We start from the raw sequence: 71,480 nt of genomic DNA on the forward strand, positions 1-71,480 counted from the left end.
CAATTGTATTAATACTTGGGCAAAATATAGGCCCAGTGAATATGTTATACTCAGTTTGTATTTTGGATATTTGATTAAAATGAACCTTCTTTAAAACAAAAAAAAAACAAACAAAAAAAAAAAAAAAATCCCAGAACCACTGCTTCAGACTTCTGTCCTTAGATGAACCAGCGAGGCATGAGAACATGTGATTTCCTTTGATATTATCTCAAACTCATTCAAACTCAAAGTAACACATTGTTGACCCTGATGTTTCATAAAAAAAAATTCAGAAAAATAATAAATAATTCTGTTTTTCTACAGAAAATAAGACTAAAATTCTATATTCATGAATGTATTTATATTATATAGTATATATCTAAAAGGAATAATAAGAATAAGAATCTGCATGTCTTTTCTATTTCAAACAGGCCACTAATGAAAGTAAAATTATTTACTCTGAACACAGTGGCATGTGCTCTGCCTTTTGAGAGACTCACCAGTTACTGAACACTTTAATTGGTATCACGCTGTTTTTATTTTTGTTTTGGAGAAAGGTCCGTATTTAGTTTTTTTTCACACTAAGAAAGGCAACTGCCATGCACGGTTTTGTTATTGAGACAATATAAATGACCCCATTAAAATTAATGACAAAAGTAATTAGAATTTAATTAGAAATTGAGCACTTTTTATGAGCATTACGATTAACCCTAACTAATGTTACAACTGACCCTAGTTGCGGTGTGTAGATTACACCAGTGTACCCTGCCTGCTTCAGATACGGCTGCATTTCTCAGTGGAGATTACATCCAGGCTGTTTTGAATGCACATCAAACTCCAGCTCTCTAGGCAAAAGAAAAAAAGAAAAAAACATGAATTAATGAGGTGATAAACCACTGGTTTTTCAGCAGTCACCATCTTCATTTAGATTCCTCCAAAATACATTTTTTGAGGACAGTTATGGTCAGAGGCAGCGACCGTGTAGAAGAGAAAAATGTGTGTGAAAAGTCCAAATAAAATATTTTCTGAAATAAATGGAATTAAAAATTTGTTGAGCTTTGTGTCTTAGAGAGGATGTGTGTGTGTGTGTGTGTGTGTGTGTGTGTGTGTGTGTGTGTGTGTGTTGTCGTCAGTGATGGATGAACGACAGTCGGCATGGCAGCTCATCTCCTCTCAGGCGGCTGGGTGACAGAGAGAGATGTTACAGCGAGGAGACAGTACAACTGCCATACTGGCAGGCAGGTGTCAGACACACGCACACACACACGCACACAGACACACACACACACACACACACACACACACACACACACACACAGACACTCACACACACACACAAGCGCACACGGTCCAGCATCAAGATCAAGATCCCCTTTCTCTTTCCCGGGCTTTACTCGCCTCCCATTTCACGACCCTGCCACCTCTGTCCACCACCTCTGTCCGCCCATCTCCCGTTCCCCCCCCCGACACTCAGTCCATGTTCCCTGTAAGTGAGCTGTCTCTTTGCAGGCGGCGGCCTCCCCATCTTCCTCGCCTGCCTCAGACCCGAGCCTGTCACACACCCTCGACCCCCCCCCCCCCCCCCCCCCACCTCCTTCCCTCCAAATACCTCCCGTCCCAATCAATGGGAGCACCATGAATATTTCACACACCTCAGGCAGGCGTGAGGCAAGCAGGAGGAGTGTCCTGGTCGCCTGAGGGGCGGGGGGAACGGAGGAATGGATGGAGGGTGGGGGGTGATTTAAGCTGTCAGGGCGCCAGTGTGGTAGAAAGAGATGGGGCTTCTCTTCCTGAGTCAGACAGGGCCAATAACTCATTAGGGGGAGAGAGATGTAGAGGTGAAGATGTGGCAGAGAGGAGAAGAGGAGGAGTGGGAGACAAGAGGAAAGCTTCTTGCCACCCAGGCCTGGAGATTTCTTGCCTCGACCATCTCTGCTTTTAGCCTTTTTCAGTCATCTTCCTAATGTCTCTCATTTACTTTTATTTTTTTCTGCCTCAACCTTCTTCATCTCCCCTTTGTTACAACCCCCCCCCCCACGCACGCACACGCGCACACAGACACACATGCACGCACACGCACACACAGACACACATCCCCTTTTTCCTTCGGCAACTCCCTCTCGCCCCTCTCCTCCATCCCCCCCTCATTCTCTCCTCCCTCCTTCCATCTGTCTTTCTTGCTGCAGTGCCCATGCTGCCAGGCAGTATAAATCACATCTCTGGGCTTGGCTGCAATGGGCCTGAAAATAAAAAGGCATAAAAGTGTCGGGATGAGCTACGGGCTGGGGGGGAGAATTCCTTTATGATGGGTCTAAATCCTCCTCCTACCCTTCTTACTCCCTGGTGCACACACACAAACACACACAGATTGCTTGTAGACACATGCACATGCACAAAATACAGTTCTACTCAGAAATTATCCCCTCCAAACAGCATCCATTTGGATCTCTCTCTCTCTCTCTCTCACTCTCTCTCTCTCTCTCTTTCTCTCTCTCACACACACACACTCTCTCTCTCCCACGTCAACACCTGTACAACCCTCCAAACACACATACGCTCTGCCACATATCATATTAAGCTCTTTTGTTGGCCGTGATCAGAATTGAGATGTCTCCTCTCCAAGCTCTGTCTTTAAAGGGACAGTTCGGCCCAAACTCCAGCCCACGTTGACGTAACCCCGCCTCGGTCTCCGGCACCTTGCTCGCATTTCTCTATTGGTGATCTGACTGACCCTGGACACCTACTGCACGCCATTTGTTTATTTATTTTTACCCCCTGGACGTGCAGGCGAGATGAAGGATAATAGGAATGTCATGTGCAGCCTTGTATGGCTTCATTAAAGTTGATTCAAATGTGCAAAAAGGCAGGATGAAAGAGTTCAGTTCTTCGTGTCCCTGCTATGAGATAAAGACCAAAAGGAAAACATCTGTTTGAAAAATCATAAACCATTTAGAAGTTGCAGGCAATGAAAAGATAATGTCTCATTTGATAGGGACTTTTATATTTTGCTCGTATTCAATAATGCATGTTTTTTTCACAAAACCGATACACACAGACAGTTTGCGTAAAGCCTATTTATGTGGAGAAAATACTAGAAATGTAAGAGTAAATGTGTACGAAGTACCTAAAACAATTCTTTACTGACTGAAATGGATTTTTACAAAGGTTTTCACCCTGGATTATAGCACAAAGGAGAGTCACTTCACTGCGCATAATGGTAATTGTGGACAATTTATGATCCCTCTAGCCTTCATCTATGTATCGTTCTGAGTAAATAAACCAATAAAAAATGATTGAGGTGGTCTATAACATATTGAAATGAACCCGCTGGCAGAGATGCATTGTTAGGGTTGTCTAAATGATTATAGGAATGAAGATGGAGGTGAGTGAAAGCACGGCGAATGGAAGACTCCATCACCTGCGAAAATTAACCTATAGCTCAGAGTTCTCCTTTAATCTACGTCCTGATGTGCACTTTGTCAATTCTATTAGATCACGCTGTGTGTGGTATGAACACACACACACACACACACACACACACACACACACACACACACACACACACACACACACACATCCATCCAGTGATGATGATAATGGTGAACACCTCCCTAGGTGCAGCCTATTCAGTCACAGTGGGAGCCATCTCAGACCTAATTATGCTTGGTTTGGCGTTTTTAACTGTATTGATCAAAAACACTGAAACAAACGAGAAATGCTTATCAAGCTGGAAAAGAAGAGCCCTAAGGAATTGGTGCGCGTGCGTGTGTGTGTGTGTATGACTGTGTGTGTGTGTGTGCTGCATAGGAGTGAGTGAGAGTGATGGCATAGGTCTGAGAGGTGGTGAGATATTGGTGGTTATAAAAAATTGCAATTCTGAGCTTTTGAGTTATTAATTACTGCCTCCCCTCCTTCAACTTTCTTTCTTTTTTTCTTAACCAGCCATTAGAAATACAGCTTCACTCAGGCACACTCAAATACTTGCACTTTCTACACTTATATGCCCTCACACACACACACACACACACACACACACACACACACACACTCCTTCACTCCCTCACTCAAATTAGCTCATCCATACCAACACTAAGTGTACAATACCCTGCTCTGATGAGCAAGCTCCCGTCGACCTTGGAACTCTCCAGAAAGACAATGCAAGGGGAACCATGCTGTGAAAAGTGGGGGGGGGGGGTGGGAGGAGGAGATAAGGTGGAGGGAGGGATGGAAAGAGGGAGACAATAGATGGAGAGAGAGAAAGAGAGAGGGAGAGAGTGTAACTGGGGCTGTTCGGTGTAGGGCAGGAGGGCAGTGCTCCCTCCCTTCCCTCCATCTCAGCTCATCTTGAATGCAAATGCGGTTTCTATACGGTTCCTTTGTGCCGCTTCTAACTGCTCCAGAGAGAAGCAATTACAACTGCTCCATTCACTCAGAGAGGGAACGACACGCATGGACAGAGATGGGTAATTAATAAAGAGATAGGAGGAATGAAGGAGGAGCAGAGGAGGCGATCGCGTACCTGTGGAGGGTCTTCAAGTCGGACTGGAGTGGGTATCGATTGTATGGACAGCGATATTGACACCGAAAAAAACAGCAACACTAAAGCTGACCTGGGACATAATTACATTATGAAAGGTCAAAGGTGAAAGGCCATGAGCATTACATCAAAAGAGTTATATGGACTGTGTGTAATACAATATTACGTGGTGGCCCTTAATAAACACGCTACATCTATCTTACAGTCGTTATTCTCCTAATCATGGCTTCAGAGAGCTGAACCTACAGAATTTATTGATCCAAAATAACTCCGTCCACACATGACATCACCCTCCATTCCACTCCCCGTCTCGTGGACAGACACTTCCAGTGCCAGTGTCATATCCTATTGCAGTCACGGTGGCCAGGCAGTGCTGCAAGGTATGGTGGGAGTTTTTATGGCAGTCATTTGGGCCGCTAATATGTCATCTCCATTAGCCGACTTTTAACACTCCCAGATAGATGGCCCTGTGACATTTATCTGCGCACGGGTCGTATTTTAGCTGTTAAATGGCTGGTGATGTGCAGAGTGCGTGCGAAATGAGTGAGTGTGTGTGTGCGAGTGTGTATGTTTTAGGCGTGCGATGGCGGGATCGGGGAGGGAGATGCATTGACTTTTAATGATGCTCTATGCAATAGCACTTTAGAGGTAATAATCACAAATACAATGCAAGTCATCACCTTTGACCCCGCAGCCACTACACACACAGTAACGCAGTGCAAAGAGAGAGAGAGAGAGAGAGAAAAAAAAGAGAGTGAGGATAGAGACGAAGGGGAGTCAGCTGCAAGGTCGAGACCCAGGCCTACTTCCTCAACACTGAGACAGCTGAGGTACGGCGAGCCCGGGCCTGCAGTGTCAGCAGGAAAAAAAAACCACCCAATTACAAAAGAGAACAGATAATTAACTTAGCAGCCTATAGAGAGATAATGAGGGCTAAAGGAAAAATGAAGGGAAAGAGAGGGACATAAAGAAGGAATGACAGAGAGCGAGGGGAAGGCGGCATGGCTGCAGAAATCTGCGCTCGGCCAGTGTGAGACCGACGCAGGCTAATTGTTCATATGGATTTTGCCATTGTTGCCTTTTGTACGGTCAAGGAGGTGAAGCCATTCCCCGCGGTGGCTCCAGGTGAAAGTCTAAATGAGCTAATAATTTAGACTCATAAACTAATACTAATATTGACTGTCACCGACCGTCATATACTGAAGAGCATTAGAGAGATTCCTCCCATAAAACAGCTGTAAATATGATCTACCTTCTTGTCATTTAACTCATCACACACAGCGAAACCTTTTCGCCCCGCGCATAAAAGCACCATACACTGTGCTGCATCAAAAAGCTGAGAATATGCTCAGTGTCATTTTATGTGCTGCCTACAGGAGCCTGGTCACCTGTCCAAAGCCAGTGAAGTTGACTAATGTGACAGAAAATTAACAATTAAAAATATCACACGGGCCCAGAGCCTTAGCGACGTGGGCTGTTCACAACCCAGTGGACACCCTAATTGCTTTGAAATACAATTGGGTTTGGGCTTTGTTTGGTGTTTTGGAGGTATGAAGCGCATCAATGCACACTGGAAATTGAGTTATAAATTACCAAGCTGAAATAGACATGTACCGTGAATACTCAATATCCAAATGCTAGATGTTTCCCTCGACAAAAAAATGCAGATGCGCGCACGCACACACACACACGCACACACATAGGGAAGCACGAGATGCCACCGCTTGCAGTTGCATTTCATTTTGTCAGAAAATTGACTGGCTCTGAAGCAGCGAGTGTGTGTGTGTGTGTGTGTGTGTGTGTGTGTCACACTGTATGCCTGTCATGGGGTGCGTTGATAAGGTCAGCCTTAACAGCAAACAGAGACGGAGAGCTCCATCCAGAAAGCGGGTGGGGACTGGAAATGACAGAGGATGAGCAGGGGAGAAAATGTTCACTCACCCACAACTTACCCACCGGTGTCTGTGTTCACAGCTGTCAGCGTGTTTTCAGACACGCCGCCGCGCCGTGTGTATGCACGTGTCTGGGTTTGTGTTTGCTATATGAAAACAGCTCGGTGGCCGGTGTGTGTGTGTGAAGTCGGTGACAGCTTCATTATGGCTCTCCTCACGCATGCAGGGACACAGCACCATCCAGGGGAAGGAGAGGACAGAGGCACGGGACAGGCCAGGTTTAATGTTTTTGGCTGGCTGCATGTCACTCCAGTGGTTGTTGGAGGACGAGGGAGCAGTGGGGGTGGGGTGGGGGGGTGTTTGGATCCCGTCTCCTTTAATGAGCCTTTGCTTCTTTCATCAGCTTTCAATTTACAGGGCTGTCCAGCACGCCGCCTGCATAGCCAGCCACATACCCACCATCCCGCCATCCTGAAACGCACAGTTTCAAGCTGTCCCGTTCCTTTCGGGTGATTCCCAAGATCAGCGTAATGGTTAAATTAATTTGAAGCCTGCCTTTAATTAGGCCATCTCATCTGGGAAAGCTGTGACACGGGGCTGAAATGTGACCGCTGCCGAGGCTCTTCTCCGTGCCAACGACTGCTTAAACGCTTTAAATTTAACAGGCTTAGCGCAGCGCGCTAACTTTTGTGAATCAGTTGTCGGCATAAACCTGATGCAAACAAGGGGGTGACGGCAGGATGTTCGCGTTAAGCAGGGCTGTCCTGCTAACTATGCACTCAGGTTTAATGACTGTGTCTCAAGAGCAGGACTGATTTGTAAACCAATGACACAAAGCATGTATGATTTACTTAACTGTTGTGCTGCACTAATGTTTTGCATTAATCTGGAAAAATGTTTTCATACAATATGGAATAAAAGACCTTAAACCTATTCTAAAACGTGCATTTTCTTTTTTTTTTTAGAGTTTATAAAATTTAGGAATTTACTTAAATCCATGTGCACAGAGGAAACTGCTTTTGTTCTGCTTGAAGGTGCCATGAGTTCTACACTCCCTCTACTGGACTGCTGGAGCAACGCACGGCCCACACAAAAGGAAGCCATCGAGCCTCAACAAGGACAGGTGCACTGAAACCCTGCATTCTTTGAAAAAGACAATTTATTTATCCTTTAAATCATAAAAGTTACTTCAAATATTTTTCTTAAAAATACAATATCAAAACATCCCTTGCCAACTTCAGTGGAGCCTTAGTGCATGATAAAAATAAATATACATACAATATTTAAGAAATTACCATCACAAATGTAGATTTGCTATACATTTTCAGCTTTGTTTTTTTTTTTTCTAAAACATGAAAAAAACTTCAAGAACACAAAACGTAAAGTAAGAGAAAACTGAAGCACATTTTTAAAACAAAACAAAAATCCAGGCAAATTAAGTAAAACAAAGCTTTCGCACTTTGAAAGGTTAGAATATCGGGAGTTCATTAACATGACGGTCTATGTGGAAAAAAGGGATCGGTGCAGTCAGTCTTGCAGACATTAAGGCTCGGCGGCTTGGCTGGAGGATTCCGAGAGACAGCTGCACAGCTCCAGGTCTCTGTCCGAGGACTGGAAGGAGGGCCGGCTGCTGCGGCGGAAAGGAGTGTCAATACTTAGTCCCAATCCTGATGATGAAGAACTGTTGTGAGAAGGGAACAGCGTCAATATAGCAATTGAATTATATTTCATATTTTAAGAAAAAAGAAAAGGTTCCCTTTATTATCCTACCTTTCACAGTCAGAGTCACAAGAGGCCTTATCTAATGGACTGAGGCAACCGCTGCTGGACCGCTGGATTGCTTCAGCCACCGTGTACCGGGTCTGACCCAGAGCACACTTTGCAATCTTTTTTAAGCTGAGGTCTGACTGGAGGAACAGATGGAGCCGACTGTCAGATAACAACAAGGGTGTGTGAAGAACACTAGAGAAGAAAGGATATGAAAAGAGACCGTGACCATCAATGACCTTGATTATATAGAAACAGCTCGATTAGTGTCGACTGAATCTATTAAATATTTCATTTACAACAGCCATACATGGTGTGAGGCACCACCAGGGGACAATGCCAGAGCTGCGGTGGTGAAAAACAATGACAAGCCGAAAAACTCACATTTCTAAAAACTCCTGCAGGCCTTTCATCCTCTGAGTAACTTGATGAGAGTTTTTCAGACTGAAGAAAGGGTTCCAGGGTGGCAACTTCGGCAAATCTCTGCTCACAATAAAGAAAATCAACTTTTAAAAATTTTTTTAGGGCACTTTAAAGTAAATGAATTGAGGGGACGAACATACATGATCAGAGCATTTTGTGCCAGACACTGACGCAGCCAGACAAAGTCACTGTAACGCCGCCTCACATAGGAAGTCTTCTTCCGAAAACACATGCTGTTAGTCTGTAAAGATTCCTCCTTTCATTAGACGTAACACAAACACTTCAAGAATTCATTCAAGTGAAGATCTTTCAAGTGGTACTCACACGTATACAGATCTCATAGTCCACATACGTGTGCCAGAGGTCACTTTTATGAAGCCTTGGATCTTGAACACAAATACTTATAAACTCCTACAAAATTCAAAACAAAATTAGGCTGTAAAGAAGACTTTTAAAAAGAGCAAGATGTGTCTTATTAACTATTTTCCACTTTCCATAAAAGCTTGATTAAAAAAAAATAAAATAAAAGCAGATACAAAACAGGCTACTTACAGTTTTGGAGATATCAACAACACTGTCCATAATAAACACGAGACCTGCAGAGAGGAGGGGAAAATACAAACAACTCAGCCCATTTCATAAAGACTATAAGTCTGTTGCAACTTTGAAAGAAACAATATACTTATCTATAAAAGAAAATATACTTTTTAGATAAAAACAATGAAATCACTCTGTACAGAAAAGTATGTCCAGTCTTCAGTTCAGAACTGTTTTGTAAAGTCTTTGCGTGTCATTAATACTTGAAGGACTCCAAAGAACATTTGGACCTGATGTGGCATAAAACTGAACAAAGGGCAAAGGATCAGGATTTAGCCTGCATGGGGAAATCTTGGCTCTAAACACAGACTTTTTTGCCCTGGTAGAAACATTAATACAGGCTATTTAGCTCATTGACCATTTTCACATCATGCACATTATCCCAGATTGTACAACATTACCATTTTCTCACCAAATGGATCAAGATTTTCCCCTTCTACCACCAGTTGCAACTGTTCAGGTGTGTTGAAATTATTATAGATATAACCAAACTGAATGTTTATTGAGCTTGAGTTTCAACAGAATCAATCATAGTGTACAGTTAATGTGGAAAAATTTGTTTCTGAAGTTAGACAAGTTAGACAATATGTTGCCAGCTTCTGTGACATTTCGCGTTGGGCAAATGACAGTAGTTCTATACAATGATTCACAAGGTCTTATGCCATGAAAAAACAAAACAAAAAAACCACACTGCCCTTGAAGGAAATCAATAAATTCCCACAGTGTCCCACAGCCAAAGGGGGTGAAAAGGATGCTTTATGTGAAGTCGTGGGCGAGCTCCATTTTTTAACCTATCGGAGCCACTCAGGGTTACACAACAGTCGCCACACTTCAGACAACTGCAGCTGCAGCAAACGCTGCATTTAACCACTGATTTGTGAGTAAAAAGTGTTTTTAATCTAAACTCAGATTACACAACAGCTGAAACAAAAATCATTCATTGTCCTTAGAATACAGGTTGACTGGAAATGTCATCTATGATCAATATAAGATTAAAGACAGGTTAAAATTAATTATCAAAAAAAACAAAGGGTGGTGGGTTGATTTTGAAACTAGTCCAATTAACTATGTACACGATGCTGGTGATTTGTTTAAGAAATTAGTATAACTTTCATAAACAAATCATCTTGCCCACAGACTTGCTCTGGGAAAGCAGGTGATTAAATACACTGAAGAAATCACAGCCCCATCCGTCTCGAATGATTAAAGTTTGCCGGGATCTGCAGCTGATTCCACCCGACTATGGTCAAAGACAGGATACATACACCACGGACAGGTGGTCTGTCCATCACTGGACGAATACACACACCCGTCACAGACACCCAATTTAGAGTCTGGGGTCATTCTTGGACTGTGAGAGGAAACCAGAGAGACACCGAAAGAACAAACTCTACTCAGTAAAGCAGCCAACGTGGGCTCAAACCAGGAGCCTTCTCACCAACGAATAATTATTCTAAACATATGCAATGGCCAACAGTATTAGATATTTCTAATTGTGCTTGAACTATTTGCTTAGGAGAAAAAAATGAATGAGTGGCTTGAGAGTTTCCAGCAGGGGTGTCAAACACATTTAAGTTCAAGGGTCACATACAGTCCAATTTCATCTTGAGCGGGCCAAACTGGTGAACTAGTGTGATAACCTTTAAACTTAAGCATTAATGTTTGTTGTGGTGATGCAGTATGGACACAAAATTGAAATGTCAATATGTCTGTAAAACCTAACAATTACTACATTCTCAACATAAAGCAAATTTTAATGAGACCTTCTGATGCAAAACAGTGGAAAAAAATCTTTTCCTATAGCTGCTGCATTATGCAGGTTTTTCCAAACTCAACCAGACCACAGGACTTTGAGACTAATGTCGTTTTGCAGTGTGGCAGCTGTCTTTCATGGCAGCAGCACCGATCTCTCAGCTCAGATCTCACTGTTGTGTCTGAAACTCTGGAAAAGGTTGTTTTAAGAAAAAGAAAGAAAACCAATGTTTTCTTTGACATTTTTACCACTTGCTTGGTGGTTTAGCGGGCCAGATTGGCGACTCTTGAAGGCCAGTTTTGGTACACAGGCCTTATATTTGACACCCTTGCAGTTTGAGTAATTCAACAGTTGGCAGTCATGCGCCCTTGTAAAAACACAAATGAAGGTCTCATTTTCAATTGCAACTTGATCCTACCTTCTTCTGTCTTCACTTCCAGAGGACCTGCTCCAGTGTGAACAACCTGGACAGCCTCAGTGTGTTTTGGCTCGAGGCTCAGCCCTGCCCCGTCTGGACTAATGCAAACAACTGCTGTGAATGAATGGGACAACTTCCAGCTTTTCAACCCCAGGGCAGCGCTCGGCTGCCATAAAATATCCTCTTAAAAAGAAAAAAAATGCCCTAATTTTGTATTTTATTTTTCCTTTTTGTAATGACTGAGCCAAGTTTGGCAGAGAAAAAGCAATCCCAGGTCTGAGTTGAGAGAAATGAAAGTTGTGTGTGTTGCCTGCACACCTGACCAATTACAATCAGAGTAAATGCTCTCACCTGATGGGAGTCAAGCTTGAGTGGCTGAATGAAGTCTTCATTTAGTTTAAATCAATCCTTTGTTTTGTGTACATCGCTGTTTGCTTGGATTCAAATACTTATAAAGACACTCTGGAATACAGAGTTAACATTTGAAATAAATGATATGAAAGATTGTCAGTCAAGTTTATGCCAGTGATTTCAAACAATCCTCTAAATAAAACTGGTGAGTTGTCGCCATGAGCAAATACAGCCTCCTTGTACATATATTTGCATATAGAGGCGTCTATCTTGAACCAACAGATAAAAAGTGATTTTAACACTTTAATTCAATCAAACGGACTCAATTTCCAGTCAGAACTGGTTTTTTGGGTGTTACACAACTTTTTTCTTTTACATAACTTTTTTTGCTGTCACACTACTGTAGAAAGGAGAAAGCTTACAGAAATGTGGTGGAATACACAGTGGGAGGAGAAAGCAGATATTCAAGTTTGTACTTGGAAGGTCGACAGCATCCGCTCGTGAGAGATTGGTGAAGAGGGGCTCATGTGATCTGGATCCTTCTGAGATTCCGTTGGGTGCCCCGTGGTTCGCTGAGGAACTCCCCTCTTTTCGGCCGTACATGCATTTACATGTCAGTCAGGCATGCTGTTAACCGGGAGTCTTCTCCAAGCTCTTGATCTTTTTCTTCCTCACTTTTTCTCCTCTGACTGGAGTCACATATCTGTGATCTGTATTCACTGGTCAAAACAAAGTTAATGTTGTTTCTCCTGACGGTGTCTTCAGTCATAACTCCCCTCCACCCCTTCTAGTCATAGGAGATGACTAAACTCGTGTTAGATCAGTCTTTTCTGGGAGATCTCTTTCCTGAAAATGAAACTTTATATCATTGTGAATCCTTCATTTGGTAAGATTGTGAATGTTGCCTTTTTACTAGAGGTATGGTGATCTCCAGTTTTATCCCACAGTTCAATACACATGTATAAAAGAATAGTTTGTCACTCTAAAATAACCACAAAGTCCATTTACCAGTTTTAATGCCAGTCACGAGGTAGTCATGTTGAAAAGCTACAATAGAAAATACAATGTAAAAGCCTCTCGTTTCAAAAGGGAGGAGGGACATACAATATTGATATTTTTTTCACAGTAATGCAATCTGTCAAAGTCACACTGGTTCTAAACAACTGATTTGAACTGACACAAGCTTCTTGTAGAGGGATTAATAATGAACTCAAAAATCAACACATTTCAGGACATGTGTCACCGAATGTGTCCCTTACAGAAAAACATCAAATAGGTTTAATTCAGACAAACATGAGCACATAAGGACACATACAATATACATTCATTTTATCAGGAACTTCTTACCAGACTCCCTTGGGCTTTCAGATTCACCTTCATTCTTGAAGATATTGATCCAGTGAGGTGCTGGAAACGTCGCACTGTTGCTGACCTGTTGGCTGCAAATCCATGATCCAAATGTCCTGTTTCATCGCATCTCAAATACACTCTATTCTATTAGACTGAGATTTGGTGCCTGTGAGGGCCACTGGAGTAGTCATGTCCAAGAAAGCAGCTTGACATTATCAGATCTTTGAGATATGGTGTTTTAAAATGCTGGAAGTGGCCATCAGAATGTGGGTGCAGTGTGTTCATAAAGGCAAACCGTCATGTTTGAACAAGGCTCAGATGATACAAAGGGGTTGAAGGGCCAGGAAAGTTTGTGTAAATTCTTCCCCAAACATCTCAACGCTGCAGCGGAACCCTGGATTCTTCAGAGCAACACTGACCCCATCTTCTAATGTCCATTTGTGTCTAAATCCATAGATAAGCTGTTTATAAACTGCAGGATAATTCATCAATCACCTTTCTTCAACACATCCCCTTGACCCTCCCTGTCCACATGCAGTGTCCATCCAAGAAGTGCCAGATTTTCATACTTGCTGCAATAACACCACTGGCTGAACATAATCACACTTTACCCATCTTCACTTTTTGAAAAGTCCCATTTGTCAGCAAATTCTTACTGCCTACATCTTTTCAAAAATGTATGCTCTTGTTTATTGGTGCAGAATGTGGAGCTGCTCTAACAATTTCCCTTCTGGGAAACATGACAAGTGATTGTACATTTCAGTTACCAGAAATGAAAATATATAAAACATCTGCTCAGGCAAGAACCATTCTACTGGTAAAGACAAATCCATTAAACATATTGAAAGATTTATCTTCATTATTTCCATCAGTTCTGGCTTATATATTGAGGGTCACTCAAAATAAACAGTTCAACTGCCTCACAAAAAACCTTTATTGACAACTTCAAATAATATTCAAAGACAGTATACAAAATGAATTCATGGGAAAAAAAAAATTCATGGAGGGAAAAAAAAGCATTTTTTACATAACATTGAAAAGGTGACAGATTCATAGATTCAAACTACCATTTAAAACCTTAAAACTTTTGAATACATGAATTTGTGAAGTGGTGGAGTCTGCCAAACAGCGCAATCAGGATACTGGAAGACTTGTTTGACTATAACACAATACTGTCACCCGCTTGCTAACAAACTTTAGCAAAGACGTGCATAAATGCAAGTGAACAAATATTTGCACAAAAAAACAAACTTTATTTTATCTAAAAAGGTAACTAGAAGGCAAGCGAGGAAAGAATCCAGTCCTGAGGAAAGGGTGTGGGTGGAGCAAGGAGCTGCGATGACCTACTGAGCTTCATCCTCTGGACAGGAATGCCACGTCAGTCTCTCTTCATAAAATGATATGACCACCTGAGGGCAGCGAGTGTTGGCCTCGCGAGAAGGGACCAAGTCTGCTTCATCCGAGTCTTTCCTGAAAAGAGTCAAGCACAAAAAAATAAATATTAATTGGAAAGTCCTTTACAGCTGAGGATCCACAATCTATTTCACTTGAGAAAACATCCTTACAACTAATACACCACTTATTCTTTACAAGGATGGAGTATTATTGTACTGCATGTAAAAAGACTTGAGCATTTCACACATCAAGGCTTATTTCCCTTTATAACCCACCACTTCATCAAGAACATCAGCTCTCCGCTGCTATCTGTAGCGCCGATGATTCGCTCTGGTTCCAGGTTTCGTGCAAAGCCACGTGGCTTCTCGGCCTGTGAGGAGGACAGCACACATTTACCCAGAACCATTAATCCCACTTTAACACCCACGGTGCCTTTAACTGATCTGCACCACGAGGGCAAATATGAACTATTTCACAACTCACCACTTCTTTCTTCTTTGAGTCCATCTCTGGCTCTTCTGTGGATGCCTTCCTCTTTACAGTAGCTGGTTTCTCCTTTATGTTCTTCTGTGCTTCCAAAAAGGCTGAAATAAGCTCTGGACAGTCAAGGTTTTCCTCTGGCTCCCAGGTATTGTCAGCACTGTGGGATCAGAGAGAGGCAACACTCAGTCTGAAACTCTTTCGCACCAACTTTCACCTTAAACATGCACAAAACTCAAAAATGTTAAGTGGCTTGTATGAAATAGTCATGTGCATATTAAAAACACTTCTGAAATGTGTCAGTTGTTGGACAAGTTCCAATGTTTAAAGACTCATTTATGCTCCACATAATGATAGGCGGAGAGGTTTTTGTCAATCACACATTAAAGGCTTAGGACCTGTTCCCAGCAGGGCTTTACGTCATGAAGGCTGAGATATTTTACTGTGATTGCAGTTTGCACAGGGCAGTCAAGTTTGTATGTGCCGCAAAGGAGTGCGCCGCCATATTGCTATGGGTATATAAGGATCGGTCATGAAACGTCATGAAACTGGGTTGTGTTTATATTCCGGTTGCTCATCTGTGGTCATATGAGAAATCTGGCACAAAGACTGGCAATGACACTGAATGCAAGCCAGCAGGCTGTCGTCACTATAAGCCAGTTGCCTGCACAGCGTCATCCATATTATTAGATAAGTGCAATTCCCAAATGAAGAGCACAATTGCTGCACAATCATCTGGGTCACATGTAGAGTTCTTTAAAATGCCCCATGATGGACTAATCTCAGCCTCCGTCATCGTATGTACTTCCGCTTTAGCTCTGTGCCGTGCAGGTAAGAGACTGTGTGGAGGTGGATCGCAGCAACGCATAGCCTTCACGCATGGATGAGGACTTAAGTCCACTCGGCCGACATCCTGTAGGTCTCTCCCAGCTGCATCACACCTAACTGCAATGAGGGACTCATTATTGGGCTACTTTAGATCTACATTAGATGCAGTGTGCAGGTATAGTGTATAAAATAGGTTTTAGGGGAAGATGCACTAATGTTAAGTATTAGAAAAATAAAATTATTTGCAATGAATACAAATACTTAGAATGTCATTTTTTCCCCCTTGATATCAATGCTACAAAACTATTTTTTCCTATCTTTAACGCTCACTGAGATCAAGTCAGAGACTGAGCTGCGTGCTGACAAGGGCAGAATACAAAAGAATAGAGAAAATAAGGGTCAACCGTCATTGTTTCATGGATCTACTTTCAAAGAAGCTTGTGTTTTGATACCAGCAGTGCCAGCTTAAGTTTTTGACGATATCAAAATCGACGGAAAATCAATGGTATCTCACATCTTCACTGTGGTGAAAATACAGCTTCTTCATGCAAATGGAATAAAAAAAAAGAGCACAACCCCCAGCACCTCCAGCCGAGGAGGAGCAGCAGGAGGGCCAGGGAGTCCCAGGAACTCACTCTGTGAATCCTTTCCACTTCAAGAAGAACTCCACCTTCCCATTGACGAGACGCTGGTCGAGCACTTTCTCCACCACAAACTCCTCCGGCTCTTCTTGAGTCTCAGACGAATCCCTCTTACCCTTTGTGTTCTGCTTCTTGCCCATGTTGTGCGCTGTGGTCGGGGAGAGTTGTGAGAACGTGTGTTTATTAATCTCAGCGGCTCTGAAACGTTAGCAGGCCTCAACGCCCTCCACGGCGCGCGCAATCCCAGTTGCTACATTGCGCGCCCGCTCGCGTGCACAATCAAAACATCTGAAACACCGCAACGCAAACACAGCATGAAACAAAGTTGGAAACGAGTGTTTGAGTTGCTAAATGTAATCTACAGCAAACGCCAACGTTTATGAGGTTAGCATGCGTGCTAACGGGAGCGCCCAGAGCCAATTAAAAGTGTTGAAACGAAGAAGAAACAGCTCGACGGTGTACGAGGCGCGTTTTTTTTTCAGTTGAACGACTTCAAAACCACTGCTAAGACAAATAAAACTAAAGCGCAAAGCGTGTGGTAGTCGGATAGCAAACTAATGCAGCTTTACATTCACCCAAATGAGGCTAACCACCGGTGTTAATGTGGAAATTGTACAGTAGCACAGTAACAATGGAGCTAACGCTGCAAATCTTTCCAGCTCGTGCAAACTCGTGTGAAACGCAGCCGTTGTGAAACATGCAGGTGTGAATTCGGCAGCTTGCTATTCAATGGAAAGCTGGGTTTTCCAGCGTTTCGACTGATCTCAGTAAAAATTTAGGACGTACCTCGAAACTGCTTCACCACGCGGTCCGCAGGTTCTTTCTCTGGGCTCGAGACCTCTACCCTGCAGCGCCAAAAGCGTTCAGGAGCTTCCGACGGAAGCCGGGACGGAGAACGCGATTTGCGGGTTCAGAGGCCCACGTGCCCCCTATGTGCACATTCGCGCTATTACACCTCATTTGCATACGTGGGGGTTGAGCCACACTTTTAGAACAATGCTTCATCAAGAGGGGTCATTGATAGTATACATCGATAATAATAAATATTCTATTTATATAATTGCTTAAACAAGTGCAACACTATTCTCTCTCACTCATTCAGCCATCTTCTGTATTGCTTCTGTGCCATGCAGGGTGCAGGAGCCAATCCCATCTGAAGATGGCAGAAGGCAGGGTACACCCTGTACAGACTGCCAGTCCATCACATGGCAAACACAGAGAGACAGACAGCCACACACACCCTCATCAATTAGGCTCACATGTACGTTTGTGGACTGTAGGGGGAAACCGGAGTACCCGAAATAACTCAAGCACACAGAGAGAACATGCAAACTCAACACAAAAAGGCCCAACTGGTATTTAAACCCAGAATTTTTTTAACTGTGAGGTAAGCACACTAACCACTTCACCATCAGACAAATATACATAATCAGTTGATGCGTGTGCAAGTATGACAAGCCTGTTTGATAAATGTTTACAGAGAAGGGTGTTGTGGCCTACGTGTTCACAGACTGCATTTTCTCACGGCTCAGAGCAGCAGTTTCAGATCCTGCTTTTCTTCTTTTCTGTTGAACTTACATGCAACACTTACTCAAAGAACCATGTCTCATTTTGTCTCCACTGTCACACCCCATGAAAGCTAAAACAGTCTGGTTACACATGAAGATGTTTTTGAATGAGTCTTCATATGTTCTCCTCCCCATCCAGTAAAATCAACAGCAGTCCAGTAAAATCAGACAGTTTTTGGTTTTGTTTTGTTTTTAATTCAGAAAGAACTCCCACTCTTGGCAAAACCATCCTTTCAACAATAACCATGCAATCAAAAACATCTGAATCAGCCAGCAACATTGAGAAGTGTTTATGAAACTGAAATTTACACACACAGTAATCTCTCTGCCAGAGCAAGACAAAATGAAAAGAAAAAGAAATCCAAGTCACACTATTAGCTACCTCATGTCTCACACACTCAGCTGACCACGTAAAGCAATGTCCCCATGAACAGGATGGCATCTTCTAAATAATACTTAACTCTCAGATAATCTCAAATATTAATATAAAAAAGTTTCAACATTCAAACCTTTTAAATAGAGTTGGTGATTGTATATTTAAGGGATTGGATAATTTCGTCAGAGTCACATTAATAAAGTTTTGTATTTAACGAGTGCACTTGTCTTCTTCAACAGAAGAACTGTTCTTTTGCCGAAAATGAAGAGAAATGAAAGTGTGAGGTAGAGTAGAACCATGCCAAAATTGTAAAGGTGCCGAATTGAATTTGCTGAATATTCAAATTATGTAAACCCCTGAAAAAGTTGTAATGATAATGAGCATCTATGAATCATGTACATGCATAACAAGCAAAACAGTTTTTGAAAGCAAAGTAAGGCTTTGTCATGTTAATCATTGGTATACTTTGTCATAAAGACAAAAAAAGAAGCTTTTTTAAAAAAAAATTTTAACCAACAGTACATGCCCTCAAATGTCCAAAACAAACCTGTAAACTTGAGTTCCTCAGTATTTTTTTTTTGACTTGGAGATAAAATTACAATTTTGAATAAAGATACTGTTATTGAACAGTATCATTATGCATACGTGCTCTTCAGAGACCGAAGAACATTTCAATAAATACAATCTTTAACCTCCCCCTGATACGGTCTAGGCATACACTAGGAGGAAAGATTACATGAAAACTGACCCCCACCCCATTCCCACGGACAAACACACACACACACACTGCTGTAACTGTCACAATGCTGCCAACGTTGACTTTGAGACAGCCTCTGCTTGTCTGCAAAAAAATGATAAGACTTTAATGTTAACAGGCCCAAAGAGACTGATAGCATTGTCAGCAGCTGCTCCCTTAAACCACCTGATCTGCGTTGTCCGTTTTTAATAAGCAAAGAAAGTCCAGTGTGTAAGCTACTTTTTTTCCCATGGGAGAGAATATTTACAATGAATGACTTTTTTTTGTGTTTTGAGAGTCTTTTTGTTTTTGCAGTTCTTCACCCCAATTTAGACCCTCAAACAGTAGTGGACACACACACACACACACACACAGACACACACACACAGACACACAGACACACAGACACAGACACACACACACACACACACACACACACACACACACACACACACACACACACACACACACACACACACACACACACACACACACACACACACACACACACACACACACACACACACACACACGTGGAGGTCCCAAAACCAAAGTGTGGCGCCAAAAGAACAAAACAAAAACAAACCAAATAAAAAAAGCCCGGTAAGATTCAAAAACCTATCAGCTCGAGTCTCAGTTGGAAATAGTGCATCATTGCTTTTTGTCCTTCTTCCTCTTGTCTGTTTTGTTGCCAGTTGATGTGGAGACGGCGGGCCGCCTCACGGGCTGAATGACGACCCTCCCGTTAGCCCCGCACTGCAGGGTGAACCTGTCTGGGTTCAGGGGCTGCCCCGAACTGTCCCTCAGCCGGGCCAGCACGTCTCTGGTCAGCTGCTTTATCTGGTGTCCCACGGCACCCATTGTCTTTGCTGTGAGCTGCTTCTCCCTCAGCAGTCTGTCTCTCTGAACCTGGAGCCGCTCCACCTCCTCTTGGAGACCCGTGATGGCGTCCAGTTTGCGCTTGCGGCAGTTCTGCGCAGCCAGCTTGTTCTTGCCGCGCCTGCGGATGTCCCTCAGAAGAGTCACCTGCTCTTGCGAGAAGCCGTGGCCGTCGAGGACCTCCAGGAACTCTTCCACGGGCATGTTGACGATCTGCAGGACGGAGAACGGGATGCACATGGCACGGGCGCGCATCTCATCGCGGCTCATCTCCCGCTCCTCCAACAGGGCGCCGTCGTCGTCGCTGAGAGGCTCTTCTTTGATGCCTTTGTGGGGCAGGGCCACTGACGGCGGGGTGAAGAAGGCCGGGGGAGCCGAGTAGCTGTGATCGTGCCACACACTCTCACTCAGATCCACAGGAGACCAGGCGGTGGTGTAGTCCACGACGCCTTTAGAAGGAACCGATTCCACCTCGCTGCTGTAGCCTGTTGCTCCGCACTCATCCTCGCAGTATGAGCTGGACGAAGACGACACCTCAGACGAGCCTGGAGGAGCGAAAAGTAAAGCACAGTTAGCGGATAGCAAAATGCTTCACGGCTTCACAGATGGTGCATAGAGATGGGAACAGACCTGGAGAGACTGGACCTCCAGAGCTGCTCTCCAGGGAGAGGCCAGAGTCCGAGTCCAAGTCCTCGAGCACCTGGGGGTCGATGCTGTTCAGAGAGTCCATCAGCTGACTGTCTATTGTGTCCAAGCCTTCCAGACCTAACTGATTGATCTGGTCAAACACTGCTTCATCCAGACAGTCGCCCAGTGAGCTGTGTGACGACACGTTTCCAGTTAAATTGCATACTGATGCAAACGGGAGTGCAGCGAGGCCCAGAGCCATCCCTGGCGACGCATCCGAGTGCGAAGAGCCTGCGGATTCCAGGCGCAGGAGGGCTCTTTGTTGTCGGGGGGCCGTTCTTAACTCGGTTCTTCCAGACAGCACGCCAAATGCTCGGGAGCCGTTTACTGTAGCGTCGTGCAGGCTGACATCCTGACTGATGGCGCTGGCAATGTCAGTGTCAAGGTCCGACAGCCGCTCGGTGACAAGGGAGTCCAAGTCCTACACAAAAGACACACATTTCAGTTTTACTGCACTCTTTACGCAAAATCTTCTTGTACAATATGTTTCTACATGCAGCGCGCCAAAACTACGCATGCCCTATATACTGCTTAGTTGTGTAAGTCCTGTCAGTTGATGTGTTATCAGTGCAGATCCCCCCCCTCAGGGTTTGGCTTGCAAAATGTGAACGGCAGATTAAAGGCCAAGTTCAGTTACACCAGCCCAAGTTCCTTCTGAATCTCCATGAATACAACTTAACCTTTTGATGAAGAGAAACTGAAACGATACAGTTGTAGTGATTCACACACCGGATGGTCACTAAAGATTATTTGCAAACTTTAACTGCAACAGTTTCAGCTACAAATTTCGATGCTGTTGTTTCCGAATAATTTATTACAAATAAATGCACACGTGTAGACAAAGGAGATGGACAAGACTGTGTGAAGAAGAAAACCCAATTTAAAGTAGCCAGCTACTTTTGGTATAGTTTAAGACAAATGCACCCTTATTACTTTGCAGTCCTTTCGGTGCTTTAGAAATAATAGTGTTTTAGTACATTTGAAAGTTTTTTGGGCATTTTTCATGTTTTAGAATGACACCGAGCGATTCTTCCTGTGGGCTACTTTTTGTTTTTTTTTGTAAATCACAGATAAATTAATTTTATAAAGTTTCTCTTAATTTTTCAACTGTGAACTCAAATTCCAAAAACAGTTTGTGCCCAGCCCGGCAGCTATTCTGGATGCAGCTGTGTTTTTGCTAATATGAGAACAAAAGCAAATCAGAGAACATAAACCTCTAAGTTCTGTTATCTGCTTCACAGGAAATGCTGGGGCTGAGGGAGTAGTATAACATAGAGGAGCAAGAAACTTACTTCGAGGTCTGTAATGGACAGTAAACTGTTCCAATGAGGGTCAATATCAATGGTGAGAGGGATGTGATGTGCTGGGTTGGACAATGCAGTGATGCCTTCAAGCAAACTCTGAAATAGGAAAGGAAAGAAAATGTAAAAAAATAAAAAAATGACAAAGTACATTGGTTTTGTTGTGAAATAGACCCATCTTTGCCAAGTTATTGCCTAAACTGTTAAGGTACCCTGGCTGAAGGGAATTAATAAGCTATTTATTCCACAGTGTACACACTAGACTTGTTTAAGAGAGATTTTATGTTCTTATCCAAGGCTGGAGTTGTTGCTAGCTGCAGGACTAAGATGTTGGAAAGCAAAACAAGAGTCTTGGCTGTTGACTTGAAACTAACATTTCTGTTCAACTCTGCCATGAGCCGCACTCTACATTCGTACAGTCACACACTCACTCTGAAGTTAGGCAAATGCACACAGCCAAACAGCTTTATAACACACTCTTCTCTTCATATCTCAAAAAGAGCTGGGATCATTTAAGTTACTTCGCTGGATCAATTTTTATTGACTATAAGAGGCAATTATATAACTGAAACTTTTGCAAAGCAAAAACCCATTACAGTAACTATAAGACCAAAATGTTTCTTTGTCTCTACCTCTTGTTCCAGTGTAGAACTGTGAGCAAGCTGAGTGATTGGAGCAGGATCCTCCTCCTCTTCTTTAACTTTAACACTGTCCTCCTGGTAGGGAAATGGGAACATACAGAGGAGAGCAAAGGAAAGAGAGGAAGAAGAAAGTAAATACAATTTATCAATCAAACGTCTCCAACGTTGACAACATTTCTGGCCTGTTGGTCCTAATCGATCAGATAGTTAAAAATCACACCACATGATGGGATTAAGATACAATTCTTACAATGTGCCTCTTACAAGTTGGTTCAAACAACTGGTTATTGCAACAGTTTGGCTGACTACCTTAAAAGCTGCTTTGACACAGCTACAACAATGTGAGTCCTCCATGTCCAGATGATATAATGGGGAGGATTCCCCTTCAGTTGCAAAGTGAAATTTGCTGTGGCATCAGTTTTTTACGTTAATGCTAGAGGCATTAAAAGGCAAACTTGTCTTGTTCTGCAAGCTCTGTCTGAGCATGTCCAACATGGCTGGGGTATCACCTCTACCTTAAAAAACAAGCCAACTAAACGCATACAATCTTGAGCTTGAGTTTTAAATATCACAGCGAGACTTTATCTCCTTGGAAACAGTGTCTTTTAACAAATGCCTCAATATCCATGAATGCAATAGAGTCAAATTACACAAACCAAAGAGAGACAGAGAAAAAAACTGAAAGATTTTCCAACATAAAATTTCACATAGCAACAAGAGCCAAAGGAGGCAAAGTGTCCAAATGTGGACCAGTGCTTTTGTGAAAGCACTCAGGGTGTGGATACAGGCCTCGTTTCTTTACTTCTCAAGGCCCACAGCTGGTGGTAAAGTTTGAAGAAAGGGGGTTCAGTTACACAACCGATCAACTGCCCTCAGGACACAACATCCACTAAGCAGCTGTTTCTACACTGGCTTAGAAAGACTGGATTACTGAAAGAATACAGTATTAATTGTGTCATGAATCTGCATGTGCGATTCAAGTGTGGGTATATTCTTGTGAGTGACAAACCTGATAAAGACACACTGACACTATAATCTCCTATCAAATTGTTGTTTAGTGAGTTTTTTTTAACACAGTGAGAGGCTAATATATCTACTGAGAAGTGACAGGTGCAGCAGACAGACAGCTGAATACTAATTATACTTGACAGACTCAAACTAAATAACCAGTTTGGTGAAGTACCCAGCCAAGTTGTTAAGAAGATTGTCCCAATAATGTTCAGAGGACTGGGTTGACTGGATTGAAAATTGAACCCTGAGCAGGCAGCTACAAAATGAAAATGAAAGCAACTTTTTTTTTAATTATCTTTTTTATCTCTTTGTCATGGAATGATCACGTTGTTATCTTGATTCTTGGTGCAGGAAGGGTTGTTATAACTCAATGGACAACTCTCTGAATAGGCAACCATCTTTGAATAACATGTTAGTTGTAGTTAGCTAGTGATAGCATTAGCTTGCCTTTGCGGAAGTTGTCAATCTGTTCAGATTTTTGAACAGTTTAAGTGATCAGCTAATGGCTGTGATCAAACACTGTCGTGTAACTTTGAGGGGGAAATATGCAGTTTTGCTTTATATTTCATTATAATATTGACACTTGCCTGTTTAAGAAACCCGCAGGCTCCAGTGCTACCAGGCTCCTGTCCCGGCTCGGGATTCGTCTGGCACACCTCCTGGCCGCTGTCAGACACATGGTCGCTGGCATCTTCTCCAGAACTCTCCAGAACCGGGCCGGTGCTGGTGGTGTTGCTGGTTGAAGGCCCACAGTCAGCCTTATCAGTGGCGGACACCTGGTGCACCAGCCACGCGTTCAGCTGAGTTGGGAACCGCGGGGAACCGAGGGTCCTCACCTCGTCTAACAGCCGCCGACTCGCAAAGAAATAGTCCAACTCGGGACATTTTGGGTGCACACTGTATCCGTCGAGATTGTCTCTTAAACTGTGGAAGGGTGTCTGGATGTAGGCTGAGCTCGGACCCAGATTAATCTCTGTCAGAGGCGTGTAGTAGCCGCTCAAGTAGCTGTCGATATCCACGCGAACTCCAATCAAACTGAGCAGGATGGTCAACTGAATCAGGCCTTCTGTGAAGTATTTTTTCGCGTTTTGCATTTTCTAAGTACTCTTAAAAGTACAGATGATCATGAAAACCTGAGCCAACAGTTCCTCTTACGCGGGTGGACAAAGGGAAAAGCCTAACAAAAGAGCACGCCTTCCCCTGTCAGACAAAGAGCTGCTCCGTCCGTACCGGCGAAATGCTAGCTGCTAGCTAATGGCCTTAAGTTGCCGGTTAACGGAAAGCTCTGGACCAAAACATATTAACCTGCTCTCCGATGTGTCAAAACAGATTTCCCGGCTATACGGCGCTGTGAAGGTCTTCCTGACGCTTGAGAACACACTTAAAATGACAGATAAAACGCTAAACGCTGTCACCGGAGAGAACTATCACACCGGCGGAACTTCGTTCAGAATTTGCATGGTGCGCGTCGATTGGATCAGAGCGCTCAACATCGCGCAACCGGATTGGACAATGTCGATGTCTGATATGATCCTGACCAATCAGACCTTTGGACTATTATTAACTCCCTCCTATCTCTTCCACCCTGGTAACTCTACTTTATTTACTCAGTAAACTATGGCATAACTTTGCAACTTTAAATTACATCACTTTTTACAAAAAATACTGATTGTAGTTTGTTTAAGCTTGTGTGCGCGACTGTGTCTGGCTTGTTGACTTCAAACTGATTAATACACAGGCATGGCTGAACTGCTTCCCCCTGACGTTTGTGCTACTGACCTGCATTTATCTCTCTCCTTTGGCCTGCTGGCAAGTTACTGAATTACACTTTGAACCTGTTCAACTATAATCTCTTAATTCTCCTACAAAAACGAATGCCCACAGGATAACCATATCCTGTAACCTATTTAATACTTCACTGGACATCTCGGAGAACCGAGTTCATAGTCTATTTATAGTCAGTGAAGAAAAGCAGGGAGGTTACACAATAATTCACTTGGTTATATAAGCACAAGCAGCTCTGTTGAGATCTTTACTGAACAAGGTATATGAGGTCAAACTCGTGTCTGTACGTACAGTATATCAGTATTACAGTTAAGTAGTAAAGCTTTATTTATATTTGAGTACATTTTTTGATATCTGATGTGAAAAAACAAATAAATATGCAACCACTTTCATCAACAGTTTTCTAATGAATGAGTTTTTTTAAATGGAAAATTGTGCTTCATTTCTACATTTGTTTACATACAAATTACAATACTGTCATTTAAATAAAGCTGTGTTTGTCTGAGAAATGTTCTTTCAATGCACATACTATTAAAATATTATTAATTATTAGTATTTAAAGAGTGGAAAAGTAAATAATACTCTCAGAGCTTCCTGAGAATAGTTCTCTGTACTTTTTAAAGTACATTTTTATAACAACGTGTTTACTTTTGATTCAAAAATTTTCAGTGCGAGCACTCTGTCAATAGTAGTAATTGAAGACATGTTCAGTCGTCTTTCCATCTGTGTTGTTGATGCTCCTTTATATTGCACACCAAATTAACATAAGAAATAGTGAACTTAAATATTACTTTCTCACATGCCAAATTAGACTGAAATTGCTTTGGGAAATGAAGTTTCCACGATTCTGATCTCTCTTTGGGGCCCATTTTTAACTCTTAACTGAGAACATTGTGCTCGAAACAACATGATAACATTTGTCTATAATGTTTTTCCCAATAAAACACAAGAAAAAATTGTTTTCGCACCACACCCTCAGACAACCAGACTTTGTATCTGGCCAAAGGAGAAGATATTTTATAAGTCATCTCATGTGACCAGATAAAGCTGAGGTGAGGGTTGAGAGGATAGTGAATAATTAAACATGCTGCACTCCTATTGATATTTATTTATTTATTTATTTATTTTTTTTGGGGGGGGGGGGGGGTCGGGGAGGAACAAGTCCAGTATGTTCTCAATTGTGGGGAAAAACTATGTATATTTTTTTAAATATATCAAGCACCATTCACTGTCACTATACAAAATGAACTAATAATAAAAGTCAAGTTTAAGGCACTGCCAGTTACTTCAATTGTTGCAATATTGTTTTATGACTCCAGCAAAAAGCTGTCAAGAATAAAACCTCAAAGTTCACACATAGTTCTGGACATTTCTATGGTTTTATAAGGATGTAAATGATGACGTAAGATGAGTTACAATACGTGTGTGATGTGGCTCATTTGCGACTCCTGCTGTCCGCTTGTGGTATCACACGAGGACGTGTTAGTGTGTTTCTACCACTGAAATGAAATACAGCACTATCATTGCTAAAACAAAAAAAATAGGTTCCCGAATTTTGGTATTGTCTTCACAAATAAGCTTTCAGTGAGAAAAACTAATAAAATAACAATTTAAATTACAAAACATTTGAAAATTTGCTTTGTCTCTGGATCAGGTAATCAGCTAAAAATATTGCAAACCAACACATACATTTCTGTTAGCATTTATTACCTTTTTAACAGCAATTAAAACAACAGCAATAATAATAATAATAATAATAATAATAATAATAATAATAATAATAATGGGAAAAATTTCAGGTTATCCCTGGAAAGCAAAAATATACTTAATTAACGCTTTAACGTTTTTCAGTGTTAATCGTTTATCATATTTACTGGACCTTTTCAGTGCAAGAAGAAAAATGAAAAAAAAAAAAAGAAATAAAAATACCTGCAAGCCATTGGATATCAGCCTAACATGGACAGACTTCTATTTTCTACTGCCTTCCAAAGAAATCTAGAGAATCCTATTGTCTCACAAGAGCGACAGCAATAAAACTAACAATTCTAGTTCAACACAAGTTCATCACACAGTCTGTCAGCCTGGCTGTCTCAGGAGCAGACGCTCCTGGAGCTCAGACACAAAATCTACCAGACAAGTCAAACAGGGTCCATCTGACACTACATTACACTCAGTTTAGGACCCAGCTGCAATATTGTTGCAGATCTAATGCATTGTTGTAACAGGCACACTGAGCACAGCTCGACAGTATCGCCCGCCAGCACAGGGAGAAATGCTGCCTTAACTGCGTCCTGTGCTGAGCAGCATAAAGTTCCTGCAAAGCCAGAGTCTATGCATCTGCATATATAAAAGTCCCCCGAAAATAACAAGTGACATTTGCGGTCCGCCTCATGCAAGCTTTACAGATCGACTCGGTGGCCCAACAAATCCAGAATCTAAACGCTCCAAATCACGTCTCTTTAAAGAAGCTGTGAAGAGTAATCTACTCCAATTGATCTGACGCCAGCGCGCAGTCACTTGATTAATCCGCAAGTATTTTCATAACGATGTGAAACACATTTAAATCAACTTTGTGAAGTTCTGACAGATTTATTGGGGGAGAGCTCTTAAATCAGCTCATATAGTCCTCCGAGGACGAAGCGGATTGGCGGAATAATACATGAGGTGTAGAAAAGTAGTGCGCATGCGCATAAGTCACTTCCCCGCAAAGCCTCATGGGAAAATATTAGAGCGCTCGGGCTGATTACCATGAGATTGTTTTGTTCTTGTTTTGTTTGTTTTTAATGATTTATCAGTGTGTTAAAGTATCTCGCATACACAGTCAGTGGGTTGTATCAACAAGGTTCACCCCCCACCCCAAAAAGAAAAAAAAAATCATAATACATTGAATTAACTTTTATTTCAGCTAATTTTTGTCATCATATAGCCTCTTCCAAAAATGAAAATAAAATATACATGCAAGATTTAAACAGTTTATTGTTAACAAACGCACCAGTTTCCAATAAATTCCTAATTACCAAACTAGATAGTCAATTACTATTTAGTGGTATGTAGACTTTCATTTCAGATAAAGAAAATTATAATCCACAAACAGGTAAAAGACAGGGAGATAATAAAATAAAACTTGAATAAGACAAGTTTGAAAAGGTCACAAATTAAATTGCAATGCAAACCCATTACTGCCTTTTTATTGTAAAAAGAGGGGAGGAGGGGAAAGTCCTGTTTGAAAAACTGACAGAAAATATGTATAATGACAAACTTAAATTTAAAAGTAAGGATTATATTTACATATTTTTTCTATATATGTGTATTTTCTGAGTGAATAACATAGAGCATAATTGTAATCAATTAAACAGACATATTTTAAAATGCCGTGAAAAATTATTAATTGATGTTTCGACTTGACCTATATTTATAGATATGTTTAAATATATTTACAAAAATGTACATGTCATTGAATGGAATAAATGGGTCCTGTGTGTAACAGCAGCAGCAGCAGTGTGTGTGTGTGTGTGTGGGAGTGTGTGTGAGTGTGTGTGAGTGTGTGTGAGGCTGAGCTGAGGAGCTCCTCTCTCCAGAGAGCAAAACAACGGACTGGCGGCTCTCTGCCTCCAGACCTCGCTCCTGCTTGATTGACATGTCAGCTCAGCCAATGAACATAAGGAATCAATATCCTTGTTTTCTATTGGCTCCCAGATCCAGGTCCTGGCAGGATTCACCGGCCAATCACAGAGCAGAAGTCCCCATAAAATGATGGCAGAAGCTGTGGCAGACTCTGTGGCGCCCCGCAGCGGGGGCATATGGATGCAATTTTACCTCAGACCCTTTCTCTTCAAATGAAGTTGTACCATAATAATGAAAAATGCATAGCTCTCCGCAGATATTTATTTCTTTTTCCCTGCACTGTGCAGGTTTTGTTTTAGTGCTAATGAACAGAGCAGACTTTATATTTAATGCGTCTCACTGGTCTGCAGAAAACTGTTCCAGTCAGCTGTGTTTTGTTCCTCCATTAGCAGCATTTTTTTTTACTTGCTTTAATATTGATCAGCTTGTGCTGTTTTCAGCGCTAAGCAGAAAATTCCTAACGTTTATGGGCATTTTCATCCCATGATATTTAATTTTAATATAAATACTATTAGTTTTTTTGTGAAAAAAGTAAGGCATTGTTGAGCACAAGAGGGCGGTGCTGTCCAGTTTTTGTGCATCACTGTACCTGCAGCGCAATAAAATCTCACAACTACAAGTTTATTTAAATGTTGAATCTGCATATGGGGCTTTTTTTTTATCTTTATGGGGCTTAACGGGGTAAAAACATAAGTAGAACCAAAGCATCCTCACTTCCGTTTTAAAATAAACAAAAAATTTAACTGAGAATCGTGCACCCCTTTCACTTCCTATAGTGCTGCAGCTGAGGGGGAAGAACACGTGAAGGAACTTACAGTTAAAAAGAAAAAAAAAAACTTGCATGAGAGGGCAATTGTGGATTTGATGTCAGAGTCTGAGATGGGCGCTTTGATAAAGTTAGTCTGGCTCTCTAAGATTGGCATCCTTCTCCTTGGAAAAGAAAACAGCAAGTCTCTATATAAACAGAGGAAAATGGCCCTGGTCGAGCTCAAAAACAGCCCTCTGTGATGTGATATGGGCTCACATGTGTACTGCACAAACACAGTGTATGTGCACACCATGCTGTTTGACCAACATGTTTAAATGAGGTTTAAGGTTAGAATTAATATCTTTTTGCAGATCATTCTTGTGTAAGTGTGCAGGATATGTGTGTGTGAGTGTGTGCATTGTGCATCTTTGTGTGTATCTGTGGTTGAAGAGGAGACCTCGCTGTGCCGGCTGTGTTCCTGTAGCTATTGTGTCTGCTTCACTAATGGACTCCTCTCACCCTGTCTCCCTTTTCTCTTTCTTTCTTCCTCTGCTTTTTCTCCCATATCATATCCATGTATTCCCCTAGGGACTGATTAAAAGGCTTTCTCGCAGGGGTGAGGGGAGAAGAGAGGAGAGTGGTCCTTATTACCCCATATGTCTGGACAGGAGAGGGTGGAGTGGAGGTCCTTTTCCAGTTAATCAATAGAGATACCATCCTTCTACAGCCTCTCTCTCTCTCCCTCCCTCTCTCTCTCTCTCTCTTGCCCTGTCTCTTCTTTCCTCCGTCCTCACACTCTCATTAGAGATAATGTGTCTGGTATTGATACTGTAAGGTCTGAGAACTATGACAGAAATACCATGAGGCTCACTGAGGCCCAGCTCCACGTCAAACCCTGTGGTCAGCAAAGCGACCTGAGTCATCGACTTGCTGTTTAACCTGGTTGACTGTGTCACATTCTTTGATTGTTGGCCATTCATTCTGGGATTCAGCTCTGAATCTGCTATTTTCTCTCCTTCTTCATCAACATCTTTGGGTATATAGTGATCCGTTTAAAGTATATCGAAAAATCTACAGCGTGCATTAATTTAGTCTCAAAATAAAACAAGAGAGTTGCACAAATTAACAGCTTTTTTGTCATGAGACAAACACAACATATTCATCTTAATATCAAAAAATGGAATATTGAAAAAACTAATAGAAACTTTACTAAATCATATTGCAATCAGGGGACATTGTAGCATATTAAGAGCAGAACAAAGAACTGCTCGATCAAAACTCACACTCAGTTAATTTCAAAACATACAGTAACCAAAGATGGAATATGGGACAAATTCATGTATGACAGGGCAGAAAACAATAAATAATTCAAAACGCAAGGCGAAACAATTAGCTTACTAGACAAGACTGACTGGAAGGAACCATTGTTCAGTTGTAAGGGGGGGGGGGGGTTGGGGGTGTCTCTGTCTCCCCTGACTGCCCGAGGGTCGTGTGAGCGGTGCTCTGCGCGGCCGCAGGGCTTCAGAAGCAGAGCCGGAAACTTCTGAGAGCTGCCTGGGTTAGCAGTGGGGAGAATGACCTCCGACCCCTCTGACTCTGTAACCTCTGGGGTCATAGAGCTTGGGGCTCGCGCGACGGGGAAAGGGTATAATTGATGTGGGGAGGGAGCGAGGCCTGCTGGAAGCACGGAGGGCGGGAGGGACGGAGGGGAATCCTGAGGCCCCACTGAGAGGTGGGAGTGCCGGGGCGTCCGAGGGCTCTGGTCTGTGTCCACATGTCCACGGTGATGGTCTGGCATGGAGCGGCCGAGAGGACGCGAGATCCGAGCTTCAGCTGTCCAAACAGGCAATCGCTATTAGTTGGGCTGTCTGGTTAACTAAACATAAATTAGGTCCAAAATCACATTTGATGCACAGTAATTCCATTCTGTGCATCAAACTCAACAGCTTGAATTCATTTGTTTCCAAAAAGAATAATGCATCTTTTAACTGGTAATTGCTGTGAGCATATTTGAGACAAATGTTACTTTTCTGTTGACTATTTTTGGGCGTCTTTTCAAGTATTTAAGTACACTAATCTTTGAAAAGACAAAATAACCCGAGGGGCTTCCACTTTGCTGAAATCTGCTGTAACCATTTAACGCACAGCTGTACTCTCACAGGAGCTGTTGCTTGAACTGTGAATCACGAGTTAAATAAGTATTGCTGTTATGATAGCGCTGATTTATCCATATACAGTCCCACAGCTAAATCTGTCTCCCTCTTTTGAAATAGTTGTCAAATAACTGAAATCTTTGCTGGGTTTTCTTTGGCAGAAAGTCACGGTTGTGCTCTCCCCGGCTAAAGGTCAGAGGCCAGGTTGAATTGCTGGGTTCTGCAGAGGAGGGGTGGGACGGGGAGGCAATGGCTGACAGATGTTTACTGATACCTGACTGCAATTCTGACCAGAAGAAGGAAGATGGCGTTTGTGTGCTTGTGCAATACCTAATCACTACCACTGGAAACGAAAAAAATCCCAGTTCATCCCGTCATCATTTTAAGGGATTTTTGACAAATAGTGGAATCAGCAGTGGTGAAAGTCTCCTGCTCAGCCTTCAAGGCCCCTCTGCCCTATCAGGATAACCCGGGTCTGTCTCAGCCGCGGCTCCGGCCCGGTGGCTTCTGTGTGGGCTCCAGTGTTACCAGCCGTCCTATCGATTTCTTCACGCTCCGGCATGGGCTGCTTCCCTGACTGCCTCCCTTTCACAGGATTCCTCAGAGCTCCGTGTTGGAGCGGGCGGCTCTCGAGTTACCGGCAACACGGCGCGGATCGTGTCAAAGCTGTTATTTTAGAAAGCGGGGCGAGGAGAGGGAAAATGTGTATGATGTTTGTGAGGGGGAGAGATTCAGAGTTTCCTGTCCACATCACAGCACTCTTGAGGATTTGAGTCTTGTCACGGTGTCAAACATAAACATGTCCTCCCAAACCAATAAACACATGGTCAGAGAAAATAGTTTGGAGGTGCACTGGTGAGGACGAGCGTGGCTAATCCAGTGTGTACTTTGGGTTGTTATTGCTCAAAAATAATTTATAATAGACACATACCTCTGGAAATTCAGTTTCAGCAGCTCCCTTTTGGGACATTTATCAGTTTTTATTTCATTATTCTTTACCTCAGATTGCATTCTTTTCAGAAACAAACTGTGTGTGAGGAATAGAGTGAGTTACATTTTTTTTATATATATAAATTGTAAATAATCCAAATGAAACAGGACTTGAGGAGAGATTGTGAGCAGGATTTTTGCAGGCCTACATTAATGATGATTGCCCCAGATTTGCCATGCTTGACGAGGAGAGAACAGTTGGTATTATGAAGGGAAAAAACTATTTGGCTCCTGGACCCGTGTGCTGTTTTCGTGCGGCCACCGAGACGGTGCAGTTTTCATTCGACCATTCTTTGTAACCTCAATGTGGAAAAATAGGTTTAAATAAACAAGCAAACAAAACATCACTGAAAAACATAGCACAACAAAATGTATTCAGTTCTGCTTCATACTGTGATTTTACTGCCGCTATGTGTCGTGCGTTTAAAATTGATTTAATTTCTTCACTTGGAGATAAAACAAAACCCTGTGGGCTGTGTTGTAAAATGAAATGAAGTGGAAAGAATGCATTCCACTTAGGTAGAAAACGGCGAAACCTATGATGAAAATGAAGGAAAAATATCATACATGCCAAGGGGTGACTGAGATGTAAAACAATGGAAAAAGATGTTTTGCAAATCCGGGCAGGAGTATTTGAGCAGCTACATTATTGTGCTGGCAAGCCAATGCGAAGGAGCGATACACTTAATAAATAGAAGACAAAGCTGCACACATCTTTATCTGCAGTTGCTACACGATCGGCTACAAAAGCACAGCCCTCCTCTGTTGTTTAAAGGAACTGATCCCCATGGCTAATATCCATGATGGAGCTCTCCTTGTGTCTCTTCAGCCGCTGTGAGTGACACCATTGTTGGAAGGGAGGGAGCATGTCTCTGCGCCAGGGGTCTGGGTGCTGGTTTCACGAGACTGTGACTGCTGGGGCGTAACGCCGATGAAGACTTCATCCAATCTGTCGAGTTTATGATGGGAGAGGAGAGACTGTCACCCCATCCTTCCCAGACCTCCGGACCTCACAATTCCATCTCCTCACGTCGCTCCTCTTCTGCTCCTTCAGTTCCTCATCCATCTGCTGCAGTGCACAAAAAACCTGCGTGCGCACGGGGAGGGGAAAAATCAGCCTTCAACGGCTAACACAATCATGTGCATTAGCTGGATTGCGTCGTGGTGTCGGTTAATGATGTGACTACAGCATCTTTTTTTCCCTCTGTAAACTCATCGCCGAATATTTACTCTGGAGGTATGAATGCGAGCGTGCGTTTGGGCGTGCGGAGACATTTAAACACCTCACCCATGCATAACAACATTTACACTGCCATATATATGGAGCATATTTCAGCGCGGCTTTGTTTGTGAATGGTAATGGAGGAGCTCCTAAAGGGAGACGGAGAGGGAATAAATGGAGGATTTTCAGCTTGTTAAACGGGGCATTAGAGGGCTTGTGACTGGGAGTTGTAGGCTATAAAACCCAACAGTTCGGCTGCATTCATGTTTTAGTGCATTGGCTCATGGGCTGACAGCTTTGCTGTTAGGGTGTCGTTTTGGGCCGTGCCTTGGGGCATGCTTTACGCTGCTCATTTGGCACAGGGGCACTTTCAGGACCCACTGGAGGCAGATTTAGGGAAAGACCAAGCCCCACGTGAAGACCGGCTCCCCTGCGTCAATCTCGGTGAAATAAAACAGCGAGCGGAGGAGGAATGTAAAACATATATCTCACTCCTGCAATTCATTTCTGCCTTGGAGACTTGCGTGTCTCAGTTTGTCCTGTGTATTTATTCATCTCCATGCTGCCACAGGTTTGAAGCCTTCAGAGCCAGATGTAAAGCTAATTGAGTTAGAGCTAGATATGATTTGCCATTGAGGCTTTTGAGAAACAAGCAGACATATGTTTGAAATCTACACATCTGAGCGCTCTTCAAAAGCCGAGCCATACATGTCGAGCCTTGCGCACACACACACACACACATTTATTATTTTGTTCAGGCCTGCGTGCAATTTTGGGGGAATTTAAATGATCTCGGCAGCCATAATGATGTCCGCATGCCGACATATTTTCATATTTTCAATGAAGTATACCTCGTGTCTGTTCTCCGAGTACCAGCAAGCCATCCGGAATAATCGGACTTCAGGTTGCAGAGCCGAAAGACGAAAAGCAGGGGAAGAAAAGAAAAGGGAATAATGGAGACGTAGTAAAAAGAGTGACAAAAAAAATGTAACTTCTTTATGTGTGGTAGAAAAATCTCATCCAGCTGATTACATATATCTGTACAGATATATGACTATGATATGGTTTTTATTTACCTCCAAAGGTCAGTAACAGAACGCATGAACAGGATGTATGTTTGTGAGCAGCGACCTTATGTGATCCAATTGAGACGTTACTTTGAGCAACCACTGCGATCCCTCTGAGCATTCATGCGAGGCACTCCAGGAATCCGTGGACTGTCATGATGTATGAACAGCTCCCTGGTTGCTTTTGCCAGTGGACAAAACTGTCAGCAGGCAACACATCACAGAGGAGCGAGGACATTCAGCAGAGCAGTCTGTTCTCTGCAAAGAATGTCTGCATGCCTGCAACCAATTGGTGAAAACTCACGGAGCAGTCAGGTTATATAGATACAGCTCTTCCAAATATATCATTAGTGTGCATGAAAGATGGCCAAACTAATCTTAAATCACTGGCATTGGAAAGAAATAACTTTTTGACTTGCTGTAAAGTTTTATTTTAAAACAAACATAAAACTTTTAGGAGAATTGCCGTTTAAAATTCGATGTCTGCACAATGAAGCTCGCAAAATAAATCCTGGTGTAGCTTCCCATGTAGACAAGATGAGTTTACATTTCATCAAACAGTGCATAATTTATCTGTCACATAGAAGTAATATATAAAACCAAATGTGAAATTTTCTTTAATTATATACAAGCACAAGTACCTGCTATCAGAGGTTAATCATAGTACTTGAATTTCCCTTTTAAAAACATTCACCACTTTTGTTTTTTTCAATTTCTTCTCCGTGCAGAGCAAACTGATTTACTGTAAGCCTATGTTCCTTTTACCTTTCATGTTTTTCCACGACCCCCTGGAAATGTTGCCTTTTGACCCCAATATAGAAAACCAGGCTCAAGACGAGGAGCAATCAGAGCTCAGGAGATGCAAGCAAGGAAAGAAAGGGATTTCCTCTCAAAGATGATACAGTCATCTGTCATAATAGCTGTCACAGCGGCATGGTTCAGCGGTTTCCATTCCCCGGCCGGTGTGTCTGTTTGTGTGTGTCGAGCATGTCTGCGTGTGAGTCTGCTTTTCAGTGCACGAGTGATCACACGGCTGGAGTGGAAAATTCTGTTGTCTTGCTCCCAGTGCGAAATTGTTGTCGTGATGGAGAAAAGCTAAATTATGTTCCGAATGTTACTGATCTAAATGAAAATATATCAACAAATTGTTATTTGAACGATGGCTAGGGTTAGGGTTAGGGTATTAGGGTTAATAACAGCCAAAAAAAGAAACCTTTTAGGTTGCTTTTGTACATTTCCATGACATATTGCGGCTACATTTAAATAAACAAAAGCAGAGAATTAAATACAGACTAAGTGAAGCTATTTCATCCACTGCTCAGTGGTTTAAATGGCACCTCAATAATTCTTCTTGTACACGAATTTGTTGAGAGTGGGAGGTCAGGGTTCAAATCCCACAGATAGTTATGTCAGGAAGGATGCAAAACTCTTCCCAGGTCAAACCCGTGGCTCACGACCTGCTGTGGCGACCCCAGAGGGCGCCATCTAATACTCCCAGGTCAGCATTATGCATTAAAATTTTCAAGAAAAAAAAATACAAATACCAATCAAAGCAAAAAGCCCACATGTACAGAACTTTAATTGAAAGCTTACTGCCATGCAACACTTGGATATCAGTGCTTTGATCCATTTTGTGAAGGCTTTAGCCACCCCCGCACTCCTCCTATCCCTTTGTCCAGTTCAGAAGTGGACTCACTCCTGTGTTTGTGATCAGCATCCCACTGGGCCAAAGTCTCAGCTTACACACTGATGACATGCTGTTTTCTTTCAGGGCTTGAGAGCTGAATTTACGTTTGACCACAATCAGGTCGTGTGGCTTTGAAAGTAAAATATCTTGGACAAGTCATGCTGTCATCCATCCATCCACTCACCACCCTGCAGCCTAACAATCTTTAATAGTTTTTGGCTCAGATCACACTCTTCCAACTGAGTCACCATCGTGCTTTTTTTCAATGACTTTTTGACAAATAACCCTTTCTGGATCGTTCAGATGTTGTACACAGTGGATCTGTGAGATGTCAGTAATTTTGTAATCAATAGGAAACAAACTTTGTAACCCTCACCGAAATTATGCATCTCAATTTCTTCCCTTCTCAACTGTGACTGCAATTCTTTTGGCTTCCTGCTGGTTGCATTTTTCGCTTTAAATGATCTATTCTACAGATTGTTGGACTGAACAAAGCAAGCAGTAATCAGACCAACTTTGTTTTTTACTTTGCTTGTTTGACAGTCAGATAGGTTCCAACTGTAAGAGTCATTGCATTACAAATAAAGTTTGATGTTTTAAAGTGCTCCAGATTCCTAACTTAAAAATTAAAGTAAAGCTTGATTCATAATAATAGTTCATGTTTAATTATGTGATTTTGCTGTTGAGTACCCCTCAAAAATAAACGCAGTAGTGTCAGTAGTGCTATATTCTACTTATTTTCACCAATATCAAGTCAAGACAATACCTGAAGTGTGTATATTTACAGATCAGATCTTAATTTCTCCCACATAGAACATGTAAAACGAGAGGGTTCCTTGGTGTAAAAGTCCCCCAAACCCTGCATTGTGCTGTGAAAAGCAACAGAGATGAACAGAGTAAATCACACACTCAACAGCCAGCAGTGTTTTTCAGTTGACAGTCACTTCATCATTATTCACAAGACGAGCCTTTGTCTCCTTTGTTTTAGTGACCATGTTAAATTAGCACTAAACAGATGGATGCTGTCTTGTTGCCAAGCCATCTCTGCGCGAGCTATGTGTGTGTCCTGCGCATGTTGTGTGAGCCAAGGTAAACAGGACAGGGTTTGTTCATCATCTGTGTTTACGTGTTTGCACGACCGCAGACGGAGATGTGTCGGAAAAATCTGTCTTTCGTCGTTGGCTGTCTGTCCGGCTGTCGTGTACGCAGATAGATGAGTTTATTTGTGTGTGTTCTGGTGTGCAGATGCCCCGGGGTTGTTTGTCTGCCAGTAACAGGCACTTTTTGGGATGAAAAGCGGAGCGGAGGACAGCCGGAGGACTGGCAAGGCCACGAGCACACATCCACTGGGAGTCAAGTCGTGTGTGAATGTATGTGTGTGTTGCTAGGCAGCGAAAGCTGTTGACAATATGTTGTTCTCATAGTGCAAATTTCCAAACGTAACGCCGACCTGGGCCCGCACGGTTTTGCGCGTTCCAAACCTGATCTTGGGTGATGTCATGTGCAGCTGCTGCGCGGCTGACGGACAGTTTCCGCACCACAACATGGGGCCCTATGGTCCGCCTGTCAGGCCGATTGACGGGTGAATGACACCAATGAGAGCCGGCCGTCCCTCCCCCTCGGAGCCAGGCACTGAGTGACAGCCAGTAAACAGCCAGAAAGAGTGTCTCTGAACCTGAAAGTAATCTTTTTTAACTCACTCCCCTTTTCTTTCTCCACACTGTGCTTCGCCCTTTCTCCTGCCTCTCGGCCTCCCCTTCCTCTGCCTCTTTCTGGCTCACCCTCCTTTCAAACACATCTCTCTTTTTCTTCCTCTCTCCGTGGGTATTTTTCGCTTCCAACTGAAGGCCTCTGTCTTTCTTCACTGTCTCTCCTCCTCCCCTCTTTTTCTCCCTTTCACTCAGCCTGTCACTGCTCTCTGCTGCTTTCTATCATTGTGTCACCAAGTCTTAAGGAGCAGCTTGACTGCCTCTCAGCTGTGCCTCTTAGTCAAAACTGAGCTGAAAAGTGTTAAACTGGCTCTAAATGGGAGCAAGGTTGCGTTAGACGGACTTTAGAAAGAGAGAAAGAGAGAGTGTATGAAGTTTTCTCAAAGTTAAGCGGTTTATTCTACCAGTCTGTCATTTCAACATGTCTTCATAGTAGCATCACATTTAGAAATGGATAGATTACTTTAACTGCTTTGGCTTTCAGAAACCCTCCTGCGGTTATCTCCACCCGTCTCTCTTCAAACCCACGGTAAGCCCACCCAGGTGCCTTCGGGCCTGGCGCGCCGCTCGAGGCCCACACTCCTGATCTGACCCTGTCACCACAGGCCCGGTGCCCCGGCTCCCTCTGCACCCGCTGACCCCTCACCTCCTGACCCACTCTCCCACACTCTCTCTTGTTTTTTCTGCCACTTCAGCCAAACGGCGTCACCCGCAACTGACCTCCGAAATGTACAGAAAAAGACTGGGAGAAGTTTATGTGTGGGCGATGCCTGTATTTATGAGCTGGCTCAATATTTTAGTCGTGTGTGTATGCATTAGAGGGGAAAGGGGTGCTCTGTTTTATTTATATGCTCACATGCTCTGCTTTCTCCCTTCTTTATCTCCCTCCTCTGATTGCCAACTCTTGTCCAGTTCTCCCACCGCGTCTCTTCATCGCAATATGTTTCTGTCTCATTTGTCCATCACACCCATTCAATCCGTCTTCATCTGGTGGCATCTCACTCGCTCAGTTAGTCAATCTCCATGCCTTGCAAGTGTTGATGCTGTCTCCCTGTAAATCTCCTGCTGTCTGTTTCTGCCTCTCCCCTTTGTTGTTTTTCTCTGTGTGCCTTCCTTTTGCCTTGTGAGAAACTCTTAAGGGTCTTTGTTGTGAGCTGGAGACACCTCCATGGTGACCAGCATTGACTGACAGCCCTTAAAGAGGTCTCTTCATCGCAGGGGCCAGGGAAGGCATGAAGGAATGTGTATGTGCGTAATAAAAATAGAGACGGCCTGTGTGTGTGTGTGTGTGTGTGTGTGTGTGTGTGTGTGTGTGCGTGTGTGTGTGTTTGCGGGTGCATTTTACATCTCAGCAAGCACAAATCTACATGTGTGAGTGGTTTGTGCTCACCAGTGTCCATCCTCTTGTGGATTCGTTTTTCTTGTCAAAGGCTTATTGCGATGTTTATCTCAGTGACATAGACAAATAAACTGGGACTGAGGCAATCTGAGCCGTGCAATCAGTGCCGAGCCTTCAAAAGTGCTGCGAGGCTGTTTGTTTATCCATTATGTTTCCTTTGAACCCCCCCACCCCAAACATACACTCATGTACAGTATATGAACTCGTGTGACCCGGACTGCAGAGGAGTGTGAACAGAAATCGGTTAAATGTTGAATGAATATGGATTTAAAAAAACACACACACACACACACACACACACACACACACACACACACACACACACACACACACACACACACACACACACACACACATGCACATAAAAGAAAACCAATCAACCCAAATTCCATGTGATGACCAGCGGTGGGTTTCAACCAAAGGAAAATCACCGCGGTGCTTTTCTGTCCTGTTTAGCTCCCATCCAAAAGCCCTGCAGGCACTATCTCGAAAATCTGATGAAGTCAAACAGAAGGAAGCTTTTATTTGAGCATTTTGTAGCAATTATTTCAGTCTTCAAAATGCTCAGAGCTGAAAAATGCAATGCCCCGCACTTTGTGCACTTTATCTTGGCAGGACTTTTTCTGGAACGGGCCTCATTATTCTCTGTCAGCCATTAGGAGCCGAATATCTTGAGCGGCGATTTTAATCAAAACGATAACATCGATTGCTCTGTGGAATGGAGCAAACAATTGCTTAAAAGCAAAGCTGGGCTTTAACTACCCCGAGTTAACGGTTACAAGGGCTGGAAAACCACGTGGTCAGAGACTGACCTTTTGACTGACGGAGGGCGGGAGGACTGCAGTTTGATGGACAAAAGTGACAGACCCGTACAGACAAAAATATGTTGACTTGACTCTAAGCTGAAGACCTGTTTCACTTTCCACGTTTCTCCCCGTCTGGACAATGTCTGAAAGATGGAAATATGTGTCCATTTACCTCATATCAACCCAAGTCAAACATCAGCACCCTGGCAGTCCGAAACTCAAGTCCGTACAAAAACACCACCCGGAGACATTCCATAGCACCCAGTGAGAGGGTCTGAACTGTTGCAAAAACATTCGCTATACAAGGAAACCCCAGAAAATCCAGGAGTAAGGCATTTGATATTTTTAAGAACATTACTTTGCGCAGCGATCTGAAATAGGGAATAAAAGCAGGTCTTTGCTCCTTTTAGTTGAAGCTTGCAAACCACATTACCAAAATACCAAACTGCCGAAAGAGGAGATTGTTCTGCGGTAAATGGCCGACAATCAAAGTGCTTATATGTCTCAGAAAAGCAGCAAGGGAAACCGTCTCGAACTGGCGGCAGTTAGAGCACACGGCGGACTGGTGGTCATTCATTTTCAGAGTTCCAGCGTTTCGACTTTCAGTCGGGAACCTCCGTAATTCAGAAGTAACGGAGGAGATCATGCAAATGGACAATCGAGTGATCCTGTGTTGTTTACTTTTTTGGATTTCCCCTGTTATCAAGTCTTTTTGAAGTCATTCCTCAAGAAGATCTTGTATTGATGATTTCAGGAAAGATGGAAAGGGAAAAAAAGATGAGTGTGATAGATTTTTTAAAGTGACAGCTGACAGCCCCTTCTCGCTGCACTATCAATCTCCGGGGCATTCTGATTGCACATAATTGGTCATAATTGAATTTAATTGGCTGTGATTGGTCATAATTGGGGCAGTGGGCTAATCTGATTGAAGATCAGAGGACTGGGGCCCTGTGTGGTTTGTGAAAGAGTATTCCCTTGTCCTTTTGCTGACCCAAGATGTACACATCAAATGTATTTGTTTGTAGCACAGCTGATTGCTACAAGGCACTGACTTGTGATTTGGGATCAGACTCAGATCACAATCTTATGTTCTGAGCTACAGCCTCACTGGCATTGTAAACCCTTCGCTGGAAGTATATTTGGAAATCTCTTTCCTTTTTTTTTATTATGGAAATAAATTCCTCCTGGGTTAGCACATGCAACATACATGTAAATGCATTCATGCATCCAAACGGTCACGCTTGCAGGCGTGAGACGGCCTCAAAGAGAAACTGAAAAGGTGTGAAATGGCAGGACTGATCATAAGTAAACAGTAATGTAATACAGCACTAATTTGAATCACATTTCTTTGCCCAGAGCTGCTGAATCCCTAATTGTGCATGAAGCTGTCCAGCAGTCATGCCGAATTACAATATCCTGGACAGAGAGAGGAAAGTGACTCTGCAGCATTTCGATTTGTTCGAACGAGGGACTCCGGGAGGAGGGGAGAGGAGGGAGGAGAGATGTTTGTGTTGGAGAGAAAAGTCCCTCTTGCTCTCTTTTTCTTCCTTGTGCTCACTGTCTTTTGTTCCTGATCTCGGTCTACCCGGTGGCTTGACAGGCAGATGGAAGCGATTATACCGTAATAATAAACCATGGGAGGAAACCATGGGAGAGACTGAGAGATGACAGAGAAGTGGAAGGAGGAGGAGAAGGGGAGATCTTCGGAGCACTCACGGGCCAGTACACGTGTCGATCGGGCCCACGGATCACCGCCTGTGCTTATTTTCATCACCTTGACGGCTCAGACCTCCACCGAACCACCAGGAAAGAAATCAGGAATACATTCCCTTCACCAAAGATATGCAATTCCTTTTAACCAACAGATGCAAAATCTTTGATCGTGGCTTGATGAGACTTGATGCAGTGCGCAGATGTTTCACAGCTTGATTTCTGCTCCAGGAAGAGGAACTATGTTCTCTTTAAAAACAATAAACTGCTTTCTCGTCTCTCCATCACCTGACTCCTCGTGGCAGTGGCTTGGTGTTTTTCTCAGTTTTGTGCAGCGGCCAGGCTCTGACAGTAGCCCTGTCTCTCGCTCTGTCTCATCTCAGTCACAGTGTGTTTAACATCTGCCCCGCAGGCCCGTGCTTCCTCACAGCCTTTCAGCACACATCGCATCTCCTCGATCCCCTGCCACAGTGCTAAAACAGCTCAGATCCGCTCCAGCTAAAGTGTCACTCCTGCTCGGTGCGTTGTCTCCGTCAAACACAGACCAGTGCTCATTAATTATCACATATCAGCCATCAAAGGGGGGGCCGAGCGCACTGGATAAATGTCAAACCATGACACAAAGACAGATCTGGACATGATGCACCTGCAATATTAAAAAAAAAAAAAAAAAGTGGTGAAAAAAATTCCACAATCAAACACACACACAAAAAAAAAAAATCTGGAAATATAAAGAAATAGTTGCAGCTGGAAGGAACAGGGGTTGAGCAGGTTAATGCACAGAGTATGCTTACGCATGAATGTCAGCGTATGCATCAGTGGCAGCTGGTACATGGATGATTGAGAGAGCCGTCATCCAGAGGCTAGCACACTCCCCTGCTGTGCTGCACCCTCCCCCTCGCCTATAACCTCTCACCCCTCACCCTAGCAGCAACATAATACGTCTGTTGAGGGATCTGGGCTGGCAAGGTTGCTTTTTGCTCACATCAGCATGCTCTCTGTCCTACAGATTGCCTTTGGCAGCATTGTGTGCCATGAGTGGGTAGTTTGGATGCCCGGTTTTATCTCTTGTCACTGGCTGCAGCCAGCGGACGAGCGTACCTTTTCAGTGAAGTGTTCAGTCTGTTTTGAACTGCGCACCTCATCATTTGCTCCCGAAGAATGGAACAGTAATTTGAGAGGCAGCACTTTTTATATACAACATCAACAGTGAAGCACAAGTTCAAAGCACATTTACCATTTGACCAAACAGGAGCTTCTGATGTATGTGTGTGATTGTGCAACTGGTACGGTTAAAACATATTTTAAATATTTCACAGATGGATTTTCTTACTGAAAAACAAGGCAATCAGTGGCATTTTTTAATGCTTTTTTTCCGCCTGAAAATCGCAAACATTAACTTTTTCTTAATTACATAGATTTTGTTTTGTGATTTTATGTTGTTGTTTGGGTTGCAAGATTGTGATTTCTTTTTTTTTTTTTTGGATGGATAAACTAAACAGATTGGTTGTTTGGAGTGAGTACACTCTGATAGTAGGCTATAAGCAATGAAGTTGCCTAATTAAGAGAATTTGGATGGTTTCAGCTGTTTTTGCAACCAGCATGTCTCAACAACAAATGCCTGAAGATCACTAAATGCTGATCAAATGAGGTTTGAAGGCAGGGATTTTAACAGCATTGAAGGTTTTCACACTCAAATGCCTTCTGTCAGAGAGAGAGGCTGAGTTATGGATCAAAGCACACAGAGCATTGCTTTTTAAGTTCAACAATGTTCTGTGTTTTATCAAGCTGTAAAATACCTTTCCCCCTGGAAACAGTAAAGCTGAAGTCAAAAACATAAAATTACACCATGCAAAAATGTTCAATCAGTGAGATATAAATAAAACAGGAAACAATGATCCATAAATCTAGTTAACTTTTTTTTTTATCCGAAAGACCACAAATGTTGAAAATGTGGTGCTTTAAAAACAAGTTATTTGATTTTATTTTACTTTATTATTTTGATTTACGTCATAATCACAGTGAGTTAATATTTTTCATGAGGTAGTCAAATGTCTCTGTTCGGTTGTGAACACACTATGAATTCATGAGGCTTTTAAGTCATTTCATTCTTTTCTTATTGACATTTTAAATGTTGTCCCAATCTCTGTTTCAGAGTGTTTTTTTTTAAATAACCATTTTTTTTTTAAGAAATAACAAGAGTTCCAAATCAAATAATATTCATAATTCCCAAGAACTCCACATTTAGCTGTGAGCTGGGAAAAGTAGTTTGGATTCTTGGTTTGGGTGGAAAATGAATAATTTCATACCTGTAATTCACACAACTTTACTGTGGGAAAGTTTCTGATGCATTTCTCTTAAATTTGTGACAGTTACACAACAAGAAGCTCTAGTTGTGGTGGAAGGCAATTTTTGACCCAATGTGAACAAACATGTATCGGCCCAAACAAGATTTCGGCCCCTGAGAATCATCGAAGCTGACGTTTGCGCTCTTATCCCACTCGGATCTGCTCCGACTGTGAAGTTCAGGGAGTCACAGCAGCCATCATAGCAAAGCAACCCTGATTCCACCCAATAGTCCTGTCATGTTTCAACAGGCTGTTTATTAAAAACCCTCAGCGAGCCAGCAACCGCACCGCACTCTCTGAGCTACAGAGTCCAGAAACACTCTCCCACATCACAACCGTCGCTTCCAATCTCTGTCTCTTCCCTTGTTTTCACGATACAGCTCTCACTTTCCCTCCTGCTGTCCCAGCGGCGGTTTCCTAAGTATGACATCATCACTCAGCGCCTGAGTGAGGGCTCAGTGACCCATGATGCTCCGCCACATCATTTTAACCCGAGTTTTTTTAAAGAGGGACATTCTTAGAAGATTTTTATGCAGGGGGTGTTGAGTCAAAGACTGTAACTGCTGAGTATTTCTGTCACGTCCATCAACAGGACGCCCGTCACCGAACTCAAAACAAACACCCAGACGAGCGAGCCTGGCATTCAGGATATGGCGCTACAGTAACTGGATGTTAGCTTGACCGAGGACGTGAATGGTGGTTTTCCTTTTTCCCTCTGATGAATAGATGTCCGATTGGACTATAGTGAGGTCCAGCTGCAGAGCCTCAGACAGGCACTTCCTGGAACTGGGTTTCCTTCCGGCTACGACAGGAGCCTCAAGTCTGATTAGAGAGCAGTGGGGGGACAGGGGACACCTGAAAGAAAGACCAGCTAATCAGATAGGAGATGTACACGCAAACACACACAAGCAAGTCGACACAAAGGAAAAGTGAACATGTCCGTACTCGCTGACAACGCTGAGAAAGAAACATGTCATCAGCGAAAACATACATCAACCGTGCAGCCTTTAATCAAGATGGGTACTTTTCTTCCCAAATGTTTGGGAAATAATAGCGTGTGTGTGCGTGTGTGTGTGTATGTGTGTGGCTACTGAACTGAACTTGATTTCCCAATGCCTGCTGCTCCGGATACCACATAAACACAGTACTGGCTCCATTGTCTGCCTCCCAAGGAATTCCCAACCTCTCCCATTGCTTGATTAGCAGCTCCCCCGATCGCGTGATCCTTGCTCGACTGTCAGAGTTTCCCCATGTCGAGAAAAACACATGTTGTAAAACATGATCCGAGTTGCAGATATTTGGAACAAAAGGTACTCTATTTTTTTCTTTAAAGATAAACACAAATATGTAGGAAAACCAGGAATTTGAAGACCCTGTCAGCATGAATATGAACACAGAAAATGTTTTCACAGCGATCCATGACACAACTTACAAAGTTGCTGTGTATTGATTACCTGCTTTGTGAAAGTTTATTTAGATGAGAGTATTTGGGCCTCAGCAGGATTCAACTGGATTAAGGCTAAATAAATTTTCAAATTTGCGTCACGCCTGCGCTGAGCTCTGTGGTTTTCAAAACTTTTTTCTTCTTTCTGAAGGCGTTCCTTTGTCTTCTCTAATTGCAATTTACACCTCTTCCTTTCAACTCTCAATTGTTTCATTCCGCTAACCATCTGGTGCCCCTTCCCCACTGAGTGGAGTTCACAGCTAACAACCCACAGCTGGGCTCACACACACACACACACACACACACACACACACACACACAGACATCCACACACTTGGACACGCAATAATTTATTCTAAAGTTAGTGGAGATCGCCCCGAGCAAATGATCCTCAAGTCCGACTGTCAAATGTTTAGTTTGTGAGACAGGCCGGCCCGAGGGTTGGAGTGGCACAGGGTGATGTTGTCCTACCGTTACTTAGGCCTTGTCGAGCGCTGATCGCTGGCAGATGCTGTTTGTGTAATGGCAGGAGGTCACGGCAGGGTAAACCAGAGGCGACAGGATCGCAGTAGATCTGCAGAATGTAGGGGAGACATTGATGTAGCTAACTCTGAGGCAAACAGCGAACATAGAGCAGGTCTTTTCGGTCGTGAGCTGAGAGCCGAACCCTGGTTCCCTCTCCTGTCAGGATCTGAGGCCTGGACTCTGTCAGCCACCGGAGGCACACGCACTCACGTATATACACCGAGAGTGTATTCTAGCTGACTGGGTCCTTGTTTAAGAACTTTCGCACCTCTTGAAGCCATTTTCCCAAATCCAAATCTAATGTGTCATGAGGTCAGAGGATTAATTGTTAATCTTAACAACCGTCATTATCTGGGATAATTCGAAATTCTTTCATTTTCTTTTTGCCAGCACATGTGGCCCGTCTGTTTGACTGCTGAGGAGATCCAGAACACTTTTCTCCTCCCTTAACTTTACCCTTTCTCTTACACTCACATTTTTCTTCTCTTTTTGTCTTGCTTTGAGACTCTGTCTCCCTCCTCTTGCTTCCTGGAGCTAATTTTCAGAATGATTTCATGGCCGCAGAATGTCCTAATTGCAGAGAGCTGGTCTCCTTCGCTGCGGGGCTACTTTTTAGGCCTGGTAATTCAGTGTGTGTGTGTGCGCAAGTGTGCCTGTGTTTGTGCGTCTGCAAAAAAATGGAGGGAAACTAGGTTTCGAGGTGGGTCACAGAGTTTTAAGGCTGGGGTACCTGTCATTTTGATGGACGTCTGAGGGACCTGGCTGCCCTTGCGCCCCTGACCTCCTTCTTCCAGCCCTGCACCACGCCAACATCTCACTCTGTCAGACAGTTAAACCCAGGTGGGGGGACAAGATGTGTGTAAGGGTGTGTGTGTGTGTGTGTGTGTGTGTGTGCGCGCGCGCATTGGCCAGAGAGCGACACAGAACAGGGGCTCGTTCATAGAAAGACCCCAAAAGGATGGAATAACACACCTCAACTCTGTTCATCGTGTCTCAAAACAACACACAGCTCTTTTGGCATGTTGTGCACAATATTCTGAATTAATTCCAACTTGACAAAATCAAATGAGTCTGACTATTATCTGCTGTTTGTAATTATGTCAATTGGAGGCAACCCTAACTATTCAGTTTCCTTTCTCCAATGGCTCAGTTTGAAGGTAATGAGTTTTGTCTTATAGCTTATGCAATAGTATAGAAGTCTGCGCGTGTTTGTTCATGTGTGTGTTCTTCATGTTAAATGACATTATTTATAGACGCTCTTTCTAATTTCACACTTCACACACTTTCTGTCGTCGGCTGGAAATAGAAAAATGAAAAAAACAAGGCGGCGGCAGTTGATGAAAGTGAAATTGAAAAATGAAAAGGAGTCAGGTCGCAGGGAAAGGAGGGAGCGCTGTCGATGGTTTACCCCGCCAACGTGTGATGGAAACCAATCACCGTGGAAACAGTACGAATCAGCAGACCGTATCGTAAACCCTCACACATACACACGCGTGTGTGTGTGCGTGTGCATGTGTGTGAGGTAACCTCGGCATTGCTTTTCCTGAGATCTGTACTGTTAAATGAACACGATGGGTTTCCCCAGCTGCTCAGAGGTTCCATTAAACACCCACAGTCAATCTGACACAGAAGCACACAAAGACATGAAACCAACACACCACATCAACCGCTCCGCCAGCACAGGCCTTGCATGTATCTCTCTCTCTCTCTGCTATTCTTTGTCTTTTTCTCTTTTTCAACCTCAGAATTGCCTGTCGTATTGTTGCACTTTTTGTTTTTTCCTCCCCATTCAGTCCTTCCTTTCCTCCCCTTTACCCAACATTTCCCTGTCAGATCGCTGTGGCAGGGGCTCTGTTGCCTTGTGGTTGGGGTCCTGTGGTGAAGGGAGAAGGGGAGGGAAGGAGGGGGGGGGGGGGGGGGGGGGGGGGGGGGGGGGGGGGGGGGGGGGGGGGATGGGAGGGGGGGGTTGTGGCTGTCCATGTCTGTGCCTGACAGGAGCAGGGCTGCCTTTACACTATCCAAACGGGCCAAGCCGTCACTCCTGATTAGCCCTCGTGCTGCACAGAGCCGGCGAGTCAGGGATCTCTGGAAGCCATTACTCAGTCAGTGAGTGAGTACCCTGTCCCCTCCTCTCACCCTTTCAAACCCCTGCAGCCCCCCTCCTCCCCTCGACTTAATCACTCACAGCTGAGGAGCTGCAAGAGGAGGAGGCGGCGGCAAAGGTAGGAGAGCGAACGGGGAGGAGTCACGTCTTAATCAGCAACAAGTGCGACGGATTCGTTTTTTGCGCGCGCCGACTTTCTATTCCCCTCGGTGAGAGAACACACACACACTGACACACATTCGCTCACAACAGGCCCATTTGCCCCCAACAGTGAGCTGCCATGTTCTGTGAGGGGAAAATCTGCCTCACAGGAACAGGAAATGAAGGAGCAGACGCATATACAGGCTGCCTTGTGTCACTGCGGGGACCAGCCTAAACACACACTCACACTCACAGTGGCCTATGTCCACCCTCAGCTGGAGCTTGTTAAAACTGAGACTGCAGGGCCAGCTTGTCTTTGTCAAAACCCTGATGTCACATGCAAACTGATGGCTAGGACATTACTTGTGTGTGGGTGTGTGTGTGTGTGTGTGCACACACACCGAAGGACACTGAGCTGTGGTGACACACCAATCCCAGGTCCTCACGCTTTTTCTGCAATCTCTCTCTTTCCCGAGCAGCTACCCATGATGCCTCCTGGGTGGGCAATGAGTCGGGGAAGGAAACTTAAGCCCTCGTGAAATATACACTAATCAGCCACACGGTCGCTAACAAATTCACAGTTAATATGGATCAACACAAGAAGCTAACGCCTGGTTGTCTGGCATGTGAAAACGGTTGGAGAAACTGTATTTAGCCGTCATTTGAGCTCTGAACGCCTCCGACGTGATTAACGCCGAAACTGCTTCCAGAGCCGCTGCGAGGCGGAGGGGTGGGAGGTGGGGGGGTCTACCACCAGAACCAAACAGCAAACAGCAGCAGCACCAATCATTTCATCAAACAAAACATGTTTCCTTTTAAGAGGCTTTTCTGGTAAGCAGGGAGAAGAACGGCGACTCCCTTTTCAAAGGCGTGATGCCGTTTCCGCTCCACGGAGTCATGGCGTGAGTGGGTTTGGCTGCGGGGATGAAACAACAAAAACAGCATATTAAAAATGGGTGTCACCGCTGACTTCCTAAATCCAATTTATTATTTCACAATGACTGCAGTTGTTTCCTAATCTCGCCTACGTGGTTTTCACTTTAACTAAGATGACGAATGTCGCTAAAAAGTCGCTGGTGTGGGCTGTTAAAATGCCCAGTGCGTGTTGGTATTTTTTACTGGTGCCACATTTGAACATGCATGTCTGGGATAAGCGGCAGAGCGGCGTATGTCGGTTGCGCCCATGAAATCGAGACCAAATCAAAGCAAAAACCTTTCGAAAACGCCAGTCAATCGAACGACGCTCCACCGTCTCTCCCTCTTCTCTTTGTTTGAGTTGAGACTTTCCCTGCAGAGTTTTGAACCAGTTGTAATTTGTCAATCATGGCGGTAATCCTGCGTGTGCCCTTATCAAACCCAACCTCCACCACTGCACTGTCACATCATAAAATTGATTTATTTCCCCAAATGTCACATAAATGTTTGGGGAGGCGACAGACAAATGGCGGCGTCCTGTTGATAGTGCCGTGAGGTCAGCATAGGCTCACTGGCGTCGCCGCTTTGATTCAGGTACACTCCGCGGGAACGAGAGGGGCGACCGAGCTCACGGGCCGAAAAGAGAAAAGAGGCGTGTGATGATGGATTGTATTTCTCGCTCTTCTCCACCTCTCATCTTCTGTCCTCTGCTGTCCATTTCCTTTCATCTTTAAAGTGCTGAGCCCAGGTGCAGAGTTAAAAAAAAAAGAGAGAGAGAGAAAGAGAGAGAGAGGTGTTTAAGTGTGTGTGTGTGTGAGGGACGAGGCAGAGCGGTGAATGAAAACATTCCTCACCTGTCAGTGGAGGAGCATGGTTCAACTGACAGCTTATAAAGTGTGACCGTGGATCACTTTGTTGCTCTTTGGGGTAACAGTTCAGGAGCCAAAAAAAAAAAAAAAGCCTCAAAAATGGCAGCGCCAAGGGAGGAAGGAAGATGGAAGAAGGGGATCAAAATAGGGAAGATTGTGTGTTTTATAGCTAACTATTGCAGTTTCACCTTGTGAACCTTTCTGTCTTTAATACGTTCATCTGAAATAAATCTCTGATTAACATTATTGTGACAAATCTTTCAGTTTATTTCCTTTTCTTAATATAACAAGGGAATTTTCTTGACTGCAAACTATCATTTTGTGGCAGTGCATTTAGAAAATATATTGCATTTTCACTCTTAAGTTTTTTTAATCTTTTGCAACTGCTTTTAACATGGTGCATGATTTCTCCTGACAATCAAGTCAAAGGTTATTTATATTGTTGTATAGGATTTGAAAAAAAAAAAAAAAAAAACCCTTTCCTTCTTTCTTTCTTTTTGGCTATCTTTCTCCTTTTCTTTTCTTTTCTTTTCTTTTTTTTTTTTCCTTCCTGCCTCTCTGGGGGTTATTGAGCAGACAAGGTCCCTGGCTGCCACGGGACACGCTGGCCAATTAGTGCTGGATTTGAGCGTTGTAACGAGCCTGAGGGGAATAAAGGGAGTTTGATTACAACACCTAAACCTTCCTGTCACCCTCAGCCAGCAGCCCAAATGTCTCACTGACAGCCAAGTCACAGCTGGGGACACAGCTCGCGTAAAATACAACGACCCACACAGCGCTCTCTGTTCGGCGCACTTTGTGAATGAACAGGCCGGGATGTGGAAACGGGGAGAACTTTTTTTTTCCAGGGTTGCCTTTTTTTAAAAAGCATTGTTTGCATTTATCACAACTCCACCGCCGAGAAGTTAAATTTATCTTCCAGAAAAAGAGATTTATTAAGGGGACTTCAGTCTGAAAGAGATGGAGGGAGAAATATACAAAGCATAAGTGCCTGGTTTGTTCAACATGCCTGTTCGTGCTCAGGCCTTCATTTGGAATTCATGGCGTAAAAACCATAATAAACGGTGGGATTGAATCATTCAGCGGTGCTGATTTGCTTGGCCAAACGCGGGCTTGGAGTTTATTTGTCTCTGTTGTAGCGAATCAGAGGTTTGGTGGAGACTGGATTCAGTCATCCTTGTTAAAAACAGAAATCAAGCAAAACGGAGGTCTTCGACTATTTGGGGAGCTTTGTAAACAACACTGCAAAAACGAAGTGGATCGGCACCTCATCTATCTACTTTTTTCTGGAAATGTGACCTGATTTCTGTCATCCAGCTGGCAGCAGCACATGAAATGCATAGAAATATCAAATTAGAACTCCCTTCACGGTGTTATTTTTGTGAATATAAAACTAGAGTGTCTCAGCTTCTCAAAGTTTATCTTCTAAATGTTCACAGAGTCCAAATGCCTTCATTCCTTGGATACGGTTCAAACCTCTGAAAAAACCAGGAAAAGATCCCTGGGATCATTTGGGAATGCTCTGGCCTCAAAACGACTCGACCCGGCCACCCCACATGTCATCATGTTCCACTGTAATCCTGATGTGATACCGGCACCAAAGGATTCTGTTGATGCCAATATTATCCTCAGTGTCAGCCCCGATCGGCCGTCAGCTCGCTCCTAATGCACAGTGACAGGAGCCCCGCTGTGAGGACCCCAGTCTGTCTTCTGATCGGGCAACCAGATGGACAGCCCAGCAGCAGGGGGGGACCCGATATCAGTGTCAGCAATCAGATCTCACCCTCTGAGAGCTTGTTTATGTGTGCGTGTGTGTCTGTGTGGGAGAGAGCGCGCACAGTGCCAAGTGATTGTTGGGAGCATATGTGCTGACGGCAGCCAGAGTGTGTGTTGAAATGAAGATTAATGAATCAGAGACCCGTATAAGTGTGCATAGACGAGACTGAAGGGTCAGCGGACGTGTGTCAAACCATGCACAAACTTCAGCTTGTGTATACCAATAGATTGTGTATCGGCTGGTTTTGAAAAGTGCGCGCGCGTGTGTGCCAGGTTATACTGTACCTTTTGAGTTTTCACCACCGCTTGTCTCACAGCTGTGAAGTGCCGAGTCACATGAGAGAAACTGAGACAAGCTTCGCTATTATATCATGATTCAACAAATCCTCAGTGCTTGTTGGCTTTTTCTGTGCCTTTTTTCTGTGGGAAACAAAAAGACATAAAAAACTTAATAATTGTCTGCAAGAGTACATTTGTAACAATTTCAACACCAATCCAAACATTGCAGATGTTCTGCTTTTGTCAACAAGGAAAAAGAATTACGTCTTAATTTTAAGAAAAGTACAGTTACAACTGTGATGAATGAAGGAGTCCCTGCTGTGAATGAATAAGTCAGTGCATTAAAAAAAAAGTTACAGCCAAGCTGGTTCACGCTGTATCTTTGGCAGATGTTGTTCTAAACAAACTGTAAATCAAAATCATGCCGAATAATCCCCGAAGGACGCAAATGCTGCAGCTCCAGAAGGCCAAAGAGCATAAACTGTAAGTACGCAGTAAAACTTTATCTTTCCAACACACAAATAAGAGCGTAATGTTTTTGGATGTGATTCTGCAGGGCTTATATTGTCTTTGACCTTTAAAACTGCACACAAGTGTTCTGCAATTTAAAGAAATGGCATGCAACACACTGTCCAATGTTTTTTGATATCACCCTAATAAAGAGAAGGTGGCCAGCGCTGTGCATGCACATGCAGGTGGGGAGCAGAAGGTTTGCTACCGAGAAGACTGCAAAATGCCTCAACTCAAGGCTTCCTCGGACACTGGATTAATATCTGGCTGGGTTGCTGTGGAGAGGAGATCAGAAGTTGATAAACGCTCTCTGACTACAGGTCCAACTGCATCAGTAAATTTAAAAAAAATGATCAAACTCACGTAAAAAAAAACAACAACAACAAAAAACTCACATTTCATTCCCATGCAAACCTGATGAAAGAATGTGTAGGCTATGTATGGATGGATGGAGTTTGCAAGTGTGTGAAATAGTTGAAGAAACATTACCCACTATTTATAGAAATGTTTGGTCAAATTGTTTCTTTGCAAATTTCAAATTCTTAATTTTTCTACATAAGAATATAAATCTTGCAAAAAAAAAAAAGCAAGAGAACCACCTGTTCAGTGTCTGTGAAACCGCTGATGTGGAAGCAGGACAATGCATCAGACCCCGACGGTCACATCAAACAAGAAAAACAATGAAAAATAATTGACTTTTGCAGTTGCAATGGATAAAGGTCAGGAAAGGTGTATTTATCTGAAGTGAGTCCACACAAAGGCCTCATCATTTCCTGACATTTACGGCAGATAATAGGGTTACAATAGCATTGATCCGAGGATTCAAACCTCCTTTTGCCAACAAAACAATCTGGGAGGTTGGAGTGGTGATGGCATAACGGTATCCAGAGTGATGTTAACCCACACTTTAAGCCCCTGAATGAGAATCAGCCATCACTTGAATGAGTGTTGCTACCAGACATGTGCATTATGTCCTCAATTTATGTCCACATTTATGTCCTCAGTTTGCCTTTTATAGTGATGGGTACCCTCAGGCATGACAGTCCAGCAGGGCACAAAGCGAAATGTCTCCAATATCTTGTGGAATTCGCGGTACAAAGACTTCAAGCCGAGTTGCGAACAAAGAGAGGCCCTGCCCAGTATTAGTACAGTGTTCCTAATAATTGCTCAGTGGGTGTATATTCTCAATGGCCCAAATGAGTCATACTTCATACCTCTGTGTGAGAAACAGTGCTGAAATGTCTAATGCAGTTAGCATAAGCCATCCATTACGAGAAAACAGGCGCTGACAACCTGTTTCAGTAGCTCCTAAATCAACCAGTATTCAGTTTGTGTAAGCTGATCAGGATCTATGCCAAGTCCAGCTTTAGGTGTGGGCTATGTTTTAACTGAGGGGAGCTCAACCACCAGGGAACTACTAAAAGCCAAGCTGCTGCGTCTTCACACTGAGAGGAGCCAGTTGAGGTGGTTCGGGCGTCTGATCAGGATGCGTTCTGGTCTTCCTCAGCAGACCCGAAGGAAGGTGACGTGAATAAGGACGTCTGTGCCATCGTGACACCGTCTGACCCCGTGAGTGTGTGTCTGCATGCGTGTGTGACAATAAAATGGCAATAAAATGACTGTCATGGTCAGTGTGTGAGAGTTTCCAGACCTGTTCTACTCAGATTCTAAAAGGTGTTTTGCTCTGCTGATGAGGCAGCTTTAATCACCATGAAGGGACGATACATTTTATCTCCGCAGCAGTCGAAATCGTATAGCAGGAGAGGGAATACATAGACCAGAAGGTGGTGTTTATTACTCCCAGTCAATTTCTCTCTTAATGTTCGACACAGAAACATGGTGCCAGTTCACAAAATAGTGCGAAAAAAATTTAATTGTTGAACAAATCATACTTGAGGCATTTATTTCTCTCTATTTTTCTTCATTTATTTAGCAAATGGAAAGATCTTAATATTTCTTTCATGGATGAGCATTAGACGACGGTTTACACGGAAGTCGAAAAAGTCTTTTAATCATATTTACGAGTAGATTTTTGCTTCGTCGATGTGAAACACAGACGATCGTTCAGTTGACAGCGAGAAACAAAAAAAGAGTACTGCTCGATGTCTGCATTGTGAGCGAGATCAACAATAAACATGCAGCACAGTGATGAATATCACAGCCTTTGCGTGGCAGTTTGTATGAAATGACAAAAAAATGAGACAGCAGCAAAAATAAATGGGCAACAACAGACACATAGATAGCAAGACGTCAAGACTGACAACAGGAGCCTGACACCAGCGTTATGAAGCCGCGCTGCTTAATTATGAAGTACAGATGTACATGGAAGACTCCCCACACCCTCAAAATCTCCTCAGTCCTCAGTGTGTGTTTTTCAAACTGTGTGTGAGTTCTGCCTTTCGGCTGGAGCACTGATAGATGTAACAGAGCGAAAAAGAAGGAATCTGTGCTTTTTTTTTTTTTTTTTAACAGCGAGGAAGCGAAGGCACAAACGCTCCCTCCCAACGCCATCCCTTCCTTTCTGCCCCTCCAGTCAAGCGTAAGGAGTCGGAAGCGCACTTCAGCGGTCCACTCCAGCGGAGAGCCGGGTCTGGTTTAGACGCCGCTTCTCAATTACTCTAGAAGCTGTCAACGCGTCAGGCCTCAGGTTGAGCCGTAAAATGTTTAAATATAAATCTATTTTCAGAGCTATTAGTCAGATTCGGTGGTCACTGTTCCCATCACTTAAATTCAGAACATGATGTCTTCTTTTCCCTGTTGCTTGAAGGATAATCTGTTGCTTTCATTTTTCTTTCATCTCCTTTTTTTTGTCACTTTGCATCTCCGTGGATCGGCCTGCCTCTCCATCTATCTGTCAATCCAGCCATTTACCCTGCAGCATCTGTCATTTCTCTTGTCACTTAAATCATCCCCCCATTAGACCATCCATCTTTCAAGATACGCAGTCGCTGCTTCCCTTATTCATTCATCTGTCCGTCCCGCCTTTTGTGCTCGTTGACGCTGTTGTGGCTGCCGCTGTGATCTTGACTTCTCGGGGCTGAAATATGGTGACAGATCTCAAGTAGGAAACGACTCGGCTGGCAGTGCGCTCACGTGCTTTCACACAGATAAGACCAAACACACCTGTGTGTGCCTCCCAGCGCACGGACTCACACTGAAGCATGTTGTTTTCCCATGACCTTCTGTACCTTCTGTTTTCATCCTGCGTGCCAGGTGTGCCGCTCGCCTTCGACCAGACACACACAAACACTCGGCGGAGGGTTCCAGACGTCAGTAAGTTGTGTAACTTCTGAGAAAAGAATCAGGAGCTGGCTGAGCGAAATGATTATAGAAAATGAGGTTTGCTGTGTGTGTGTGAGTCAGTGAGAGAGCGTGTGTGTGTGTGTGTGTTTCTAAGTGTCTGCATGAGTTTGACAGGGGGTTAGAAGTCAGGGGCCGATCTCAATCTCTCTTTTTAGCGAGAGAGTGACATACAGGCCTGGTTGTCCGACGGCACACTGAAACTAAACACACACACACACACACACACACACAGTCTCCCCTGTTTTCCCCTCTAACACTGCCTCTCTGCAAGTTCATACTTGGCTCGCGGCTCCTGCGCACACAGATTGTTTTCTCTCAAGTCGAGGCAGGTTCTGGCGTTCTGAGCACCGGGGCTGTTTTTTAGTTTTTTCCTCCGTGAGGCAACTCTTTGGTGCAATTTTGCCACTTGTCCAGGTGAGGGCTGGATGTTGAGAGACAAGACTGCTAAGTAAGAAATGATACAGGAGCAGGGGATAAAAGGTGTAGGGGGAGTGACTGACGATAATTTATTATTGTAATGTTTTGTCTTTCTGTCGTTTGTATATACCCATCCCAGTCCGCTCAGCCATCAGTCACTGGCTTCTTCGCACCGGTGCTCTTTATCTGTCGTTTCCTTGTCTGTTTGTTTGACAGCTGGGAGGTCTGCCACCATGCCATACCTGTCAAAGCCTGTCACAAACCTCTTTCTGCCCTGCGGGTACACACACACACACACAGACGCTCTCGTGCACACACACTCTTATTCTAACTTTTCCTGAATGAACAGACATGTGCAGTAAACATGTTGCTTTGCTAATAAATCCGAATCATTTAAAAGTCAGCAGAATTTGGAATAAACCAGCATGTTGCTGAAAGGATAATTATCTTCCTGTCTCCCGTGCTTTTGCTGCAAATGTGATGTATTCTGCAGATTTAATCCCGTTGGCTTGCAGATTGAATACGGACCAATAACTGTCATCGCATTTACAGCTGCTCGCTGGATCCAGCGCTGGAGTCAAGCTTCCAGTCCGCTTCCAGGGAGGAAGTTTTTGCAGACCTGCAGGTGGACGTCTTTTCGTTACCTTGGAAAAGTTCTCTGTTTAGGCTTCTCCGCCGATTCATCACTGAAACGAAATCCCAGATTTACTGGCGATGAGGATGTTTAATGACTGGTGTAAATCACTGTGGCATGATTTGAAACCCAGACTTGCCTCTTTGAATAGGACATCAGATCGCTGTCAAATAAACAAGGCACTGACACAGCTTAAATGTATACACCGCCGAGAACTTCTTGGTGAACTTTAGCTCCCTATAAAACCCATCTGCTGCACCATATCAAAAAGCCTCGGTGTGACTCCAGACCTGCCTCTCTTGTGCTATCTGTCTGAGCTTTAGTTGAGTAGTTGCTCACCAGGGAAATACAAGAAAATGAAATGAAAGATACATTTCTTCTTTCCCCCCTGATGCCGCTGTCCCGTTGTCGTCTTCATAACTCCGGGCCAATGCGAGCGGAGAGAACACAATCCTTCCAATGTACCCCGTAGCGATAAATCCTCTGCACATGGAATAATCTAATAAATACATAAAAGGTCACTCAGATTGGCTTCAGCTGACAGCAAAATCTTATGTGTTACTCTCAAATTGAATAGATTTTTTTTGTTTTGAAATGCATGTTTGGAAATGCCTGTATTCCTTATTCCCTCTCTTTTGTCTGCTTATAACCTCCAGTCACTTAAAGGCCAGCGAAGCCCCCGGGGCGAGGTGGGTGAGCAGTGTTGGCCTTCGGGAGCCGGCTGACTGAGAAACTGCTTCATTAATCTGAGGCTTTTGACAACTGTCTGTCAGCAGTTGAGGGGGATTTCCACACTTTCTGTCTGTGCTTATGTTGGAGGATAGAAACCACTCGTTAACGCGGGGCGTAAATCTCGACACGGGATCTTTCATCGGCGGCCGCTTGATGTCTCAGGGAGTCCTACAGTCAACTCAGGTGTTTCCCTTTCTGCATGTAGGCCGCATGCGAAGAAATGAAACGCAGTTGAGCACACAGCGTTCACGCCCGCCTCTAGGTAAACAATCCTCACCAAATCACTTTAAACTCAGACCGGAAAAAAAAAAAAAGAAAAAAAATGTGAGCCTGTCTGCACAATCTGAAGAGCGTAAACAGTCAGCGCCGGTGAAGAATGGATATACAAAAGCTTTTAGCTGACAGCGTTGACACTGAAATAATAGAATCTGCAAATACAAACTGCTGACAGCTTGTCATTGTGTCTGATACTGTTTAACAAAAGCTGCTGATGACAAGCAAGTGTTGGTCCTGCTCTACAAGTTTCACTGGGGCAAGGCTGCTGTGTTTCATGACATGTTTCTTTTGATGCGAAGGCACATAAAATCAGAGGGTGAATGTGACCATAATCCCAAGGCTGTAAAAAGCTGTAAACACATTGTTAACCTATAACTGATGCATTCGCTTCAAATATCCAGCAAACAAGAAGCACAAGACACGTGTCATTGATTCTTTTTTGTGTTCTCTTTATGTCCTTAACACCTTTTGAAGTGTTCTTTTTGTTCACCGATTGTCGTAAGTTTAACTCGAAGTCTGTTGTGCTATTTAGCGTACGGCAGCTAAAATATACCCCAAGCAGCACATAAAACGCAAAAATGGCACAGTGGGGTAGTGGTTACTACTCCCACCTCAGGTTTGTGGGCCTAATATTGCTTCTCTGGGAAAGTAAACATTATCAATGCATGTTTCTACCCCGTGGGAGGAAAAAGGAATAAATGCACAAAGGTAGAAGATGCAAACTCTGCACAGAAATCCCAAGCAAATAAAGCAGGACTGAAGATGGATGGAAGATCACACAGAACATCTTAAAAGATGCCTGCATCAGCTAACTTTGTATCTGGTTGCAAATAGCAAAGAAGAGGACCTCAAAGGAATTTAGAAATATAGTAATGGAGAATTGTTTTTGTGTTCTTTATCCTTGTGGGATTGTTTGTGTTGGTGGGAACAAAAAAAAAAAAAAAAAAAGGGAATAAAGCGTTTTCGTTTTCATTGCTCTCAGCCAATAAATAGTGTCATTGTACTGTCTTATAATATCAATGTCACTCTTAAAATTGCACTAATGTCTTGAATATCAGTACAGACGTGTGTCTTTGACATAAACACAGCTGTGCTGGTATTCAATACAACAGCCCTTTTGTGGCGTATTGCTGAAGGGATTCATGGCTGAAATGATCTGATTAAACTACAGCATCAGTGATTTTTTTTTTTAGAAAAATAACAGCAGTGTGTAGAGATCCTGCTGTCACGCTTTCAAAGAATGTACAATTTTATAACCCTTATCAGGTGATCAGTTGGAAGATAATGGAAGATTTGTGTGGCTAAGCTCTTTCAACACATGTTGAACGACTATAATAAGATCCAAGTGTCAAAGCCTAAATTATGTCTGTTTCCGTCGTATGAATTTGAATAGTTTTCTTCTTTGGCCTCACTGGAGAGACAACATTTGAATGGGAAATTCCCTGGCTCAGAGCAGGAAGATGGACAGTGTGTATTTGTGTATTAAAGGCTTTCATGACTGTGTTGTTTGTGGTTTGCATTCACATCCATGTCTCCATTTTCCTCTTGAGTCCTCCGAAGGGAATCAGACATCTCAAACTTTGTCTTCACACACATGTCTTCATTTTTGAAATGTCATAGAGGAATCTTCATGTCCACACATCCGCTATGCTGATACACTGAAGCAACAGTACATTAAGTTTGCGAAACAGAAGTTGAGGGGCATCGGTTTTATTTTTCTCTCATGCTCCTCTTTGTTCAATTCCCCTCTGCATGATGAATGACTGCTGTTATGTTGCTGTGCGCGTGCATCTGCGCTCGGATGCTAAATGTATGGATGCTTGCATGCATCCACGCTCCCTCTCTGTCGTCCTCTCCCCCGCTGTTGTAACAGTTGCCCTGTTTTCACCACTGTTGATGGGCGAAAACGCCGCACATGCTCTCATTCCCAAACGCTCCGAGGCTTCACACGTCCGACTCAGTCGCCGCCATCCATTGTGTTAGCCCACATTATTAAGTGGCTCATCTTCATTCATATTTTCCATACTCTGATTCTAATATTATGCTGATCTTGGTTGCACCAGCCTGCTGTATTTTGGGGTTTGTGGGGGTCCCGGAGGTCCAGGAGGTCCCGTCTCCCACTCACTCTCACCAAGAGCAGATGGCCCTGGCTGGGCCGGACTGCGTGAATGAGCCCCTATTGTCTCTGGATGTAGCGTAGCCGCCTAGCCCAGATGGCTTTTGTACCTTTTGTGCTTTTGCTGACTTTCTGCAGAGTGAGACAGTGCACGCTGTCTGCTCCCGTGGGTGGCAGCCCTCTGCTCGCTTTCACTGGATTCACTCTTTCTCTGACTCTTTGTCTGTCACGCTCTTGTTTTTCACCGTGTCAATTCAGTTCCCTTCAAAATGTGCTTCACTGGCATGACATTGAAGCAACGCGACCGCCGACGCAAAATAAACATATGTCAACTGGCAGAGCAAAACTTTACACAGAAAACATAAAACAAATAAACCTGGATGCTTAGCAATGATTCCTCTCATGTATGATACTCTATTACTGTTACAGTAATTAACAGTAGGCCATCATTTGGTAGTTAGAAGCAGTTATCACTCTTTTTTTAATTTAATACTCCCAGTTTATACTCATAATGACAAGCCATGTTTGAACCTGATTAGATTAGATCAGTTCAGGAGCCGCTTACAGCCCCATTTGGTCTTGATTGTGTGGCACCACTGTAATGACATAATAATAACTTTTGCTAAATTATACCTTCAAATGTTTTACTTTGATTCCATTCAGAAGGCTGCTAGTTTAATAAGTCATCTTTTCATGAAACCTGATCAACTTGGAATTTTAGAGAAAAATAAGTGCGTTTACAACAATTTGCTTTTTTAAACCAGTGTCTTCTGACATAGAATCAAAGTCTGTTTCATCTCATAAAACACTGCTTCTGCAGCAGCACGTGTTCAATGAATCACCTTCACAGTTTGGCTTTAGTGCTGAAGTCACTTGGCTGCTGCATCTCCGCTCTCAGGTCAGCTCTCAGTCGTGTTTACATGGACACAAACGATCAGAGGGAAAATGCTTCATGTAAACACTGATCTAATCGGGTCACTTTGGAGAGAAATGTCACTTCAACCGATGGTTGGGCTCAATCCCCATTCCAAGCTGTGACCAGGTACTGAATCGCTCTGATCTGGTCTCCTTAGCTGGGATGAAATTATTCTCACGGCAAATATGTGTTTCGTGATGTCGCCAAGTGACTTTCCAAACAAACAAACAGAAAAATGGCAGTGGGCAAAGCAAAACTGGTCTAATCAGAAGACAATGTTCCTTTTAAACATTTAATAAGTTCTTCCCGATCACAGTGTGAACGAGTTTCTTTCATGATGAAAAGTAAACAAACAAGCGAACAAATCCGTTTTCTGTACTGGCAGGTAAAACTGGATGTGAGCATCACACAAACCAGAAACGAGCGACAACACAGTGCAGAGCATGCAGGTCTGAGCCAGTCACTGAACCGGGTGAAGCCTGATCCATTTACCCAATTCACAATCTTAAGTCAAAATATATCAGTCAGATTTACAAAAAAACATAAGAATGATGGGATCATCCCTCAGGTTGGTCCCTCTGTTGGCCCGTTAGATCATTGTGTATCTGACGTTTGTGGAAAATCCCACACGGGTTCAAATCTAAATAACAGCATAAACATGCTGCTGTTTTTACTCTTTGTATGGCACTCACCAAAATACTAGAAAGTGGGAAACTTTTTAAAGTCACAAAAAAAAAAAAACCCCAATATTTACTTAATTTACCAAAAATGTATCATGAAGTCTGAGGGGGAAAGTTTAAAACTGACCAAACTCACATAAGTCATGATTTACATGTATCTATAAGAGGTTGTGAAATTTTGTTGACACATATAACACACCATTCAGTGCTGTCTAATAATTTTATGCATTATTTCAAAGAAATTTCACTGAACATGTTTCCCATTTATCTAATTTGACTTGCTCTATTGGCACCGTGACTGATTTTGGTCTCCTAATGTTTACAATAACTGCATCAATCAGCTAACCGTCTTAATTAGCAACGATGATTGAATACATGTGTCTTTAAAAAGTGCTTAGGCCAAGCACATCAGTGTTTTTATTTTTAATATGCAAGAAGTTTAAAGCTGAAGTATCATCCTTAGTTAGTATCTACACTAAATGAAACAATCCAACACAAGCAGCGCCGGATTCAATGTGTTGCACAACTTTTATGCCACGTCTTCTGTGATGGTTCGTGGCTCATCATAGTTTGGAAGAAACAGGAACAACTGAGGAAGTTACCAATTTTGGTCAGTTGCCCGATAGAAGTTCAAAGGGGTTTGTGTGGGAATGATGCCTCATTTGCTGTGTGCAGCTGCACTTTGGTGCTCAAGTAAAAAAAAAAAAAAAAAAAAAGAAATGTGCATTCAGATGTTTCAGATGTGAACACAAAGAAATACTCAATGACCTCAGAGCTGGTTTAGGACGGTGGACATGGTTTGGGGTGATAATAGTGATGATCAGATTGATAAAAGTAGGTCATTCATATGGGACAGACACAGAAGCCATTCATATTGTTTAACGTGCATTTGTGTCGATGTGTGTAGATGTGTGTGTGTGTGTATGTGTGTGTATGTGTGCGCACACGCACGCGCTCTCATTTCATCTTCACCAAACTGCAAAAAGTCACATGAGAGCACCATCTCCCCGCTGCTCTCATTTCCACGCAACAGCTAATGTACCACTCAAATCAAGTCAGATGTCTAATGAAGCTGCACATCTATGCTAACATGGACCTGGCCTGACCCCCCCCCCCCCCCCCCCCCCCCCCCACCCCTCTCCCCCCACCACCACCACCACCAGAGCACTGCTAGCGTGATCTCATCGCAGGCATCATGTGTTCGCTCATGCCCTCAGGGCCCTCGCCGGCACGGCGCAGGGCTTCAGAGCGCTGGCTAAATCCCTGCCAGAGACAGTCAGCCTGTCTGCCTGGCACTGCTGGTACTCCGGCAGACTGTATTTACAGCAGCCTTCAGAAGGAAAGGATCTGATTACACCGAGGAATATATACAACTCATCCATCAGCAGGGAGCTGGGGAGCTGGGGGGGGGCAACAGTGGGCAGGCATGGAGAGAAAGGGAGGCGTATGGCTCAATGTTGTGGTTTCAATGCTGCTCTTATGCCATCACACAGACATGCACAAAAGCCCACACATATAGATGTTCACTGAGTTTTTTTTTTTTCCCCTGGCTGGAGATGTGGGTCCTGAGAGTGCTTCAGTTTCAATATTCCTCTCTGCACAGATCAAATGCGCACGGCGTCAACTGAAGATGATGTCAGCATCCCGCAGCTGTCCCCACCACTCAGTGCAACACCCTCACATTGTCTGTGTGTGTGTGTGTGTCTGCATGTACGTGTGTGTGTGTGACTAAACCTCCACTGAGGTCAGATCTCTCGCTGTCTCCTTCCCTTTAGTTCTGTCTTCTTTGGAAACTCGCGGGGATCCTGCCCGCCGCGCTGAAAGCCGCGGTCTGGATCAGGTTCCCTCTACGTGTGAGACGCTCATACTCCGGTCCAGTTCTGGCTGCCAGGAAGCGCGTGGGGGGAGAAAGAGAGGGAGAAGTGGGGAGGAAACGAGGGGAAAGATGGGATGCTTTTACAGGACAGTCATCGCAAACAATCAGCGAATAACAATATTTCCTTCACAAAAAGCCGCGTGGCGTGTCTGCAGAGTGGAAACAGACAGAAACACGATACGCACAGTATCAAGTGTGAGTGGCCTCTTGAAGGATTTGAGCCTAATTTACTCTGTTTTGTTAAACACAATGATTATCTTAGTGAGAGCTTTAGTTACAAATGGCTAATAGCTCATGATAAATCATTTACAAGAAGACAAATCTTCATAAACGTGTGTTAGTTGAAAAACGTTATAGCATCACTTATTTCAGCTTCATGTAAAGAGTGAGTGTTAAAAGCAGTGATGCAGACGTGATGCAGACGTGATGCTCTAGACACGTCGTAATTTGCATGCAACAAAAGCAAAATGAATACTTTTATGAATGAATCAATGTTTCCAACATGTTTGAATGGAGTGATGTGATTACAGGGGCTGCTTTTAATGTGCCATTCGTTCCTATGAACCACAGATTTTCGACAAACGGGGAAAAAAAATAACCTCAACCTAAAAACCTTTAATCATCCTGATGAGATTTCTGCGCTCAGGAACTTCCCTCTTTTATATTGAAGCCAGATACTGTAGATTTCCTGTTAAACCATTGAGCTGGTTTTGATTTTCAAACACACATTGGGCCCATTATTACACATCTCATTCATATTGCCTGTATTTCTAATCGGGCCATTTTCATCCCCGGAGCTTGGTGTTGCTTACATAAAATTATGCTATTAAAGTTTGGGAGCTTCCTATCTAATTTCATTGTTACAGCATGCTATCAATTCTTGAAATTTATATTTTCTCCATATATGAAATTTCTTGAACGCCAGACGTTCTCTCACTTTATCTACTTTTTTCTTCACGTACTGTTGCTGTTTTTTGAAATGATATTTTCCAACAGCATTTCAAGCAAACCCACATCAACAGAAAGAGCCCGCTTCCAGCTGCACACGAACGGCCGAGCAGATCACTTCATATTGCATTAACCACTCGTATTTATGGAGGTTAACATATCAGAGGAGGAGAGCTTCCTGGAAGTGAAACTTGAGCGTCCGTACTGTAACCGTACGTAGCTGAGTGCAGCCACTGCAGTACTCAGTTCAACCATCTGAAAAGGGAAGGGGGGGGGGGGGTTCTACAAACTGTTATAATCAACATCCCTGTTCCTCTGATTCCTACAACAATATATCCACACGGCCAAATCTACTTTTACATTATTTACTGTGAAAATTAGATCTGTGGTGCAAAGTTCAGGCTCAACATCTGCTTTTTACTGCTGGAGGCTTATTATGCAAGGTAACACAAAGTGCAGGGCATTTTTTTTTTTTAAATGAAGCCACATTTCAGTCCTGAAAGAAGGTTCATCAGTCGTTCAGCCTCTTTCTTTGACCTGGGACGTCAACTCACTTAAATGCAACAAAAAGCCTCAATATGACGAAATTAACCCACACAGAAAAAAAAATAAAAAATCTTCCGAAATATGTTTTAAAGCTTCTGTTGACTGTTTGGGGGGGTTTGTTCAGTTTGATTTCTGTAATATATGTTACTTTAATGTTTTAGTACAACTGTTTTTTAAATTGAAAAAGTAATAAAGACACATTTTAAACAGTTTAAAATATCTGTCTCATATTACTGATTATTTAAATTCTAGCTGAGAGAAGCCAGTGTATTCCCATTTGATTCTTCCAAAGTCTCAAACACATTTCACTTTCAATCACGTTTTCATTTTTTCTTGGGGGATTGGGAGCAACATTTTTATGTTTCTTTTTTGTTTGTTTGTTTCAACTTTACAAAATTACAATTAGTTTTATGGAGACTAGATTTACTGCAGCCTCTGAAGGAGGTCAGAGGGGGTTGGACGGTTCAAACACATGATTTTAAGCAGGACACCATCATCCGTGGTTTTTATTTCAATCCAAATGAACATAGTAAACGTATTTGTGTGTGAATCAAAATTAATCCCTTTACCATAAAGGACTGTTCTTGCCTCGCTAGAGATTCGACATGAAACCCTGACACTCACTTGAAACCATCTCATTTACCCAAAAACAAAACCTGTGTATGTAAACTCATGTTAGTCTGATCCACATACAGCCACACTGGGTCTCATTTTATAAGAGGATGTGTTCAGAAACGTGGTGTTTGTAGCTGATTTGCTTTAGGCGCCGTGCAGGGTTCAGCTGCATCTCAGCCGGGGGTTGGAGGTCACAGTGTAGCTCTCCGTGTGGGTGTCTTTTGACCTTTCCACCTACCCTGACCCCCTGAACAGCGACCGAACTGGCCAGCCAACTGGGAGCGGGGAGAAGCCCCAGAGGTCAGGAGAACCGCTGGAGAAAATAAAGCTTCTTTTCTCTCTCTGTCATCCTTTTATATATATTTTTTCACATTGATTCATTCTGAGCTTCTTTTAGAAAAAAAAATATAGTGGTTCCCCTACTACTGTACCTAAGCAAACACTTGCAAAATGTGGGCTCATAATTCTATAAAACAAAACTTTTGAAGAAAGGGGAAAAAAAAAAGACAGTTTATTTTCTCAAAGACAAGGCTGTTTTTGGTAATTTATGCACCAGGGTTTTAAGAGGTTTCAAAGGCCCAAAGATCGTGAAAGTCACTCAACAGATAAATGACCGTGTAAACATTCAAATCAAGCAACTGCAAGGAAAGCAACAAAAAAATGACAGGGGTTTGTTTTTATTTTATCATTTAACACAGCTGGCATTTCTAAACTGATAAACATTAATCACGTGCCACACAGCCTTCCACTATATTGTTATTTTTTTTTTTTTTTAGAAATTTCTATTGTCTTATGAAGTACATTCTCCACATCTTTCCCAGATCTAAATCACTCACTTTATCCACCATCAATCTATCGTGCATCTCTTCGCATCTAAATGGAACATAGGCACTTATGTTGGGGGAAAATATGTGTTATTTAAACTATAAGTCTAATAAAAGCTGTTTAGATTTTCCAACCAAGCCTTCGCTTCTAACCCCCCTGATCCCAGGGCCCCTTCTCCAGCCCCTCATCCTTCCCATCCTCCACCCCCTCCCTCTCTCTCTCTCTCTCTCTCTCTCTCTCTCATCAAGGGTCATTTGCTCAGTTTCCTGCCTGTCAGTCCTTCCTCTCCTTCTCTGATTGGAGCGTTTCTGACACGCGCTGATTGGTCGGCGGACTTTGCACCTCCTCTCCTTCAGACTCACTTAAACTCCTCCCTCCTTTCTGACACTCCCACTGTGTAACACTCCTCCTCCTCCTGCAGCTGATTCTCCACCTCCTTTCAGACGCTCCTCCTCCTCTGTGAAGTGAGAAGAGGAGTGTTGGAGCGCCACCTAGTGGTAGAAACCCTTCATTTTGTCCACTGTCTCACTCTGACTGAACTAATCTTCCATATTCTGCCTGAAAACCAAAATAAAATTAATCCCAATATTAAGAAAAAGATGTATAATACTTCCGGTAATTAGAAACAAACAAAGAAACTAGAGAAAGAAAGTCGTATATTTATTACAGATAGATCTGTAATCTGTATCAGATGAAACCATCATTTAGCTCCATCTGGTGGTTTGATGCATAAACTGTAAAATAGCAGCGGCACCAATGATCATAATAGCATAGTTTTAAAATAAAGGAGCACATAGTGAGCTGTAGAAAATATTTTAAAAGCAATATGCAAATAAACAACTTTCTTCTCATGTGTTTCAGTCTGCATCAATTAAATATTGTGTTTATTTTAATTGTATTCTCACAACCTTAAAAAGGGAAGATTACAGTAAAATCTAATGGGTTTTGTGCAATAACAGACAAAGACCTTGAATGTGTGGAAGCCAGGTTCCGGGCCTGGCATCACAATCTATTCTTTGACAGTTAATAAAACCATACAGATAAAAAATAAATTCTACTGAACCAAGTTGAGAGGTGAGAAAAGGCTTGTTGATGTTTGCTAAAACACTACAGTGATCAATGGTTTATTCCAAAAAAGAGAAATATTTGTTCTGCTCCTTTCAGGAACTTGCTGATCCTTGCAAAAATATAGACAATTGCCTGTTAAAGCAATATCAAGCCCTATCCTGTTTTTGCACAGTTTTACTGCCTGTCATAAGAAGGAAAAATAACTCTGGTAATTTACCGTCTTTTCCTGACGTGATTTCAGAAGCGAGGCCTGTTGTCGAATTCTGCTCCTGGTCTCAGAAATGCCTCTCTGCATGACCTCTACATTTGTAAAAGGTTAAATACTTTAACAGAAAACCCTTTCTGTGTTTTTTTGAGGAAAGAAATAAACTTTCCTCCTTCCTTTTCGTGCCTGCATCCGTCATCTGGACTTCTCACATGTCTTGATTGGAGCTCCTTCTTGTTGGTGTGTGCCTGAATAGACGTGGATCCATCATCATTAACCACGATCAGAGTCTCACAATCACACCGGCCACATGTGCCTCGGGTCGCGTCGGCCTGCGTGTGTTTGTCTGCCTGCGGCGTCACTCAGTCGTCCCATGCATTATAACACTGTGATCCTGCAGAAATGGATTTGATCATTGATAAAACCATAACCTGTCACGCGGACGTGATGCATGTGTCTCCTTGCTGAGTGTACAGGCATGGGAAGTGTTATGACGATGACCCGGCCGATGTCTAAGTGAGGGGGAAGATAAAACCGGACATAAATCACTTCAGCATGGGGGGATAACACCACGGCGCTGCAAATCACCGCAGGAATCTGAGGGTGTCCCGGTTCTGGAGAGGAAGTTTGGGAGCGCTGCCAGATCCAGGACGGAGAGGCCGAGAGCAAGGATCAATGCTCTTACTATTGTCACTTTCACACCGCTTCCTGTTTGAGTCTGTCTGCGATTTCTTTCAAATATTTCTACACTTGTTTGCAAGTATTCCTGTTTAGTTTTCCTCAGACATGGAGATGTGATCCTCTCTGGAGATTTTACATATCTCATATACAGAGTAAATAAATGATATGATACATGAATGTGAGATGTTTATTTTAAAGAAAAAAGGGGAAAAGATGTTATTTATGCAGGTAGAGACTATCTAAATCAAACCTGGGCCATATTTCTATCAAGGAGGCAGAGTCTGTTTCCAAGTATATTGAGGCAGAGAGGAGGGGAAGGAGGCCCGAAAGGATGGAAATGGAAAGATGAAAAGGCCGCCGGGGTGGCGAGGGATGAGCATTAAAAACATTAAGAGGAGAGAATTACAGTGGCGGAGAACAAGGTCTTGGAGGGAGTGCCTGGAAAGCTCCGGGAGAGAACAAAGGCAGAGGCTGAGCTGCGGCGGAGCCCGCTGTGGACAGGATCTCTGGACAGGCGTCGGACACAAGACTGTAAATCCTAAAGCAAGCTGGGGTCGGGGGTCATCGAGGAAAAGCATGGAGAAAAGGGTTTGAGGAGAGGCGGGAGATGAATGATGATGTAGAAAAACAGACTGAAACAATACCCATTAAAAAAACACATCTCAAGGTTGATTCTGACGGGAACGACACACACAAAGAGAACAGAGAGAGAGCACGTCTGTGTTTGGGAGAGTATTTCTTTGTTGAAACTGTACTTCTTTGCAATTAAAAAGAAAAACATTTTAAAGGAACATGCATTCGTAGAATGAGCAGGAGAGTAGAGCATGTGGACTGCACTCACGGAAAATGTTCCACATCTTTTCTGCTTTTTTTTATCATTGGCGATAATCTGAATGCAGAATGGAACTGAGATAAAATCCTGCAGCTATAGTCCTGATCCCAGATATGGGACCCAGCTCTATCATCCCAGACGACATCTCTCACCCCCACACTGTTGGATCTATCAGAGATTCCCTCCTGAATCTGGAAGTGGAGAGGATTTAAAGCCCCGTGAGTCGTCTCAACAAAACAGCTCTGAAACACTTTTTATCCATCAGTGGTCAGCATGTCCGACATCTTTTTTTGTTGATACTTCATTTGTTCACATGATTTTAACAGCTGAGATACATTAATATGATCGGTCGAACTTTGCCGGCAGTCAAAAGCGGGACTGAACATGGCAACGCTCGTAAATGACAACAATGTCGGCGTCGGGACGTAAGCATCAAATTAAAGTTCTCTGTAGGTCGTCACTGTCACCTGGAGCCTTGCAGCAGACATTCCTCACATTCTGTCTGCCTGCGACGCTCACAAAGCTCCGGTGAGTCGGCGGCTCGTTTAGAAACACCTCTGTGACATACAGGAGCAGGAATGAGTGACGTCTCTCCCACTCCTGTGGCGCAAATACCTGTCAGAGCTGAGGTGTCAGACGGTTGCCCGACGCAGGAAGAATTTGTTTTGCTCATAAGTCACAATTTGTGTAGTACAAGACGAAAGAATTCGAACTGGTCGTGTGGATTTAACGAAATTATTTTATGCAACTCCATTTATTTCTCACATAACTCTTGGTGTGAAAAGTCAGAACAGTTTGAAGTGCAGTATCTGTATGTGAACAAAATCTGAGATCAGTTGCTCCAATACTGCATAGTGATAAGTAGCTTCATGATCAGGGGAAATATGTCTTCAGTTTCTGTCTTCTCACAGGAAATGTTCCTATTTTCCATCTGCAGTCCCAGTTTCCATGTTCGCCCTGTGTCTGTTTTGTCTCTTATTTCTGGCAAGAATTGAATGACAAGACTTCAGAAGCTTGTTTCACATGTGTGCAATCAGATTTTATTCCCTCACACTACTGGATATCCCCTGTTTACTGTAAAATTTTAATTTTAAGGCAGAATGTTTTCTGAACATGAAACTGACTTCACAATATTGGACATTAAATTAATAGGTCTTCTTTTTTTCAGTGTATGGTGCCTCAAACTTGGTTCACTTCCTCTAAGATACAATAATATTCATTATTTGCTGCTTTTGGGAAGAGGAAACTCAGTGCGACCACATTCAAACCTCATTTATCTGCATGCAAAACATAAACAGTTTCATATGATTAGAAGCCATGAGTCCAATGTGTCATTGTGCTGTACCTTCAGAATTTAACCCAAAGGAGATCAGGATTAATCCCAGGGAA

At 43.2% G+C, this 71,480-nt stretch overlaps 4 protein-coding genes across 4 annotated transcripts in view; 1 reads left to right on the plus strand and 3 right to left on the minus strand.

Annotated features, from left to right (window-relative positions):
* Positions 1 to 7,866: 7,866 nt before the first annotated feature.
* snx10a (sorting nexin 10a) lies at positions 7,867 to 11,557 on the minus strand. Its single transcript, XM_030082349.1, has 7 exons — positions 11,367 to 11,557; positions 9,151 to 9,194; positions 8,923 to 9,009; positions 8,739 to 8,839; positions 8,560 to 8,658; positions 8,179 to 8,370; positions 7,867 to 8,089 (listed from the first exon to the last, which is right to left on the minus strand). Exons 2-7 carry the CDS (start codon positions 9,178 to 9,180, stop codon positions 7,951 to 7,953), a joined length of 648 nt encoding a protein of 215 aa, XP_029938209.1. The 5' UTR covers positions 9,181 to 9,194; positions 11,367 to 11,557; the 3' UTR covers positions 7,867 to 7,950.
* Positions 11,558 to 14,086: 2,529 nt separating this feature from the next.
* Positions 14,087 to 17,344, minus strand: cbx3a (chromobox homolog 3a (HP1 gamma homolog, Drosophila)). The gene is made up of 5 exons (XM_030082356.1): positions 17,198 to 17,344; positions 16,406 to 16,559; positions 14,946 to 15,102; positions 14,738 to 14,832; positions 14,087 to 14,537 (listed from the first exon to the last, which is right to left on the minus strand). Exons 2-5 carry the CDS (start codon positions 16,549 to 16,551, stop codon positions 14,411 to 14,413), a joined length of 525 nt encoding a protein of 174 aa, XP_029938216.1. The 5' UTR covers positions 16,552 to 16,559; positions 17,198 to 17,344; the 3' UTR covers positions 14,087 to 14,410.
* Positions 17,345 to 18,865: 1,521 nt separating this feature from the next.
* Positions 18,866 to 25,051, minus strand: nfe2l3 (nfe2 like bZIP transcription factor 3). The gene is made up of 5 exons (XM_030082291.1): positions 24,198 to 25,051; positions 22,591 to 22,674; positions 21,950 to 22,057; positions 20,601 to 21,078; positions 18,866 to 20,515 (listed from the first exon to the last, which is right to left on the minus strand). The coding sequence occupies exons 1-5, from the start codon at positions 24,702 to 24,704 to the stop codon at positions 19,743 to 19,745; spliced, it is 1,950 nt and encodes a 649-aa protein (XP_029938151.1). The 5' UTR covers positions 24,705 to 25,051; the 3' UTR covers positions 18,866 to 19,742.
* A 34,788-nt stretch (positions 25,052 to 59,839) lies between these two features.
* The window catches only part of LOC115381004 (cytochrome c-b-like), a 20,502-nt gene continuing 8,861 nt past the window's right edge, over positions 59,840 to 71,480 (plus strand). Inside the window, exons 1-2 of the mRNA XM_030082364.1 lie at positions 59,840 to 59,852; positions 67,011 to 67,013. The gene's annotated coding sequence lies outside the window, so the exon portion shown is untranslated. The remainder of the gene's footprint in view (positions 59,853 to 67,010; positions 67,014 to 71,480) is intronic.

This window comes from Salarias fasciatus, chromosome 22 (assembly GCF_902148845.1).
Source record: "Salarias fasciatus chromosome 22, fSalaFa1.1, whole genome shotgun sequence".
Lineage (NCBI taxonomy): Eukaryota > Metazoa > Chordata > Actinopteri > Blenniiformes > Blenniidae > Salarias > Salarias fasciatus.

What these genes read in the sequence shown, in the direction of transcription:
- nfe2l3 (XM_030082291.1), bottom strand. Translation starts at nt 24,704, where the DNA reads ATGCAAAACGCGAAAAAATACTTCACAGAAGGCCTGATTCAGTTGACC. An exon ending in CCTGCGGGTTTCTTAAACAG is followed by an intron (nt 22,675 to 24,197) that starts GCAAGTGTCAAT and finishes TTTCCCTACCAG; the next exon opens with GAGGACAGTGTTAAAGTTAA. An exon ending in TGGAGGTCCAGTCTCTCCAG is followed by an intron (nt 20,516 to 20,600) that starts GTCTGTTCCCAT and finishes TCGCTCCTCCAG; the next exon opens with GCTCGTCTGAGGTGTCGTCT.
- snx10a (XM_030082349.1), bottom strand. Translation starts at nt 9,180, where the DNA reads ATGGACAGTGTTGTTGATATCTCCAAAACT. An exon ending in TTGTTGATATCTCCAAAACT is followed by an intron (nt 9,010 to 9,150) that starts GTAAGTAGCCTG and finishes TGAATTTTGTAG; the next exon opens with GAGTTTATAAGTATTTGTGT. An exon ending in TGTGACTCTGACTGTGAAAG is followed by an intron (nt 8,090 to 8,178) that starts GTAGGATAATAA and finishes TTCTCACAACAG; the next exon opens with TTCTTCATCATCAGGATTGG.
- cbx3a (XM_030082356.1), bottom strand. Translation starts at nt 16,551, where the DNA reads ATGGGCAAGAAGCAGAACACAAAGGGTAAGAGGGATTCGTCTGAGACT. An exon ending in AAGTGGAAAGGATTCACAGA is followed by an intron (nt 15,103 to 16,405) that starts GTGAGTTCCTGG and finishes CTGATCCCACAG; the next exon opens with TGCTGACAATACCTGGGAGC. An exon ending in ACTCAAAGAAGAAAGAAGTG is followed by an intron (nt 14,833 to 14,945) that starts GTGAGTTGTGAA and finishes TCCTCCTCACAG; the next exon opens with GCCGAGAAGCCACGTGGCTT.